This window comes from Oryx dammah, unplaced genomic scaffold, assembly GCF_014754425.2.
Source record: "Oryx dammah isolate SB20612 unplaced genomic scaffold, SCBI_Odam_1.1 HiC_scaffold_27, whole genome shotgun sequence".
Classification (NCBI taxonomy): Eukaryota; Metazoa; Chordata; class Mammalia; order Artiodactyla; family Bovidae; genus Oryx; species Oryx dammah.
This window is the reverse complement of record NW_024070211.1, coordinates 3,455,890-3,513,025: the sequence shown is the minus strand read 5'-3', so window position 1 is coordinate 3,513,025 and position 57,136 is coordinate 3,455,890. Positions and strand designations below refer to the sequence as shown.

The window sequence follows — 57,136 nt, the reverse complement described above, 5'->3', positions numbered from 1 at the left end:
ATGCTCAGTTTTCTTTATAGTCCAACTCTCACATCCATACATGACCACTGGAAAAACCATAGCCTTGACTAGACGGACCTTTGTTGGCAAAGTAATCTCTCTGGTTTTTAATATGCTATCTAGGTTGGTCATAAGTGCAGTGCAGCCAAAAAAAAAAAAAAAAAGTCATTATACCACTGATCAGCCTTATGAGCTTATATGAAAAAGCTGGGTTTCCTTGCGTGTGAAGTTAGATGGAAATAAGAAACAAGATGAGGCCACTGTGCTAAATAAGGTCAATGCATGTTAAGCTCTTAGCAAATGCCTGACACATAGTAATTTCTCTTTCAAAATTAACTGGTACTTGTTGTTGTTGAGTCACTAAGTCATGTCCGACTCTTTGTGACCCGGTGGCCTGCAGCCCACCAGGCTCCTCTGTCCATGGAGTTTCCCAGGCAAGCATACTGGAGTCGGTTGCCATTTCCTTTCTCCAGGGGAATGTCCCGACCCAGGGATGGAACCCAGGTCTCCTGCATTGGCAGGCAGATTCTTTACCGCTAAGCCACCTGGGTGGTGGTGTTGTTATACAGAGACCAAACCTGAAACCTGAAACCCCCTCTTTCCACCCACTTCTTCTCTCCTTCCTGCACGGAACCTGTGTATGTGAGATCGTGACACACGAGGTCTATTCAAGACACAGGGTCGAGAGCTGGTACCCTCACTGACTCATCGGAGCTCCCAAACTCTGTGGCCTTGAGACAGTACCAGTGTTGGCAGATAAGGATGTTATTATCCCCACTTTACAACGGAGCCCCCTGAGGCTCAGAATGGGAACAGGAACCTCCAGAGAGCCCTCAACCAACAGAACCAGAGTCAGGATGCCACTTCCAGTGCAACTCTTCCTGCTCTGCTCCCTGGCACCCCCTCCCATTCACGCCGGTCAGGAAGCTTTCCAGCCCAAAACTGTGACTCAGTGAGTTTCAACAAAGAGTGACAAGATACCTAGGAGGAACGTGGCTATTTAGTGGCTTGATGATGTCAGCAGCTCTGGTTTCTTTCCTGGCCATCTTCCCTGGGCTGTCTTTGCCTTCTGGGCAGCTTGCCTCCTATCTCTAAGATAGCAGCTGTTGTCCAGACCTCAACCCAGACCTCCAGCAGAGAAAACACTGTCTGTTCCTCTTCTCTTTAATATGCCCTACCACCACCACCATCCAGCAGACCTCCTGCTCAAGACTTAAACCATGGTGGGCCCAGACGATGGGATTACCCTGATTGGTTTAGATTCCTCAGTATTTATTTACCCCTGAAAAGGGACAGGGGTCAATGTCCCTGTGGGAGCTGCCAGAACCAAGGCTGTCGGGGTTGTTCGTAGGATGGTGTTGGGTGGGCAAGTTTAGGGCTGGGTTGGAAGGAGGACTCTGCCTGGAGCACCCTCTGTGACCAGATCACCTAGTCCTGGTGCCTGGTGATCACAGAGTAGGTGATCAAGAGATTGTTGAGTGAATGAACACATGGATGGATGAACGAATCCCAGGTTGGTAATGACATAGGAGTTTGGAACAAGTCTTGGGATGCGCAGGTGGGATCTCAGGGAAGCCAGGACTGGGTACCCAAAGTAAGAGGAGAACTTCCTGCCCAATGAGTTCTCATTCTTGGTCCGTTTCCAGCCGCTGGAGTTGGATAAGAGGCTCAAAGAAAGGAGAGATTCGGGGGCAGCTTCTGTCCTCCACCCCCAGGATGAAGGAGGCGGACGGAAGGACACTTCCAGTGCTTCCTCTTTCCTCCGGGCTCAGGCTTGGAAACGGCAGAGGTGGGGCAGGGTGGACAGTGAACAGCTGGGGTGCCCACCGCCCACTGCTCTTCCCTCCCCCAGAACACTGGAGTCGGCACCTGCGTTTTCCCGCTGCAGAAACTGAAACTTGACACTGAGCCACTTGCTGATAAGTGGCAGTGCTGGGATTCGATCCCCGGCTCCAGGGCCCTGTCTCATCCTACCTCCCACGATTTTTACTGGAACAGTTGTTGTTACTCAGCCCTGGGTACCCCGGGGCGGGGGTGGGGCGGTAGACAGCTACACCCAGAGACGAGGAGGCAAGGGTGGGGTACAGCAAGACAGGATCCTGGGGGAAGGTATAGTGAGTAATAACCACACTGACAGTAAGAGTTGTGTTCAGCTCGAGCCCCCACATTGGGAGCTCTTTATCCTACACAAATGTCCTTCCCACCATTGGCTGATCCAGCCCTCACCTGGATCAATCCGCACCTGGACGTAGCGTTCTACTTCCGCGGGGCGGGCGCCTAGCCCAGGGCAGTGACGGGCGGATGACTTCCCCATGTCTCTGCCTGTTTTTCCAGCTGGATCTTGCTCCTTCCTTTTCATTGGGATGTGCAGGTGGGGCTGGGGCCCCTGCCCCTGCCCCTCCACCTCGAGAGGGGAGTGTAGTGTTCACACTTGAGGTCCTTGAGGTCCTTGCTGAAATCAGCCTGAGAGCCGACCTGACCGCAGGCCAGCTGGACCATCCGGAGTCAGGAAGTCCTTGGGGCTTCTCCTGGTGGGCACTTCCCTGAGCTCTTTGCAAAAGTGGCCCCTTTTCTTGTCCGGAGCTCAGCTGACAGTCACTGCCCCTGCTCTTCCAACCTAAAGCCTCCACCTCCCCGCCCTCGCTTACTCCTGTCTCCTGCCTTATTTTCATTCACACTCTCTGACGGTTTCCCTCATTCCTTATTCATCTACTAGTCTGCATCACCCCAGAGCTTCACGAGCATGTAAACACTACAAACTCAGGGAGGGACCACAGCTTCCCCAGCAACCAGAACCATGCCAGGGGCGTGGGAAATATCTGTTGAATGAATGAGGAGTGAGAGGGAAGCTCACCTTCTTTTTCTAAACTGGGCTACTTCCCAGCTGTTTGACCTTGGACCAGGGGTTTTACTTCTCTGATCCTCAATTTGTAATCAGTCAGATCGAGGTGACACCTGCCTCTTGAGACTGTTCATGATTTCCATGAAAGGGAATTTTTTTTTTAAACCAAACTTTCATCTCTTTCCTGATGAATAGCATGTCTGGTTGGTGAGAAGGCTGAGACAGAATGAAAGGCGTGGGGTGTCCAGATTTCTAGGGTCCCCAGAAAATGGAGCAAGCCTCCCTGGTGGCTCAGATGGTAAAGAATCTGCCTGAAGTGCAGGAAACCAGAGTTCAATCCCTGCTTTGGGAAGATCCCCTGGAGAAGGGAACGGCTACCCACTCCAGTATTCTTGCCTGGAGAATGCCATGGACAGAGGAGCCTGGCGGGCTCCCGTGCGTGGGGCCACAGAGTCGGACGTGACTGAGTGATTAAAGCTTTCAGAGAGGAGGCGTGTTTATCACCTCCCTGCTCCCTCCCTCAGACCATCAGAAATCAGCTGCCCATCCTCTGCCAAGAACACTCGCTTATTCCCAAGAGGCCATGGATGTGCAGTCAAAGGTCATTGTCCAGGTGGGCGGTTTGCCGCCCTCCCAGAGGCTGGGCTGGGCTGGGCTGGGGCCAGCAGGAGCTGAGGCTGTCCCCACCCCTCGAAGGTCCAGCCCTGAGATGCAGCCACCTCTGCTCCTGGCTCTGCTGATGGCAGAGCGCCCCTCCCAGGCCCCAAACACCCCAGGTCTGGGAACCACAGAGCAGAAGAAAAAAATCAGTTGTAGTATCCTCTGGCTTCCCAAAAGGGAGATGAGAAAAAGCTGTTTTCTGGATCTCCTTGTGCTAAGAACTGTATATACATTTTCTCCTTTACACCTGATTACACATGGCCCTGCCAGGTGGTTATTTTGACCTGATTGTATAGATGAGGAAACAGACTTGGATAAGTTCAATAACTCGCTTGAGGCAAGTCACTGAGCAGGAAGTGGCAGAGACTGGGTGCAGGAAGTGAAGCCACTCTGACGCCACCTTCTCCAGCCCAGATGGCACATTCCTAAGGCAGTATGGCTCCAAGGCGTTATGGTGGAAAAGAACCCCCGGGGGGCAGAAGAGAGGTTGGCTTTAAACGCTGGTTCCTGGGCCCCACGCTCAGAGGGTCTGATTTTGTAGGTATGGGGCAGGCCCAGGAACCTGCATTTTTTTTTTAAACAAGTGCTGCTGGAGATTCTGATGCATGTGGCAAGAACCCCCTCTGCCTCTCCTCTATCAGTGGTCCCCCGTCCCTCCCACATTCCCTGTGCCTCGCACCCCGAGCAGGCAGCGTCCATCCCAAGGCCGATCCCAGGGCTGACCAGTTCACTGATACCAAGGGTGTTCCTCCTGTGCCCACACAGCTGGCTGGTCTGTAAACTGGGAGACTCGCATTCCAGCTCCAACTCCATCTAAGCCCTGTTGTATGGGCCCTCACTGCCCCATCCATCAGACAGGAGGGGGTGGGATTACACTTCCCAAACCTCAGCCTTTCACACATCCCCTTCCCACTGTTTGGTTTAATATTCCACTTTTATTCTTTTTTTTTTTTTTTCAGGTTTTTGGCCACACCATGTGGCTTGTGGGATCTTAGTTCCCTGACCAGGAATTGAAGCCAGGCCCTCAGCAGTGAAAGTGTGGAGGCCTAACCACTGGAGCAGCAGGGAACTCTGTACTGTAATCTAAATAAATTTATTCAAGAAGGAAACTGACATCACTTGGGCAAATGGAAAAGAGCATCCTATGTCATAAACAGAAGGTGACCATAAAAATAAATGCAGTAGGGCTTCCCTAGTTGTCTACTGCTACTGCTACTGCTGCTGCTGAGTCGCGTCAGTCGTGTCCGACTCTGTGCGACCCCATAGACGGCAGCCCACCAGGCTCCCCCGTCCCTGGGATTCTCCAGGCAAGAACATTGGAGTGGGTTGCCATTGCTTTCTCCAATGCATGAAAGTGAAAAGTGAAAGTGAAGTCGCTCAGTTGTGTCCAACCCTCAGCGACCCCATGGACTGCAGCCTTCCAGGCTCCTCCATCCATGGGATTTTCCAGGCAAGAGTACTGGAGTGGGGTGCCATTGCCTTCTCTGCCCTAGTTGTCTAGTAGTTAAGAATCTGCCTTGAGATGCAAAGGACACAGGCTCAATCTCTGGTCGGGGAAGATCTCATATGCCACAGAGTAGCAACAAAGCCCAAGTGCCTCAACTACTAAGCCTGTGCTCTGGAGCCCAAGGGCAGCAACTGCTGAGGCCCACATGCCAAGAGCCTGCACACTGCAACAAGAGAAGCCACCCCAGTGGGAAGCTCTACCACCACAACTGGAGAGCAGCCCCTGCTTGCCACAGCTAGAGAAAGCCTGTGTGCAGCAAAGAAGATCCGGTGCAGCCAAAAATAAATAAATGAATATATAGAGATTAAAAAAATAAATATGATGAAAACTCTTGTTAAAGAAGAGGCATAATCAAAAGCTGTTGAGCAAAAGAGCAAGACTTTAAGAGAGGCTGAAAACACCAGGCTGTAAGCTGACACCGCCTTGGCTTTGATGTTATTTGAAGGATTGGGAAGGAACCAAAAGGGAATGACTCAGGCACCCTGTGAGCCAGTGCTATTCACCCTCTTCTCCAGGAAGCCCCATGCCCGAGGAAATGCTGGGCCAAGTGATGCGTACAAGGTCCTGGAAACGAAGGGTGAGGAACATGGGTCTGCTCCTGAAAAGCCCAAGCACTGTAAGAAAAGAAGGCAGTGAAGAGGTACTGGGCTAGAGGCCAGGAGACTCCAACATGAAGGCTGCCTTCTGTCACTTCCCTGCTCCGTGGCCTTGAAAGGGATCGGAATACTCCATCCCAAAATATGCCACTTTGGCATAAGAGTTATTTTGAGCTAAAGGCAATTGAGAATTGACAGATGCAAGAAGAATTCTTTGCCCTCCCTTTATCTGCCTAAAACTAGGACATAAATTTCCCTTTGATGAATGTGTCCTTCACCCATCGTCCTTGTACTACGGAGAGAAAAGCAACTCTTATTATTAAAGATGGGGAGTCGGCACTGGAATGAATCTGCATAAGCAGACTTTACTAAAATAGCTCTTATCTTCCATTGGCTCCCTCATATATTTCCTAGTCATTTGGCCATAATTTACTGTCCCTCAAAATCTAAACCTTCTTTTCATTGCAAAAAAAAGATAGATGTGCCCTTGAGTCTAACCACTTCTTTTGAGTCTCACGTCTTTTCTGTGAACTTCTGTGCATGTAGATATTAACAAATAGCTTGTGCCTTTTCTCCTATTAATCTGTCTTTTCTTAGTTTTAATTTGTAGTCCTGCATAGCACACACACATATGCATTAAACTTAGGGCTTCCCAGGTGGTGCTAGTGGTGAAGAACATACCTGCCAAAGCAGGAGACATTGGGAAATAACTTTAGTGAGCCCTGACTCTTGCACTGTTAGGTAGTTAGAATAGGGTAAAGGACTCCAGGATGGCAGTGGATAAAAGACAAAGAAGGGGAAAGCCCTTGAAAATAGAACAAAGGAAGGTCCAAGAATCGGAGTGAAGACCTCAGGTGGAGCAAACAGCCCTCCTGGCTAGCCCAGTTTACATGGGGAAGGCTCGGGGGGGAGGAGAAAAAAACACATAAAAAAAGGAGCCAAAATTGAGCCTGGGGCTTCTCTTCGTGTTTTTTGGGTCGGTCTGCTCTCACACCGCGAGGATGTATTTTCCTTTGCTTGCCAAATAAAACTGAGCTGTAACACTGGTCCGTCCATCGCTTCAGATTTTTTGTTGCGACCAAGGAAATTACACAAGGCTATAACACTGGCCTGTCCGTCGCTTCAAATTTTGGCTGCAGTGAGACAGAACCAAGGAAATCACACACTCCCCTGACGTATATGGTGCCGTGACTCGGATTTAACCTGGCTGAAACAATCTTGGCTTGGCCCCCACAAGGCGGAAGCCAAGCACAGCAGAAGCCCAACTTGGCAAAAGCTCCCATGGGGGAAGCTGAATGTGGAAAAAAAACCAGCACAGGGGAAGTGACAAGAAGCTCAGCATGCTGGAAACTGGGAGAGCAAAAGCAAACTCAGCAGAAAGCTCACGTGGCTCAGTCTCAGAATCCAAAAGACCTCCAACTGGGGTAGGAGCTCCTTGCCCCTATGAAGTATAGCTAACAAAATCTTAATTCCTTTGCAATCTCTTGTTCCTTGTTTCTTTGAACACCCCGTGAACAGGCAAGGAACAGTGGGTGCCCCAGGGTGTCTTGAAGGCTCTACTATCTCCTGTGCCTTAGTAGCTGTTGCCCAAGTGGATGGGGTTCATCTCTCCTTAATATTCTTTGTGCCGAGGATCAGGCCAATGAAAACTGTGAGCATAGGTCAGGTACTTAGCAGATTTTCTGGTAAGTTATGAAGGGGATTACTTGATAGCTATATTTTTCCCATTGCTTTCTCCTCCCATGCTTCAGCTCCTCTCACCATCTATGCCACTGTTTGATTGATCAGGTCATCATCTTTCCATTTCTGAAAGTTGTGTTTGAAACCATTTACCTAAGATTGGGACTCAAACCCAGGTGGCAGGGACTCTGTGCTATGCTTAGTCACTCAGTCATGCCTGACTGGGACTTGAGCCCAGTCGAAACCCATGGTACCTGGTTTTAGGACCTAATGAAGCTCAGGCTCTTGCTGTCTTATTGCAAAAAATTCAATGAGTGACACAGCAATAGTAAGAGATAGATTTGTTTGGATTCAGAGAGACACAGACTCCATAGGGTGTAGGCCATTGCAGAAGGTGAGTGCAGGGGCCATGGAATGTGGTGTGGTTAGTTTTCCTGAGCTGGGTGATTTTATTTGCTAATGAGTGGGAGGATCATTAGGGCTTCCCTGGTGGGAGGATCATTCCAACAATTGGGGAACCACCCACTCCTCCATCTTTTGACAGTGCCTTGGAACTGTCCTGGCGCCTCTGGGTGTGTCATTTAGCTTGAAGATTGGGGATCAAGGTTTAGATGAATTTGACTTGTCATCTTGGACCCACTTGATTTTAATCAGTTTATGTTATGCCCATGGGCTATGTAATTTTTTCAAAAGTGTGCCTGCCCCCTTCCTTCCTGTTTCATGCTCTTTTCTTGAGCCCTGTCCAGGCCCACAATGTTGCCTCTACAATCTTCTGGAGGGACAACCACAAAATACCTGGCCTTTGGGATAGAAATTCTGTACAATATCCAATCCCTCTAGATATTTAGGCCTTCATCTTCCATGTTTCCCACAACACGTGCAACAACAGCATCTCTCAGTGAACCCACTAGGGTGGGTGACAGGCACACAATGCCTGCTAGAAGTCTATCTGTGGGTGGCATCCCTTCAAGGGCAACTGGGCTTCCAGGGATAATGTTTGCCACTTTGGGAGTTAGCCCTGCAGGCTGTTTGGGCCCAAACCCTTGCCACCCTTCTAAAGTTATAAACATACCCCTCGATCAAATTTCCACTCCACTTTTATGGAACATCTGCTCTGTTGCCTCTTATCAATTTGTTCTTAAGCTACTTATTAACTCCTGCAACCAGGAGCCTGACCCCATGTAGGCAACATCTCTCCATCCCACTTATTATTATAATATTAATATTATAATAATATTATTATTTTTATTAAAATACTCCTACATGCTAGTAAAGTAATGCTCAAAATTCTCCAACCCAGGCTTCAGCAATATGTGAACCATTAACTTCCTGATGTTCAAGCTGGTTTTAGAAAAGGCAGAGGAACCAGAGATCAAATTGCCAACATCTGCTGGATCAAGCATGGAAAAAGAGAGTGCCAGAAAAACATCTATTTCTGCTTTATTGACTATGCCAAAGCCTTTGACTGTGTGGATCACAATAAACTGTGGAAAATTCTGAGAGAGATGGGAATACCAGACCACTTGACCTGCCTCTTGAGAAATCAGGAATGCAGGTCAGGAAGCAACAGTTAGAACTGGACATGGAACAACAGACTGGTTCCAAATAGGAAAAGGAGTACATTAGGCTGTATATTGTCACCCTGCTTATTTAACTTATATGCAGAGTACATCATGAGAAATGCTGGACTGGAAGAAACACAAGCTGGAATCAAGATTGCCGGGAGAAATATCAATAACCTCAGATATGCAGATGACACCACCCTTATGGCAGAAAGTGAAGAGGAACTAAAAAGCCTCTTGATGAAAGTGAAAGAGAAGAGCAAAAAAGTTGGCTTAAAGCTCAACATTCAGAAAACGAAGATCATGGCATCCGGTCCCATCACTTCATGGCAAAAAAATGGGGAAACAGTGGAAACAGTGTCAGACTTTATTTTGGGGGGCTCCAAAATCACTGCAGATTGTGACTGCAGCCATGAAATTAAAAGACTCTTGCTCCTTGGAAGAAAAGTTATGACCAACCTAGATAGCATATTGAAAAGCAGAAACATTACTTTGCCGACTAAGGTCCATCTAGTCAAGGCTATGGTTTTTCCTGTGGTCATGTATGGATGTGAGAGTTGGACTGTGAAGAAGGCTGAGCACCGAAGAATTGATGCTTTTGAACTGTGGTGTTGGAGAAGACTCTTGAGAGTCCCTTGGACTGCAAGGAGATCCAACCAGTCCATTCTAAAGGAGATCAGCCCTGGGATTTCTTTGGAAGGAATGATGCTAAAGCTGAAACTCCAGTACTTTGGCCACCTCATGTGAAGAGTTGACTCATTGGAAAAGACTCTGATGCTGGGAGGGATTGAGGGCAGGAGGAGAAGGGGACAACAGAGGATGAGATGGCTGGATGGCATCACTGACTCGATGGACGTGAGTCTGAGTGAAGTCCGGGAGCTGGTGATGGACAGGGAGGCCTGGCGTGCTGCGATTCATGGGGTCGCAAAGAGTCGGACATGACTTAGCGACTGAACTGAACTGAACTGAACTGAATGCCCCTAACAGGACCAGATAACCCACTCCTTTGTCATTACATCTGTTATTACCTAAAGTGGGTCTATGACAATGAGATGTTTACCATTGGAAACACCCTAAACTGCTCTTATGGAGGACTAGGGGAGGGATTCAGTGACTTACATTCCCCCAGAGCAATAGGAGGATAAGGCTTATGGCTATTTCCCCAGGTTCCCAGCCTCAGGACACAGACTTGAATTGCTCTACATCAAGATATCTATTCCCATCCACAGTGGACAAACCAGCAATGAATTAAGATCACAACCCTTTAATCCTACCCGGCACTAGTCTTGCTGGAGACCTTGGGGATGACCAACTCTAGCCTGGGGATCCCAGGAGGTTGACCTGCCTCAACCCGCCTAGGGATCTGGTCCTTGCAAGGTTGTCACGCCTCAAACTGCTTGGGCATCTGCCAGTCCAGGGGTCCCAGGAGGTCGACATGCCTCAACCTGCCCAGGGACTCAATTCTCGGGAGGCAGACCTGCCTCAACCTGCCCAGGGGTTCGCTCTCCAAGAGGCTGTCATGCCTCAGCCTGCCTGGGGATCTGCACCCTGACCCGGGGATCCCTGGCTCTCAGGTTGCAACAGGACTGGATAGGATAACCTTCAGAAATACTCATGCTTAAACAAGTCCTCCCATGGAAATAGAAGGAAGTGTATTACTTGTGGGACTGTGCCTGGTCTCAGCAATAACTCAGGAGTCCAATGAGAACACCACTGCCTTTCTGGAAATGCTAAAAGAGGCCCTCCAAAAGTTTACCAGTCTGGACTTGGACTCTAACAAGGGATCGGTGATTTTAAAGGACAGATTCCTGCCCCAAGGTGCACCAGACATCAAGATAAAGTTACAATAGCTATAGCAGCAGAACCCTGCTGCCTCTTCAGATGAGATGGTCCAGACAGCCACCAATACCTTTTATAACAGAGAACAGAAGAGAGAGGCCAAGGCCCAGGAAAGGGAGAGAAGGAAAGAGACAAGTCATGCCCAGATGCTGGCCACTCTCCAGGGAAGCCCTATGGCAAACTACAAGTCCTTGAAGAACAAGGCATGAGGCAAATGCCTAATCTGTAGTCAGCGGGACATTGGGCCAAAGAGTGTCCAAACTGTGGCAAGTTTCCTAAAACCACTTGCTACAAATGCCATCAGATGGGACACTGGGTGGCACTCTGCCCTTGGGACCCAAAAGCCTCAAGGTACAAGCTCCAAGCCTTCCCTCACAATGGCTCAATAAGACTGAAGTGGCCCACTCCAGCCAGCCCACCTGTCACAGATAACCATCATGGGGCTGGAGCCAAGGGTACAACTGGATGTGGCAGGTAAGTCCAAGAATTTTTTGGTTGACACAGGGGCTACCTACTCTGTCCTGACCTACTACTCCAGAGCCTTCTTCTCCTAAACCTGTACCATTTTGGGTGCTACAGAATGCACCCGCCTTGAGGTTGCCAGATCCAGAAAAAGCACTCCAATTATATGTCCATGAAAAGGAAGTAATAGCCTTGGGAGTGTTAACTCAAAGGTTGGGACCTGAGCCCCAGCTTTTAGCTTACTTATCCAAGAGGCTTGCTCCATCTGCCCAAGGCTGGCCTCCCTGCCTTCAAAATTTTGCAGCTATTGCAGTCCTGACAGAAGATGCTTTAAAACTCTCTTTGGGGGGCAAACTATTTTTACCAAACACCAAGTGAAACAACTCCTGAATGGGAGAGGCCATTTATGGATGTCTGATCAAAGGATCCTCAGATATCAAGTAGGTGGAAAATCCAGGCCTGACTATATCCCCTTGTGAAGTTCTTAACCCTGCCTGCCCCCTGGGGACTCTCTCCCCTTTCACTCTTGCCTAGAAACTTTGGACCTTTGGACAAAACCTAGATAGGAATTATCAGAAGATCCTCTGACCAATCCTGTGGAAATCTGGTACACTGATGGAAGCAGCTTTGTCTTGAATGGAAAAAGAAGAGCTGGATTTGCAGTACTCTCCAATTTTGAGACCATAAAGGCTAAACCTTTGCCACCAGACACTTCAGCCCAATTAGCTGAGCACATAGCCTTGACTTGAGCTTTAGAGCTGGGAAAAGGAAGAAGAGTAGCCATTTAGACTGACTCCAAGAATGCCTTTCTGGTGCTACATGCACATGCTGCTATTTGGAAAGAAAGAGGCCACTTGACCACCCGGGGGTTTCCAACCAAATATAGTGATCAAATCCTTAGGCTCTTGGAGGCAGCTCATCTGCCTGCTGAGGCTTCAGTCTCCCATTGTAAAGGACACCAGAAAGGGTGCACGGAAGTGGCACGAGGGAACCAAGCAATCGATCAGGCAGCTAAGAGAGCAGCATTATAGAACAATGATCTCATAGGGATTGCTATCTTAGTTCCACAGACTAATTTGCCAGAAACTCCTTCATATACTGAAGGTGAGACTTAAAGTTAAGAGTGAGGTCTTTCAAGATCATATGGCGTGGTTCCGAAAGGAGGGACTCCTTTTTCTGCCTGGGAACCGCCAATGGAAGTTGATTAACTCCTTACATGCCACTACTCATTTAGGGGAGAAGGCCCTCCAAAGGTTACTAGAAACGTCCTTCAGAGGAACAGGCCTCCAAATGACTATAACGCAAGTGGTCTCAACTTGTCCCACTTGCCAATTAAACAACCCCCAAGGAGCTCGAAGACCCCAGCTGGCCCAGCCCATCCAACAACGTGGGACCTACCCAGGAGAGGACTGGCAGATGGACTTAACCCAGATGCCAGTTTCTCAAGGGTATAAATACCTATTAGTCATGATAGATACATTTACAGGATGGATTGAAGGCTTTCCCACCTGGACTGAGAAGGCTGAGGAGGTGGTTAAAAAAAAAAAAAAAAAAACTGTTTCATGAAATCATTCCAAGGTTTGGTCTGCCCAGGTCATTACAAAGTGACAAGGAGACATCATTTACTTTTAAGGTCACCCAAGAGGTCTCTACAGCATTGGGCATTACTTATTATCTCCATTGTGCCTGGGGGCCTCAGTCTTCAGGAAAAGTAGAAAGAGCCAACCAATTCTTAAAATCAGCAATAAAAAAGATAACCTAGGAGACCTCCCTAGGATGGAATGAGGCTTTATCAATAGCTCTCCTCCACACCCATATTGCCCTTAAGGAACAGGTTGGTCTTAGCCCTTATCAGATACTATATGGGAGAGCTTTTGTTTATGTCAATGACCTCTTCCTAGATCCAGAAGCACAAACCCTCTGGTCTTATACCATGCCATTGGGCAATTCCAACAAGATATACACTTGTGGGGTATGAACCAGGACCCAAAAGATTCTAAGGAGTTACCACTATATGGTCCAGGGACTCAAGTCCTAATTAAAGTCTGGAAAGATGGGTCCCCAAAGGCTCAACTCCAGCCCACATGGAAGGGCCCCTACCTGTAATACTTTCTGTCCCCACAGCAGTCAAGGTACCAGGACAGGACTCCTCAATACACCTGTGAGCCCTGGGAGATCTCAGATACCTATTGAGGACTACCAATAAGTGCCATTCTAATGAACACCCCCAAAATCAATACACCTGTGAGCCCCTGGGAGAGCTCAGATACCTATTCAGGACTACCAATGAGTGCCATTTTAATGAGCACCCCCAAAATCTGGTTTCTGGGGATAAGATTTCACAGGACAGCTCTAAAGAGCCAACACAGCTTGGCAGGGGTTGAACTCCAAAATAAGCAGTAGATAGATCTCCTGATCCCTGAACAAAGAGGGACTTGAGCCATCTTGAATGAGACATGTTGTTTCTGGGCAAATACCTCCAGCCAAGTTAAAAAAAACCTCTCACAGACCTCAAGAAAAACATTCAGATCCTACAGTACCTCAAAGAACAAGCTGGAGAGTTCTCTGGGTGGCCACATTCTCTCTTTGGGGGATCCATCTCCTGGCAAAGGGAAATTTGGAGTTGGCTAATGCCTCTACAAATCCTTGTTATCACCATATTGATGCTGCTCATGATTGCTCCATGTATTACCAATTGTCTAATCCATTTTGTCTCTGCACAGGTCAACAAGCTACAACATACAGTGCCAATTCAACAAGGATATATAAAACTACACCCGACCACAGAAAATATCACTCACCCTTAGATGGACACCACTATAAGGACTCTGAGGCTTGAGACTAGCAAGAGGGGGAGGCCCAATGTCCCTCACTGTCCCAGACCAGTAGGAAGTAGCCAGAAAGACCTTGACAGCCATATTCCCAAAGAATTAGGCCTCCCATCTCTTGAGGGGGGAAAGTTAGGTAATTAGAATAGGAAAAAGAAGTCCAGAATGGCAGTGGATAAAAGACAAAGAAGGGGAAAGCCCTTGAAAATAGAACAAAGGAAGATCTGAGGACCAGAGTGAGGACCTCAAGTAAAACAAACAGCCCTCCTGGCTAGCCCAATTTACATAGGGCAGGCTCAGAGAGAGGTGAAAAAAACATATAAAAAGAATAGCCAAAATTGAGCTGGGGGCTTCTTTCATGTCTTTTGGGTCAGCCCGCCCTCATGCCTCGAGGATGTATTTTCCTTTGCTTACCAAATAAAATTGAGCTGTAACACTGGTCCATCCGTCGCTGCTAATTTTTGCTGCGGCAAGACAGAACCAAGGAAATTATACCCTCCCCCAACACATCTTCCCATACATGCTGAATTTCTTAACTTGAGATCTTGTCTCGTGGATTTGAAGTTCAATATTTCTAAGTCTAAAGGTATAAAATAGACACTTTTCCAAAGAGGAACAAAAAGAAGACAAATCTCAACGTTTGAAACACTGGCAAAGATGGCAGACATTTCCAGAAAGATCCATCTGACTAAGCAGAAAGGTCGTTACTCCCTATTCCCACAAGACTGTGGACTGGACTTTGACAGTGGGTAATTGCTGCAGGGAGGAAGTCAATTCTGACTCCATGTTGGAAACTGTTTCTCTGACTTGCTTTTATTATTATAATCATACTCAATGGCTTGCCTGGAGGACCCTGCCCCTCTGCTTGACTATAAACTAAAATGCCTTTGTTCAGCTGTGGGAAAGATAGTTTGTCCCTTCCCACCTGTGAATAGAAGAGATAAACACATCCCTTCTGAAGGCTGGACATTCCCTTGGAGATGTTTTACAAGACTGAAGACACTTTCACTTTACTTCCCCATGGCATCTCCCTCTCTATTCTGCCTTTTGACTTTAGTTCCTCATTGCTTCTTTCTCTCTGATCTATAAAAGAATCTGGCATCCAGACCTCAATAAGATGGTTATCTTGAAGTCCTAGCCTGCCATCTTCTTGGTCTGCTGGCTCCCCGATTAAAGTCTCTTGCTTGGCTTGACACCTCATCTCTCGGATTCATTCGCCTATCAGGCAGCAAGCAGAGCAAGCTTGGACTCAGTAGCAGAGAAGATCCCATGGAGAACAGAATGGCAACCCACTCCAGTATTCTTGCCTAGAGAATCCCATGGACAGTGGAGACTGGTGGGCTATAGTCCATAGGGTTGCAAAGTCAGACATGACTGAAGTGACTTAGTACACACGTGCACGTGCGCACGCGCATGCACACACACACACACACACACACATACACATACACACACACTAAACCTGAGGGCAGAGGAAAAGCTTTTCTTCACTGACACTGGTCTGCAATTCTCCACTGACACCAAAGTGACAAAAGTGAAAAAGAAATGGAAAAATAAATTTTAAAAGGAGAACAACAGTATATCCATCTTGATTGTACAGAGAAAATGTGCCACGTGGAAGGTTGCAGGAGAAATGCTCTCACATATCAGTCAAGAGTGGGCTTAGGTCCCTGAAACTGAGCAGGCTGGGACAACAGTTTTCAAAGGCAGAAGGCTACTGTGTCCCCTTTTGCCTGGCAAAGCAATAAAGCTATTCTTTTCTCTGTCACCCAAAACTCTGCCTCTGAGATTCAAAATCAGGGCTGGTGCATAGAGGCCAAATCTTCAGCATCAGTTTCACACACAAGGGTTGACAGTCCTGGGGGTCTCCTGACTCCTCGACATGGAACTTTGTCATTAAACCCTTCTGAGATTCAGTTTCTTTACCTGTAAAGTGGGAGTTACAGTATGGTCTTTACAAGGGGTTGTGAAGGATGAACGCCAGACCTCCAGAAATCACTGAGCACTCTGCCTGGCATGTAGAGACTGGCTTGTGAAACAGAGAGCAGCCGTTGCTGTGGTGGTCATGGTTGTGCAGCAACAGCACCACTTTTTTTTTTTTTTTTTAACATTTCCTTGTTTCCTTCCTCCCCTGCAGGCCTTGTCCTCCCTGAAGCCAGCATCTTAGAGCCCTATGGTGAGATGAAGCAGGCCATGGGGAAGTGGCCTGTCCTCAGATGCCTCCCCTATGGCTGTGCGGACTAAAAATGATGCCTGCTATAGCAGTAAACAAAGGATGTCCAGCAATCAACAACGGCAGCCACCCCTGATGGTGAGCCCTGAAGGAACTCAGGAAAGAAACAAAAATACCTACCATCTCGCAGTCAGCAGGTGACACCCGCCCCCAAAGGTGCAGTTTCAGGAGAGCACAGGGCCCTGGCCCCAGATAGCTGAGGTGCTTATCCAAGGAATGATTTCAGTGAGCCCAGGCTCTTGCATCTTCCCATACACAGAGAAAGCCTAGGAAATTCCCTGGCAGTTCGGTGGTTAAGACTCTGCTTCCGCAGCAGGGAGGTCGGCTTTGATTTCTGGGGAACTAAGATCCCACATGTCATGCAGTGCAGCCTAAAGAAATAAAGAAAAGGGTTAGATTCCTTAACTTGAGATATCTAGTTTTATTAACAGTATCTGTTAATAAATAGTAGTAGTAATAATAATAAGTGATAGTATTAACTACTTGCTCTTTATATCCTGGCTCCCTCCTTGCCTCCTCGGACCTGTTTTCTCAAGGTTACTTGAGATGATGCCTTGGGGGCCTGAAGTTCTAAGAATGTCCACTGAATAAAACATAGCTCTCCACTTTTATGTTGTGCTTTTTTTCCAGTTGCCAGTTGTCACTGTGGCTTGGGGGACCAGGGCCTGCGTGTGCGTGACACCAATGGGTAACTCTCCCCTCCTGTGACAGCAGGTGGACACTGAATCCGCTAACTTGGGTGTGACCTTAAGCAAGACACTGTTCTCTCTGTCTCTCAGTTTCCCACCCTGTAAAATGGGATGTTTTGAGACTATATTGAATCATGGATCTGAAAACACTTCAAGAAGCATAAAATATTAAAAAGTCTGGGGTGCAGAGGAAGACAAATTCTATGTGATATCAGTTACATGTTGAATCTAAAATATAGCACAAATGAGCTTATTAACAAAACAGAAGCAGACTCACAGAAAACAAACTTATCATCATCAAAGGGGGGAGGGATAAATTAGGACTTTGGAATTAACAGATACATGCTACTATATATAAAAGAGAACAACAAGGATGTTCTGTATAGCACAAGGAGCTGCATTCAATCTCTTTTCTTACATTGGAAAAGAATCAAAAATATATGTATATATACACACACACACATATATAAAACTGAACCACTTTGTTGTACACAACATTGTGAATCAACTACACTTCAATTTTTAAAAAGGTTCTGGAATATTCTACATAGAAAGAGAGGCTGCACACTATTTACAAGAGCCAAGACGTGGAAGCAACCTAAATGCCCATAGACAGAATGAAAGAAGAAGTGGTACATAGATACAATGGAGCATTATTCAGCCATAAAAAAGAATGGAATAATGCCATTTGCAACAGCACGGATGAACCTAGAGATTATCATACTAAGTGAAGTAAGTCAGACAAAGACAAATATCACATATCAGTTATGTGTGGAATCTTTAACAAATGATACAAATGAAATTATTTACAAGACAGAAATAGACTCGTAAACACAGAATACAAAATTATGGTTACCAAAGGGGAAAGGTGGGGAAGAGAGATAAATTAGGAGTTTGGGATGAGTATATACACACTACTGTATATAAAACAGATGCTCAACAAGGAACTACTGTGCAGTACAGGAAACTCTACTCAATAATCTGCAATGACCCAAACGGGGAAAGGATCGGAAAAGGAATCGATATATGTGTATGTAAACTGAGTCACTTCACACACTTGAAACTTATACAACGTTGTATCAACTTTACTTCATTATAGAATAAAAATATTTTAAAGAAATTATAATTTAAAAAAAATAGGGAATCTGAAAGCTGAAACGTGTCAGAACGTTGGCTATTCAGTGTGATAGAGCCACTGTCTCTAGACAAAGACATACTTAGGGAAGATAATAACAGGCTCAAGGTTTATAACCAACATGTTTGTTTGAAACCTGAGTAACTGCAGCGTCTGCCAGCTGGTTCACTTTAATTTGTAGGAAACCAATTATGCAACATTCCAGATGTATTAAATTGGCTGTTTAGAATGATGACTTGAAGAGTTATAAACATGAGGACCAGACATTTTCTGATTCTCTAAACCAGGGGTTCTTAGAGTTGGTAAAGAGGCTGTTTGCCAATTCCCAGAATCTATCATTTTGGAGTTAATGAATTTGAGATGTGACTTTTCTTTCTACAATATTCATCTGACATTCTCCCAAACTCCTTGCTGAAAGAGGAATCAGTTCAGTTCAGTTGCTCAGTCGTGTCCGACTCTTTGCGACCCCATGGACTGCAGCACACCAGGCCTCCCTGTCCATCACCAACTCCCGGAGCCTACTCAAACTCATGTTCATCGACTCAGTGATGCCATCCAACCATCTCATCCTGTCCTCCCCTTCTCCTCCTGCTTTCAATCTTTCCCAGCATCAGGGTCTTTTCCAGTGAGTCAGTTCTTTGCATCAGGTGGCCAAAGTATTGGAGTTTCAGCTTTAGCATCAGTCCCTCCAATCAACATTCAGGACTGATTTCCTTTAGGATGGACTGGTTGGATCTCCTTGCAGTCCAAGGGACTCTCAAGAGTCTTCTCCAACACCACAGTTCAAAAGCATCAGTTTTTCAGCACTCAGCTTTCTTTATAGTCCAACTCTCACATCCATACAAGACTACTAGAAAAACCATAGCCTTGACTATATGGACCCTTGTTGGCAAATCAATGTCTCTGCTTTGTAATATGTTGTCTAGGTTGGTCATAACTATCCTTCCAAGGAGTAAGCATCTTTTTATTTCATGGCTGCAATCACCATCTGCAGTGATTTGGGGGCCCAAGAAAATAAAGTCTGCCACTGTTTCCACTGTTTCCCCATCTATTTGCCATGAAGTGATGGGACCAGATGCCATGATCTTAGTTTTCTGAATGTTGAGCTTTAAGCCAACTTTTTCACTCTCCTCTTTCACTTTCATCAAGAGGCAGGCTCTTTAGTTCTTCTTCGTTTTCTGCAATAAGGGTGGTGTCATCTGCATATCTGAGGTGATTGATATTTCTCCCAGAAATCTTGATTCCAGCTTGTGCTTCAACAGCCCAGCATTTCTCATGATGTACTCTGCATATAAGTTAAATAAACAGGGTGACAATATACAGCCTTGACATACTCCTTTCCCTATTTGGAACTAGCCTGTTGTTCCATGTCCAATTCTAACTGTTGCTTCCTGCATACAGATTTCTCAAGAGGCAGGTCAGGTGGTCTGGTATTCCCATTTTTTAAAGAGTTTTCCACAGTTTATTGTGATCCACACAGTCAAAAGCTTTGGCATAGTCAATAAAGCAAAAATAGATGTTTTTCTGGAACTCTCTTGCTTTTTCGATGATCCAGTGGATGTTGGCTGGAGAAGGAAATGGCAACCCACTCCAGTGTTCTTGCCTGGAGAATCCCAGGGACAGGGGAGCCTGGTGGGCTGCCGTCTATGGGGTCGCACAGAGTTGGACACAACTGAAGTGACTTAGCAGCAGTAGCAGTGGATGTTGCCAATTTGATCTCTGGTTTCTCTGCCTTTTCTAAAACCAGATTGAACATCTGGAAGCTGTTCACGTATTGCTGAAGCCTGGCTTGGAGAATTTTGAGCATTACTTTACTAGTGTGTGAGATGAGTGCAATTGTGTGGTAGTTTGAACATCCTTTGGCATTGCCTTTCATTGGGATTGGAATGAAAACTGACCTTTTCCAGTCCTGGGGCAACTGCTGAGTTTTCCAAATTTGCTGGCATATTGCATGCAGAACTTTCACAGCATTATCTTTCAGGATTTGAAACAGCTCAACTGAAATTCTATCACCTCCACTAGCTTTGTTGGTAGTGATGCTTCCTAAGGCCCACTTGACTTCACATTCCAGGATGTCTGGCTCTAGGTAAGTGATCACACCATCGTGATTATCTGGGTTGTGAAGATCTTTTTTTGTACAGTTCTTCTGTGTATTCTTGCCACCTCTTCTTAATATCTTCTGCTTCTGTTAGGTCCATACCATTTCTGTCCTTTATTGAGCCCATCTTTGCATGAAATGTTCCCTTGGTATGTCTAATTTTCTTGAAGAGATCTCTAATCTTTCCCACTCTATTGTTTTCCTCTTTGCACTGATCACTGAGGAAGTCTTTCTTATCTCTCCTTGGTATTCTTTGGAACTCTGCATTCAAATGGGTGTATCTTTCCTTTTCTCCTTTGCTTTTCGCTTCTCTTCTTTTCACAGCTATTTGTAAGGTCTCCTCAGACGTCCATTTTGCTTTTTCCATTTCTTTTCAATGGGGATGATCTTGCTCCCTGTCTCCTGTGCAATGTCACGAACTTCATTCCATAGTTCATCAGGCACTCTATCAGATCTAGTCACTTAAATCTATTTCTCACTTCTACTGTATAATCGTTAGGGATTTGATTTAGGTCATACCTGAATGGTCTAGTGGTTTTCTCTACTTTCTTCAATTTCAGTCTAAATTTGGCAATAAAGAGTTCATTATCTGAGCCATAGTCAGCTCCAGGTCTTGTTTTTGCTGACTATATAGAGCTTCTCCATCTTTGGCTGCAAAGAATATAATCAATCTGATTTCAATGTTGACCATCTGGTGATGTCCAAGTGTAGAGTCTTCTCTTGTGTTGTTGGAAGAAGGTGTTTGCTATGACCAGTGCATTCTCTTGGCAGAACTTTATTAGCCTTTGCCTTGCTTCATTCTGTACTCCAAATGCAAATTTGCCTGTTACTCCAGGTGTTTCTTGACTTCCTACTTTTGCATTCCAGTCCCCTATAATGAAAAGGACACCATCACAGAAAACTAACCAATGTAATCACATGGACCACAGCCTTGTCTAACTCAATGAAACTATGAGCCATGCTGTGTAGGGCCACCCAAGACGGACGGGTCATGGTGGAGAGGTCTGACAAAATGTGGTCCACTGGAGAAGGGAATGGCAAACCACTTCAGTAGTCATGCCTTGAGAACCCCATGAACAGTATGAAAAGGCAAGAAGATAGGATATTGAAAGATGAACTCCCCCGGTCGGTAGGTGCCCAATATGCTACTGGAGATCAATGGAGAAATAATTCCAGAAAGAATGAAGAGATGGCGCCAAAGCAAAAATAACACCCAGTTGTGGACGTGACTGGTGATGGAAGCAAGGTCTGATGCTGTAAAGAGCAATATTGCATAGGAACCTGGAATGTTAGGTCCATGCATCAAGGCAAATTGGAAGTGCTCAAACAGGAGATGGCAAGAATAAATGTCGACATTTTAGGAATCAGCTAACTAAAATGGACTGGAATGGGTGAATTTAACTCAGATGACCATTGTATCTACTACTGTGGGCAGGAATCTCTTAGAAAAAATGGAGTAGCCATCATAGTCAACAAAAGAGTCTGAAATGCAGTACTTGGATGCAGTCTCAAAAAAAAAAAAAAACCAGAATGATCTCTGTTCATTTCCAAGGCAAACCATTCAATATCGTGGTAATCGAAGTCTATGCCCCGAACAGTAATGCTGAAAGAGGAATAGGGCAGCTGAATATGGTGAGAAGCTCAGTGTGGAGGAATCCACATAATAACCAGGAATCTTCCAGAAAAGGATAAGGTCGAAGGATAACCAGAACTGGACAGTAGTTAAAGCAGAAAATGTAGGTTCTAACCAGAAACAATTGCAATAGTGTAAATCAAGCCACCTATAGAGCTGGAATCAGTTTAGAATGTAGCATGGACAAGTGGAGATTTATAGTCAGGGAGCAGGGTAGGTGTCTGTGTGGATGGATACCTACTAAAAACATCAGAATTAAAGTGGGGGGATTGCTAAATGGACTCAACAAGATTCCTGCTGAAGGCAGGCCAGGGTGACCAGATATTACCTGAAGAATGGTGGAGGATGAGGAATTTGATTAGATCCCAAGGGTGATCAGATATTGAGGGGAGGGGTCCTGGCTAAACCTACTTGAAAGGATTCTTGCTTTTGAGGATGAAGTCTAGTCAAAAAGAAGTTTTCAGGGGAGCTTGACTAAAGTTTGGTCATGGAAAATCTTTGTCAATTCTCTGCCTTGTTCAAGGAAAGATGAGATATTCTTTCCTCTGAAAAATACAAATCCATTTCTTTTTGGTTACCTTTGGCTCATTAAGGATCAGCTAAATCATGAGACTTGGTTGAGACTTGATTGTAGAGGATATTTGCTGGATAGTATGAGCAGTTGGGCATTTAGTGGGAGAATTTCTATGAAAATAAAAGAAAAGCAAAGATTACTAGTCACGAACCCAGGTTCTGAGTCCAGAGGGGAACCAGTCAAGAAGGCTTCTAGATGTCGGTATGGAAGCTTCTTTAGATGATAGACTAAGGACAGCAGCGAAAATATAACAGATTTCTTGGTTTTCAGATTGGGTCTTTGGTAAGGGCTTCAGAGTTCCAGTGGACTTCCTGAATAGCCCACCCAGCAACAGGCATGAAGGTTGCCCACACATAAACCATTGTGATTTCTCTGAAACTTATATCAAGTCTTCCAGCTTCAGATTGCAGGGCTTTGGGAAAAGAGCAGCTTTATTCTCAGTGATGCCATATTGGGAAGGTGGGAGAATAGTTGGAAACTTAAATTTGGAAAACTGTAGCCAGATATTGGCTCACAAGGGTGTACTGTAGTTTTCCATTGAAGCACAAAATTTCTCTCTACAACCATCCCCCTTTTCGTCAAAGATCACCAAAGTAAGGTTATTCCTGTTTACAAAGTAAGTCCTGTCTCATTATATTTGGCATGATTGCTTACATAAGAGCAGCAAGAATGGTAATTGATCACCCAGACCTTTGTGAGCTTGTTTTGCTGGAATCTTTCGTAAGACTTTTAGACATTTAAAACCCTCCCAAGGCTGGGAAGCCAAACCAAGAACTCAACCACCAGATTTTTCCTGCAATACTGATAGATTTGAGTAAACTTCTCTGCTCTCGATGTTCCCAAGATGCCCTAAGCTTCCTGGGCCTGCCAGGAGGTGACCTTCCCACCCATCTGTAAAGTTAGAAGTCCTGTAAGCCAAGTACCAGGACAGTTTTTCCAAGCAAATGCTGTAAGCATTGTTTCCATGAAGTCAACCTTAGGTCCTTAAAATTGTCCAGTCATACCTTGATTTTACACCTATCTTGCCAAATATGGCATTCCAGCCAAAGTCTTGATAATATAACCAATGTTTCCAATAATTTCCTATTGCAAGGAGGACAGATTTTTACTGAACTTATGCAAATAATATTGCCATGGAAATAAGAATGCTCAATAAAAGTTTCTGAATTTTTGAGGGTTCAAAAATTTAGATAAGAGGTAAACATCATGTGTACAAAAGAATCATCTACCAAAATATTACAAATACAGATAACTTAAGAGACAAGGGGAAATGTTCCTTATGTCTGGAAAGTAGACCATTAAAGAACTAGCAATGTTCCAAACAAAAAACATAATTGTCCTTCATCAGTTCATTCAGCCCCATGTAATTAATAATTTTTGACCTGTGGTGTTGGAGAAGACTCTTGAAAGTCCCTTGGACTGCAAGGAGATCCAACCAGTCCATCCTAAAGGAAATCAGTCCTGAGTGGTCATTGGAAGGACGGATGCTGAAGCTGAAACTCCAATACTTTGGCCACCTGATAAGAACCGACTCATTTGAAAAGACTGTGATGCTGGGAAAGATTGAGGGCAGGAGGAGAAGGGAACGACAGAGGCTGAGATGGTTGGATGGTATCATCGACCTGATGAACACAAGTCTGAGTAAGTTCCAGGAGTTGGTGGTGGACAGGGAAGCCTGGCGTGCTGCAGTCTGTGGGGTCACAGAGTCGGATATGGCTGAGCGACTGAACTGAACTGAACTGAATTATTCTTCTGCTTGACCTTGGGTTGGCAGTTTTATGCGACCTAGTCCAACTGCATGGACTCAGTTATTTAAATAATGCTGTCATGAAGCATTCAGGCCTGGGGCTGATTGCAAATATTTTCAAAGAATCAGAGTAAAACAAGAATAAAAAAGGGCTTCAAATGGCCATTGTTTAAAAGTTGATAAATTTATTTGACAAGGAAATTTTATTATTTCTGTGGCACCCAACATTTAAAATAACTGAAATTATGACTGATAACATTTAATCAGAACATATCATGCACAGTCAGGACATTGACAAATTTCTAGGAATTTCATATAACTTATGAAATAATGTTTTATCCATCCAAATATAAATTCAGGAAGGTTAAGTATTCCTTCTTGTTTGACAATGCCCTCCATGAAATTTAGCATGGTACATAAACTAAATTATGTTCAACTTCTCTCTTTTTACAAGGTGACTGAGCAAATCGTTTGAGAATTTTCAAGGGTCCTCTTGGAAATGTCAAGTGCAGATAGAGAACAGGAAGATTTCATTTAGTATTTAGTTTTGAGAAGGCTAGGATGTCAACAATGTACAAAGCCTCAGCTCTTTCTCAGCCTCGGCCCAATTCTCTTAAATAATCTAGGACATAATAATAAAGTTAACATAAACTATAGGAAATTATTCTGATGAGACAAAATATTGGTTCCTAGGCAGATTACCTTTTGCAATTTTTTATTACGAGCAGACCATTCTTCTCTTCCAAGAAATCACTGTCATTTTAACACAGAGAAAACCAAAGTCTACTTTTGTATCAGTGTACTTTTGGTATCAAAGTTTTAAAAAAAAAACTATAAATAAGTCAATTCAGTTTACTCACTTGACCATGTATAAAAATCTATGTTTTGCAAACCCATAATTTTCTACATCCATTTAGGTTTTGTTCTTTTTCTCTCTCTCTCTCTCTGTCTCTCTCTCTGTCTTTCTCATTCTGGAACAACCAGTCAACTTACTTTCGGACAAAACTATTCTTTCATTTTTTTCTTAAGAAAAACACATTCTTCATACCTTCTATATTTTTCCTTATCAAAATATATCCTAATTCCTTGCATACATTGTTCCCCTCATTATTTTTAGTACTTTTATTGTCATATTTTTATAATTTTGTTTATTTATTTACTTTTGGCTGTGCTAGGTCTTCATTGCTGAGTGAGCTTTTCTCTAGCAGTGGCAAGTGGGGGCTTCTCGCTGCCAGGCACGGGCATGCAGGTTTCCGCAGTTGTAGCATGTGGGGTCAGTAGTCGTGGCTCCTGGCTCTAGAGCATGGGCTCAATAGTTGCGGCGCACGGGGTTAGTTGCTCCTTGGAATGTGAAATCCTCCTGCATTAGGGATGGAATCTGTGTCTCCTGCACCAGCAGGCAGATTCTTCACCACTGAGCCACCAGGAAGCCCCTTATTGTCATATTTTTATTACAATTTTTAGCCACCTGTGTTTTACAGAGACAACTATATAAAGTGGAGAATTGTGAGCTGTCATGCACTAGCATGCTGCAGCAGGCTAGCCAGTTTTACAAATACACATCACAATTTCCAGAGACACGTTTCTTTACAGGCGGTTCCCAACATACAATTGTTCAACTCATCATCTTTTTATTTCACAGTACTGCTAATGCCACAAGCATTCAACAGAAACCATACTTTGATTTTTTTCCTGGACTAACGACATATAAGTAGTATGATGCTATCTTGTGATGCTGGGCAGTGGCAGTCACTTCAGCTCCCTGTAAACACTCAATAAATTGTAAACAATCAATAAACTTACAACCAAATTCATAGAGCATATAATCAGTAGGGGTTTGAAAGGGGAGCTTTCAGTCAACTGAGAAACTCCTATGCTGTTAATATCAATGCCTGTAGACTTAAGAACCAAGACACCTAGGTTCCAACACAGCTTCCTTGTGCCCAGAGCTCCAGTGAAGCTTCTGGAACTTACTCAGGACCTTAGGAAAATTTGTCCTTACTGGGCTTCAGTGGACATATTTCTGAAGCACTGACTCAGGAGTCAGACTCATGATTGGATCCCCAGTCAGTGAGTCAGGAGTGAAGACAAAGTCTTCAAAGATGCCCCCTGTGGTCTTAGGTGAAAGGTCTGGGGGGCTCCTCGATGAATCTGATTCTATTTGAGTCTCAAGGCCGTAACTGTTAAAGAAAACCAGAGCTGGCCAGCAGTCAAAGCAGGAAAAGCAGATTTTTACCCAATAATGATTTCAGTAGAGGAAAAAAGAGAACATATATAGAACAGAATTGGAGTCAAGTCCAAACACAGCATGGACACGTGGGGACTGATGGCCAAGGAGAGGATGGGGTCAACGGATGGAAAGTGACTAAGAAGCCACACCATGGGGAAGCGGGGGCGTGGGTTCTTGCTGAAGGCAGCCCAGGATGATCAGACTTCACCTGGGGGTGGTGGGGATGGGAAATCTGATCAGATACCCAGGGTGGGGGATTCTCACTCAACTGCTTATGATTCTTGTTCTGGAGGACAAGGTCCAAGGACAGCATCCCGTCAATAAAGGACCTAGAGGACCCTGATAAAGCTTGGTCAGAGAGACTCTCTGCCAGTAATGAAGTAACAAGTTTAAAAGGCAGAGAGGTGAGTAACACTTTTGAAGAGACTACCCTACCATAAAATGTGAAAAAAATTAATAAACTTTTAAATTAAAAGAGAGAGTTACAAGATATACACATGTTCGGGGCACAAAGGCAGTGATACATAATTCTGTTCTCATTAGAACACATCTTCATACCTGGGGGCCCTGTTCCAAATTTAGAAATATATAAAATCAGGACCACAGCTTGTCCCAGCCTCTGTGGCTGACATCAGCTATTCTCATAGATAACATGTGAGTGTATCAAGTAAGAATTTGCTCAACTTTTATGACCTGTACAACCTCCTAGTGTCTCCACACCTGACCACTATATGCTTCACCCTGGAGATTTATAAATACAGATTTCTGGTTCCCAGACCAGAAGTGCCGATTCAGCTTGGGGATTTGTGTTTTCAACCAGAGGTGATTCCGAGGCAGCCCTTCTACCTGTCAGTCCCTAGGGGAGCCTTAGAAGACGTGGGATTCATCTGTACACACTTTCTCCCACTGGGATGAAATACTGAAGCAGTTGTGTGAAACTGTGGTCTCTGAGCCGGAGTCACAAGGCCCCCTGTATTGGCAAGTGGGCTGAGTGACCTCATCGAGGTCTGGGTGCTTTATGTCCAGGGTCCATACTCTTTGCCTGCCCTGGTGGAGACAGAGTAGAATCCGTGGGGAGGGGGCTGGCCTGAAGCCTTAGCCCACCGCCTTCCTGCTTAGACGTGCCCTGGTTTGACTCCTTCATGGGGAGTGTTTCTCCATTGTATGTTTGTCTCTTTCCCTAGACCTAGCTTCTTGCGGAAGAGGTTTATATGCTTTTGTTGTTGTTGTTGTTGTATCTCTGTGTCCCCTGGGCCCAGCCACGCCCAGCACAAACAGGTGCTCCATGAATATGCATTGAAGGACTAATGACCCATGTTTGAGAAGACAAATGACTGGTCCTCTATGGGGACCCAGAAGAGGAACGATGCCCTCTGCTGGGGAAGCTGGGACAGCTGGTGGCTCAGAAGGTAAAGAATCCGCCTGCAATGCAGAAGACCAGGGTTCGATCCCTGGGTCGGGAAGATTCCCTAGAGAAGGAGAAGGCAACCCACTCCAGCATTTTTGCCTGGAGAATCCCATGAGCAGAGGAGCCTGGTGGGCTACAGTCCCTGGGGCTGCAGAGCCAGACATGACTGAGCAACTAACAGTTTCACTTTGGAGGGTGGGAGGTGTGTGGGGACAGGTGCTCCAGAGTCAGGGCACAGCCCAGTCAAAGGCTGGGCATGCAGGAATGCACAGCCCCTGGATGGGCTGCAGGGCCCGCTTGTTCGAGGCTCCACGTGGATGTTGCCTCTCCCACAGCTGCGGCTACTCCCTCTGGAGAGCTCACTGGTGCCGCCCCAGACGGGACCACCGCAGCCGCAGCATCGCCGATCGCGACATCCACTGTGGTAAGAGCTTCGCCGGGCAGCCTGGGAAGATGAGGCGAAGGCCACCTTCTGCCCTAGACACTGACCTCCGCCCCTAGGGCTTGTGTTTGGAGTCAAAACTTTTAGGCTTGGGTTTCATGGTCCTCTCCCATGCCACATGCCATTGATTGAGTGCCAGCCTCTGCAGTAGGTAATTTATGTGCATCACGTCCTCAAATATGATACCAAAACAACCTAGTGAGAAAGGTGTTATTAGCTATTTGACAGCTGAGAAAACCGAGGCTTAGAGAATGAAATCATCGCTCAGAAGGCACATGACGAGGAAACACACCAAGCTCCTCTATGAGTCCCTGTCTGACCCAAAGCCCTTACACGCTAGCTCCCCGTGAATGAAACTCAGGGGCTTGGATTTCTGTTTTCCAACCCCGTGCCACACCTGTGTTGTGTCCTGTTCCTTTGTTGAGTAGTTACTGAGCATTTAGAGACTGATGTCATCACAGGCTTGGAGATCCACAGACGAAAGGACCTACTGTATCGCACAGTGAACTCTGCTCAATGTTATGTGGCAGCCTAGACAGGAGGGAAGTTTGGGGAGAGTGGCTACATGTATATGTACAGCTGAGTCCCTTCACTATTCACCTGAAACTATCACAGCATTGTTAATTGGCTATACCTCAATACCAAATGAAAGTTTAATATTTAAAAAAAGCCCGGTCCTGATCTAATATTTGAAGAGACGATGAGGGAGTCAGGTATCAAGCCCCATGGGAGAAGCGTTTATGAGGTTTCATATAATTAAGGCTAAGACGTGGAAGCCACTTAGACGTCTGCAGCTTCAGAGCCAGGCAGGTGCTGAGCAGTCACGTGAACAAGGGTTTCTCAGATGGTTTTGACAGCAACCCTCACAGTCATAAAATTGACACCTAGACCCAGTCCGCCCACACGTACACGCCCAGGATAGAAACACAAAGTGCTGAAGCAGCACTCTGTGACTTGTGCTTCATTGACACAAGCATGCACACACACGTGTACACAACAAACATATGCAGCTTGCACACGCCAGATGCAACCCTCTAAACTCAGGTCACGACCCACTAATGGACTGGGGCTATGATTAAAATGGTCTCTCAGGCCTGCACTTGGAACGCTGAGCTCAGGAAGGTCAAGAGGCTTCCCAAGGGCACCCAGGATATATGCAAAGTCAGACTAGAATCCAATGTCTAGTTGCCAAAGCTATGACTAACCTAGACAGTGTATGAAAAAGCAGAGACATCACTTTGCCAACAAAGGTCAAACCCACAATTTAAAAAAAAAAAAAAACATATTTTTTTAATGTTTTGCTCTGGGAAATCCCAGAACCTCAGTATTCCCAGGTGCATCAAGTAGCTTTGGGGTTCCCAATTTACATCATAAGAAACATTACAATTTCTTAAAAAAAAAAAAAAGGCTGGAAATCAGAGAGGTTGAGTAATGAGCCTAAAACTGCACAGCTGGAGAAGCGAAGCTGGCATTCAAACGTGGTGCTCTCTGGCCTGGAAGCCACCATGGCACGATTATCTGTCATCTTCTCCCCACACCCCAGAGGAAGAAGGAGTTCCAGTGCCTGGATCGAGAGGATCCTCGGGGTTTACTATGAGCCCCAAAGAAGGATTGGCGCTCATCCCAGGAAGCCTTCTAGTTACTAATCTGCACCTTCATCCTCCGAGAGAGCATGGTTAATGCTGAGTCTAGTGCCCCCAACAGTCAAGAAAGAGATGCAGGCAATCCCCCACGGCGGGGGAAATATCTGCGGTTATTATTAGTCTTGAAAAGGAATTTTATTTAATATCTCTGTAGCAGAATTATGGGAGTCACTTTTGATTTTACTTGAGTAAAAATTCTCTGCAAGTTGGCAGTGACTGCGGAACTGAAAAGTTAACATATCTCAGGAAAGCCACCCTCCTGGGGAAATAAGACTGATCTTCAGGGATGAGGAGACACACGGCCGGCCTGGAGTCAGGGGTGAGCTTTCAGCACCAGAGCAGGCATTCTTGCAAGTGGAAGCCAGGGACCCTGGCCTTCTTGATCCAGTGACATGAGTCACTCTCCCGGGACTCTCTGGTGGGTGAAGCGTGGGTGTGGGGCTCCTCCAAGCCCAGCGGGACCATCGAGACTCCAGACCTGGAACCTCCCTGGGAAGCCCAGCAGAGTGGGTGAGCTCCATGCTGTAGTGAGGGGAGCAAGCTTCCTGGCCCAGGAGGAGCTCTCTGAGGCGACTAGATGCAGAGGAAGTTGGGAAAGTACTGATAAAGAGGGTTGTAGCTCCTCATATTTCTTTTCAGGCAGTAGACGAGTTTCTGATCGCAGGCGCAGAGCTGCTGCTGGCAGCGGGACCCGTGCTCTGCAAACAGGATGCCAAACGCAGGATGAGAAAGCAAAGAGATGCTCTGTGACATTGACTCCAGGCTGGCCCTGGAGCAAGACTCCTGCTAGCCTGAGTGGACACCCCAGTCCCGTTCCTACTCTCAGCCTGAGGAGGGAGCCCAGCTTCTACGCTGAGGGTGCATAATCGGATGGAAGGGGCACAGCCACTAGCAGCTCAGGGTGAGGTTTGAGCCCAGGGAGACCCAGCTCCTGCCCTCAGGGAGTCTCCAGTTTGATGGAGAACACAGATGCCCTCCAGAGTTCCCTGCGTGATGGTGGAGACAGCCCTGGCTTTGGGGAAACTCCAGTTCTGAGAGGAGACACCATCCCCAGATTTAACTTTGAACTCAGATGGCCCTGAGCTTGAATCCCAACTCTAGCTGTGTGCACTTGGTAATCCTTTTTGAATCTGTTTCCTCATCTGTAAAACGGGGGACACTAAACCTGCCCACAGCAAGCGAAAGGAAATATGCAGAGCGCTTGACTCCTAGAGCATGTTGAGCCTAAGACCCTTCAACCTGTCACTTGGGGGTCAGATACAGCTGCAATAATCCTGCCTCTCTTGCCCCCATCTCTGCCCACCCAGATATAGACTGGCTGAGCTCTTGGGACAGCTGACCTCAGAGACAGCAGAAACCCATGCTCTTTGGGTGACCCGAATGGAGGCCCCAGCCTTACCGCAGATGACGAAGCCCCATGCAACCCTGTATCTGTAGGCCTGTGTCAAGACGTCGCAGTCTTGTGTCTCCAGCTGGGCGTAGCAGCGGTCATGCTTCCAACAGCACCTGTCGATGCAAGAGCCTCAGATCCCAGGCAGAGGGCATCTGTGCCTTGAGTAGAAGCCACCATGGTGGTTAAGGTCTGATCAAGAAAGAATCTCATAGTGGCTAAGTCCTTCCATTAGGGTTGCCCCACACTTGTACCAGTTCACAGGCTGGCTCTTTCGTCCTGGGCCCATGGGGAGACTACATTTCCCAGCCTCCTTTGCAGGCATGTGTGGTCACATGACCAGACAGCCGGTCAGCCAGGGAAATGCATAGAACTTCTAGACCTACCCATAGAAACCTCCCACTCTGTCCTCCTCCACTCTCTCTCTCTCAGCAGGAAGGAAATGTCCCAACCAAGGGCTCTGAGGCCATAGGGAGGGCCACAAGACAGGAGAAGCCTGGGTCCTGGAATTGATACGTGATTCACATAGTTCAGTGAGCAAGAACCAAACGTCAAAGATGATAGGCATGGACAACTGTAATTTTTTATAGATTTACAGAAAAATTGAGGAGATTGTACCAAATGCCCCCTTTTACCCCACACCTAGTTGCCCCTCTTATCAGCATCTTTCGTGAATATAATACATTTGTTACAGCTATAGTGAGTAAAATACATTTGTTACAGCTAACAAATAAATTTGCTGGTTGTTGTTTAGTCGCTAAGTCATATCCAACTCTTTTGCGACCCCGTGGACTGTAGCACTAGGCTCCTCTGTCTGAGGGATTTCTCAGGCAAGAATACTGGAGTGGGTTGCCCTTTCCTTATCCAGGGCTTCTTCCCAACCTAGGAAACGAACCCGCATCCCCTGCATAGCAGGTGGACTCTTTTCTACTGAGCCACCGGGGAAACCCAACAAACCAATATTGATAAATGATTAAATAAGCATTAATTAAATAATAACATATCACTGTTGGTTCATTAATTGTTAAAGTCCATAGCTTTTTTTTCAGATTTCCTTAGTTTTTACCCAAATGTCCTTCTGCATTCCAGTATCAGGTAACGGACACTGTATCACACGCGGTTGTCCTGTTTCTTTAAGCTCCTCTTGGTTGTGGCATTTTGCCTCACTCCCCTTGTTTTTGATGACCTTGACAGTTTTGAGGAATGGTAGTCAAGTCTTTTGTAGGATGCTCTCCTACTGGGATTTTGCTGATGTTTTTCTCATAAGATGGGTTATGGGTTTATTTTGCAGCCTATGTTGTCCCAGTTTTGGCCATTGGGAGCTCCTTTGTTTGGTTCCTATGCTCTTTGACATACTCTCATCAATGTGGGGTTTGGTTTAGGTTTATTTTGTTCAAGCCTTTCCTTACTTTGGTTACTACAAAAAGCTCTGGTTCACCTTGCATATTTCCTGCCCAATTCCTAGGATCAGTCATCCATCCAAGAAGCCTTGGTTCCTCTTATTGGAGAAAAGTATTGGAAAGCAGGTCTGGGCACTAAGTGTTGCTTACTGCTTCTGGAGTATTGTTTCTTTTAAGGCCTTCCAGCTGACAGAGCAAAACATATGTGTGTCTGTACTGACCCATGGATATACACAAATATTTACATATTTCTACATGTAATCATCTGCATCTATATTCAATTTTATGTTTAGTTGCTAAGTCATGTCCAACTCTTTCGAGACTCCATGGACTGTAGCCTGCCAGGCTTCTCTGACCACGGGGTTTCCCAGGCAATAATGCTGGAGTAAGTTGCCATTTCCTCCTCCAGGGATCTTCCAAACCCAGGAGTTGAACCCACATCTCCTGCACTGCAGGCGAATTCTTTTACTGTTGAGCCACCGGGGAAGCTCCTGTACTAAGCTAGCCAGGAGTTTTTACTGAAGTCTCCAGCTCTAATCCATCGTCACACAGAACATTCTAGCTTCCTGTCACTGCTTGTCTGTTCTGTAAACTCCCACTCCGTCTGCCCTCCACTTGTTGAAACATCCCATCTCATTATACATGTTTCCGTGTATAAGAATTGTTAACCCTGCAGGTTGTGTTTTGCAAAAAGCAATCTCTCCCATTTGACATGGTCTTCTAGAACACTGCCACTCCCCAACCAAGAAGTGGAAACTAGGTCCCCTCCATCTTAAAGCCATTGTGACTGCCTAGACCAAGAGAACGGCAGAAGCGACGCAATAGCATTTCAGAGGCTGAATCGTAAAAATGCCATGCTCTCTAGTCATTGCAGCTCCAGACCACTCCCCCTGGGAACCCAAGAGTCACCGGGCTATGGGGAAGTCCATACAGCCTTAGAGAGGCTTAAGGGAGAGGAACTGAGGCTCCCGGCCCACAATCTCAACTAAGTTCCCAGCCAGCAGGCAGCAGCAACTTGCCAGCCTTAGGAGGAACCTTCTAGAAATCAGATCACCCCCACTCAGCGGGGCTGCCCAAGCTGAAGCCAGGTGGAGCAAAGACAAGTCATCCCACTAAGCCTTGCCCAAGTGGCAGAACCTTAGCCAAATAAATGGTTGTTGTTTTAAGTGACTACATTTTGGGTTTGTTTGTTTTTTTATGTAGTGGTAAGTCAACTGATACCTTAGCTACTGAGATTCTGGACATTTCTGGATGCATCTTGGGCAAGTCAGTTAACCTCTTCAAGACCCCATTTTCTTATCTATAAAATGGTGCTTAAATGCTCATATTTCAGTGTTGATATTAAATGAGATCATGTGGGAACGGGGCCTGGAGCCTAAAGGGAACTTATGACAATTGGCTCACCAATCAGTCCCATCCTTGGGGGTGCCATGGCCCCCCCAGCCACAGTAACAGCCGTAGAATCCATAGTTTTCCAGGGCAGGCTTTCCAGTCACCTTCTCAATCATCGACTTCAGGTCCAGCAAGCTCCCTGGGACAGCAGGCACACCTGGAAGACAGCCCGTGTCCCCGGATGAAGCCCAGACATGCCTGGTCCCACTTTCCCACATGCTCCCACCCTTTCTCTCACCTTGGGGCTTGGAGGGACCAAGATGACCCTTTTTTATCCTTCCCATTCGTGAGAGAGGAATGAGAAAATTGAAGGCAAACAGTGTAGAGAAGGGGTTGGAAGTCTGGATGTGGAGAATGAGCCACTGGGTTCAGGTCCCGGCTCTATCGCTAATGCAGAGTATCACTTCACTCTCGGAGCCTCAGTTTCCTCCTCTGCAAAATGGGGGGCCTACAATGAATGCCTATCTTTGGGAGACACCATGAGGGTTGAAACAAGGTAAGGTATGTGCTTTACAAGCACAGTGACAGACACATAGTGAGTGACCGAGGAATACTCGGGATAATGAATATGGTATCCATATGCAGTAGGCAGAAAGGCACTTCCTGTCTCTCCTGATAGAACACCCCTCCTTCCCTGAAACAAATACTATTTGAACCAGGAGGCACAGAATCCTAGAGCAGCGAGGGACCTGTAGGAATCTCTGAAGCCAGCTCCCTCATCCCACAGATGGGAAACTGCAGCTCAGAGGGGCAGGTGTCTTGCCCCAGGTTTTGCGGTGTGCCGGAGGCCCTCTACCGCTCCTCCTGCAGTCGCTAGGGATCTGGCAAAGCATCAGCAGGACAGCCTGTCAGAGGTTGTGTGCTGGGTGATGGGGCTGCCGGAGAGGCCTGAAGCTGAGCTCCCCTGAGTGGGGCTGTCGCCCCTAGGTGGGAGGTGGAGCAAGTCGGGTGTGCAGAAACCTGGCCAGGCCTGAACAGAGAATGTCCAGGACCGTGGAATGGAATATTTCTATGAGTCTTGTTTTCTGATAGCTTTATTTTTCTTTTTATTTGGCATCAAAGTGAAATATCTGCCTCCCACATCTACAAGCCCCATGTCCTCCACATAGCACAATCTATCCATATCTCCTCCTGGGATCCTGCCCCAGCCTGGCCTGTCAGCAATTATCCTGTGTCATGGATGAGGAAACAGGCTCAGAGAGGTGAAGGCTCTCCCTGAAACTGACATGTTCAGGGCAGAGCCAAGATTCAGAATCAAGTCTCAGGCCCTCCGTGCCTGGTCTCCTTCCCACTGTCTTACTGTCCACAAATTCAGGGCTCTCAGAGCAAGCACTTACTGCAAGCCAGGAACCAAGCAAGCATCAGGAGGCCCTTCATCTCCAGGCTTCTGGAAGAGAAAACACAGCCCATGACATGCCACTCAGCAGAGGTCCTCATGGCCTATTCAGACCCCACTCCTGGCTAGGGAGGGCTGCTCCATGGTCCACCAGGCCCCGCCCTCTCATGCTGGGCAGTGAACAGGCAACTGAAGCTTGAAAAGATGAGGCAAAAACCTTAAGGAGTTGACCTAGGAGATCTCTGGGAGGACAAGGGGCACCCGAGGGGTGTTGTCCCCATAGAGATGGGAGAAAATTTTCCCATCAGAAACACCCCAAACCCAACTGTTCTTCCCTGAAAATTGTTTTCCAATTATATTTTATGGCTGTGTTGGTATAAAAACAGATGCAATCCAGACTGGATTCATTCTTATACATTCATGATATTATATTTATTTTTTCCTCCTGACTTTAAAAGAATTTAAAATTGAAATATTTTTAGGACTTCCCTAGAAATCCAGCGGAGAAAGCAATGGCACCCCACTCCAGTACTCTTGCCTGGAAAATCCCATGGATGGAGGAGCCTGGTAGGCTGCAGTCCATGGGGTCGTAAGAGTCGGACACGACTGAGCGACTTCATTTTCACTTTTCACTTTCATGCACTGGAAAAGGAAATGGCAACCCACTCCAGTGTTCTTGCCTGGAGAATCCCAGGGATGGGGGAGCCTGATGGGCTACCGTCCATGGGGTCGCACAGAGTCGGACACGACTGAATTGACTTAGCAGCAGAAATCCAGTGTTGAAGACTCTGAGCTTCCAGTGAAAGGGGCATGAGTTTGATCCCTGGTCAGGGAACTAAAATCCCACGTCATACAGTGCAGCCAAGAAAGTTAAAAAAATAAAATAAAATGTTAAGAAGTTCTGCTTCTTTTTTTTTTTTAATTAAAATAGTTTCATAGGCCCCAGGCACTGTGTCTATCTAAAAAAATAAGTCAGCCCTGGCTGTGCACAACAGTTATGAAGGGTAAGTATCATTGTTCTAAGGGAGAAAAAGGTGTACCCTAAAATGTGTCTCTTTGGTGTAAGCATTAATTTAAGCTGGTTATTTCTAAGAAGCAGAAGTTTTCTTTTTACTTCCCCCTTGGCTGCCTCAAGAATTTAGATAAAGAGTCTTTTCCAGGCATAGAGCTATCACCAGAGATATCTGCAAGAAATCCGGGAATAGGTGTGGTGGGGCCTAGGGATCAGAGTCCACCTGTATTCTACCCTCTCCGCAGGCCCGGCAAACATTTGGAGGCCAAACATTTGCCTTTCCAACTTTATGTGAATTGCCTTCTTCCCCTTTGAAGTTCCAGACCACTACCCACAACATCCTCTTTGGTCTTTTTCGCTGAAGATGGTTATTTAAGGTAAGAGTTTGGGCCATTTTGGTGAGTCCTCTGTTTTCCTGGATCTCTCCCATGTATACATGTTACAAAATTTTTGTTTCATTTCCTCTGTTAGTCTGTCTGACGCTGATTTGATCCCTAGACCAACCAGAAGAACTTCTAAGTTGGGTAGAGGAAAATTTCTTCCTCCCCAACAGTTTCCATTTTGCCAGTAAAGGAATGGAGACTCAGGGACTTCCCTGGTGGTCCAAGGGTTAAGAATCCACCTTGCAATGCAAGCGACTTGAGTTCCATTCCTGGCTGGGGAACTAAGACCCACACGTTGTGGAGCAACCAAGCCTGAGCACCACAATCAGAGAGTCCATGTGACACAGCAAAAGACCTCACGTGACCCAGCGAAGACTGCACATCCCACAGCCAAGACTCGACTCAGCCAAATAAATGACAAACAAATGTCGAACAGAAGAAGAAAAAAGAAACAGAGACTCAGAGAGTTGAAACCACCTGCCAGGAGTCATACAGCTGGCAAAAACTGGAGGCGGGGTTCAAACCCAGGCCTGGAGCACCCCTCACTGCTCCACATGTCCCCCCCTGCCCAGAGGGGTGTGTTCTCCTTTGAGCTGAGAGGATCAGAGTCCTTCACAAGCTCTACCCCATGGGCCTGGAGACCCCAGCTGCCCTCCCCAGCATCTCCCTTTGGCAAATACATGAATCCCTAACCCAGAGTCCATAAACGTCACATCGGAAGGCAAGGGAAATTCCTCGTGTCTTGGGCCAGTGATGGATTCTAACTTGGCCTCTTAAGAGCTTCTTGCCGATGGCTGTCTGCTTCCCTTTCCTCCTTGGATCCCAAAGCCCTTGTTCACCCAGAGCTGCTCGGCTACCTGGGGTCTGCTGGGATTCCACTGTGATGCCCTGCCTTCTCTGATCCCTCAGTTCAGTGGTCACTCTGCTGGCCCTCTGCCCCGAGCCCCTGGCACCTCCCAAGGCCTGGCTCCAAACATACAACCTCCATCTCCTGAGGGCTCAGCTGCTGGGCTGGCCTCTGTGTGCCATCCTTAGTCCAGAAGCTCCTCTGAGTTCCAGGAACATTCCTGAGGGTTCTGTCCACCCACAGCTTCTGCTCTGAGAGCTCTAAACAGCCAACGAAGATGACCCTGGACCCTACCTTCCAGGCCAATCTTCCTCACTGCTTCCTGGGGCTGTGATAGAAAATGGACACCAGCTGCCATGTACTGGGCAACTAAGACATTCCAAACACTGTCCATGTCCCCTTAACCCTGCCAATGGTTCCAATGAGTGGGTACTGTCAAACCTGCTGGCATAGTCTACCCTCTAACAGTCATTTGTTGAATGAGAGAATAGCCTCTGTTGATTTTACAGATGAAGAAATGGAGCCTCAGGAAGGGGAAGTGAGTTGCCCAAGGATTCAGCCTGGGACCATGACTCTATCCTTTGACTGACCCTCCTCCACTGCTTCCAAGCAGCCTCTGTGTATTAATCATCTTGCTCATTTTCTGTACTTTATGACGCTTTGACATCTTGGGAACCTTGCTAGGCTCAGCCCCTCCAAGACTAGCTGATTCTTAGATAAAGCAAAAGGCTTTTCTGTGAACAAGGCTTTGAAATGCAAACCAACAGATCCTAAACTCCCTTGTCCAACCACCTCCTCTATCTCACTCTCACACTCGGAGCTAATATATCCCCTGGCCTGAGTCACCCCAGGGCCAGGACCAGACCACCAGGGATCACCCCGCTAGCTTGAAGTCTGCTGAAAGTATGCAAGCTGGCCAGTCCTGAACCGCTTACCCTGCCCTGTCTTGCCTTCTCCACACCATCCAGGCCAGGTTTCCCCTCATTTCTTCTGCCTCCTGAGAAAACCCCGGTGCTTCCCCCTGACGTCCTGCAAGGTGTAGCGTGTCCACTTCTCTTGGAAACGTAACAAACTGCCTCTCAAATGCAATCATCTCCTGATCCCGTTGGCTTCAACATACCTGAAGAAAGCCAAAATCCTAGGTGCGCATCAGAACATCTTGGGACATGGCTTGCTGGCATTAACGCAGCTGCCCCAGGCCCCACACAGAGGGGTCTGAACGCTGGCGAAAGATGCTTCACAGAGAAAGTGGCGAAGGCTGGAAAAGCGGACCGTCCGTGAAGCCCAGGCTCCAGGAGGAGGACGTGGGGTTGACTATTTTTATCGAGCAACCACGGAGGCGAATGAGCGAGGCCAAGAGATAATTGTGGAGTGGAGCAGAGGCTGCGGTAAGGAGAAACGGGAAGAGAGGAGACAGCCTGACGGAAGCATGGAAACGTGGGGGCCGGGGAGCGGCCAGGTCACCGAGGGAACGGGTTCTCCAAGTCCACGTGCAGCAGCCTCCCTGCTCCCAGGATCCCGCCCCCAGCCCGTTCCTGCCTCACCTGAAAAGGACCATTAGCGGCTGGGACCTCCGACGCCTGGGGGAGGCCCCGCCTCCTCTCACAGCCCCTCCCTCTGAGCGCCCTCCCCCACCCCCTCCGGCCAAGCAGCCCCCCAAGGAGGCTCCTCACCAGCGACACCTTCTCTCTGGCCGCGGGCTGGAGCAGAGGCAGAAACTGGCCCCAGCCGGGTTTAAGGGCCTCCCTGCCCACTTCCCACACTGCTGGGGTCAACTCCAGGCTTCCTAGTAACACACAGGAAACCTTACTCAACCCCTCAAGACCCCTGGGGATTTTTCTTCCTCTGTGTAGAGAAGCAGCTATTTCCTGACTCAAGTCGGGGGCCTTGGGTGGCTTTCGGGACAGACATGGAGGCCACTCACGGTAAAGGCTCTTCTCCATCAATAGCCCATTTTCCCCTGACATCTCCCTGCCCACACAAGACACACACACACACTTTTCTGAGAAGATGTGAGCTCCTTCCTCCCTCCGCCCTGACTTTTTCCTCTCTCTCTCCCACCATGATGGCAGCATCAGAAAGAAAGCCCCTCCGTGGACCCTCATGAACCCTGCTCTTCCCAGGACGTAGACAAAACCAGCACCATGCCCTGGAACCCCGCAAACTCATTTCAATACGGAAGGCATTTATTGAGTGTCTACTCCTTGCCAGGTTATTTCTGGAGACCCACTGTGAATAAGACAGACACCCAGCCCCCAGGAGCCTCCCTTCTGGTTAGGAAATATAAGTAAATACACAGTGTGTCCAGGGGCATTACCTTCTGTGGGAAAAAGTCCTCTGTTCTTTCTCATTTCTTTTTCTCAATCTATTCCTCCCTCTGCCTACAGGTATACACAAGCCTCTTCATTCTAAACCAAACGAAAGGAAGCCCCCCCAACCCCGAAAAAGAAAATATCCCTTGCTTCTGCCGACCTCTTTCCAGCTTTCTTTTTCTTCTAAAGACCAAAATTCAGGACAGAGACACCTTTTCTTGCTCATCACCCCATCTCTTCTGAACCCCTTGCACCTGCATTCTGTTGCATCCCTAAGACAGCAGCCAAGGGTCCCCCCACACCTGGTCTAGCCCAAGCTCCGGCTTCTCCCAAACACTCCATCCCACTGACCACCTCCTACTTGAAACTCATTCCCTCTGGTCTTTGAGAGGCCACAGTGTGCCCTCTGCCCTCCTGCGGCTCACCCCGTCTCTGTTAATCCTCAAATGCAGATGTTTTCAAAGGACCTGCTACCCCTTCTCTACTTCTCTCTCAGGGTGGGTTATCCCTGTACAGGGATTAAGGTCATATTTGTATGCAGATGTATAAAGAAAACTGAGCACCAAAGAATTGATGCTTTTGAACTGTGGTGTTTGAGAAGACTCTTGAGAGTCTCTTGGACTGCAAGGAGATCCAACCAGTCCATCCTAAAGGAAGTCAGTCCTGAATATTCATTGGAAGGACTGATGCTGAAGCTGAAACTCCAATACTTTGGTCACCTGATGCAAAGAACTAACTCATTAGAAAAGACCCTGATGCTGGGAAAGATTGAAGGCAGAAGGAGAAGAGGACAACAGAGGATGAGATGGTTGGATGGAATCACCAACTGTATGGACATGAGTTTGAGTAAACTCCGGGATTTGGTGATGGACAGGAAGGCCTGGCGTGCTGCAGTCCATAGGGTCGCAAAGAGTCAGACATGACTGAGCGACTGAACTGAACTGAACTGTCCCAAGAAATCCCTTGCCGTGAAGCATCCGGCACTAACTCTCACACAACAGTAACCCTGAGTGGAAAGCAAATGACTGAATTCACAGAGGAGAAAGGACAATGTCAGGTCAAAGAGCCTGAGCTGCCCGTCAGACAGAGAGGGCTTGAAAACTGAATGTCACCTCTGACTATTCATGTCACCTGACCTCTTGAGGTCTCAGTTTTACCATCTGTAAAACAAGACAATAACAGGAGCAACTTCATTTCATAATTGTGGTGATTCGATGAGATGAGGCAGGCAGAGGGATTCAGCACAGTGCCTGGCATCTAAGAGGTATATACGGATCATAAGTGCTATAAATATCATTGCTGTTATGTCTTTCCACTAAACTGAGAGCCCCATGGAGGTACGTTCTGGGTCCGCTTCCTTTCTGCACCCCCAGAATCTGGCACATAGTAGTTGTTCAGGTGGTTTTGTTGAGTAAATGCAGGACTCCTCTGGCTCTAGTTTCATTCCCCTTGCACTCCCCCAGCCCACACTTTAAAATATAATTATTAAATATATTTTTATCATTACATAAATAATAGTATCTTGGTTTATATTTATATATAAAACAATTTAATTATAATTTATATATAAAACAAATTATAATTAAGTATATAAACATATTTATAACTAATGACTATATTTTAATTTATATAATTTAATATATATTGAAATAAACACAATTAAAATGCCAATACTTGCCCAATATTTTAGCTCAATGTCCTGCAGGAACCTCAAAACTAAACTCACTATGTGCCCCATGACTCAGCCCCTCCCACCTCCCCTGTCCCTGGTAATGGAACCAATCATTCACGTGTCAGAATTAAAACACTCTAAACACTTCAAGTGGAGACTCTTGAATGCAGGATTCTTCTCTGGTTAGTTTCTGACCCCAGCACTCAGAACAAGACCTAATCCATGGTAGGGTCCACAAGAAATGTCTGTGGAATGAATTGAAACCCCGTAAGCATGCTGGGCACTTGGTGTGTCTGTCTCATGAAGTCTTGCCCAGGGTCAAAGACATGGACAGCCATTGACACCCAGATAACTGTCTTGCCCTGAGACCCTGGGTGGCTGAAACACCCCTAGCCTCATCAAACTATTTGATGCCCCCCAAGAGGCTGGCACATAGAATAGGATTGCCCAGGACTCATTGCCAGAAATTCTACATTGAGTCTTCCTCCTCCAGGAAGGTTTCCCTGATTGCTCCTTCTACAGGACATTTGCCTGTCTCTGCAAGGTAATAGAACTCATCACATACCCTGTCCACTTTGGTAATTCCTGTTGGAAGGAATGACAAGGCCAACAGCTCAGGAAGGAAGAAGAGAAGAACTCATATCAGTGAGCTTCCATAGTGCCACAAGCAAAAGACAAGTTCGGTGTTCATGACCTTGAAAGTGAAAGTGACAGTCACTCAGTCATGTCCAACTCTTTGCAACCCCATGGACTATACAGTCCATGGGATTCTCCAGGCCAGAATACTGAAGTGGGTAGCCTTTCCCTTCTCCAGGGGATCTTCCCAACCCAGGGATCGAATCCAGGTCGCCTGCATTGCAGGTGGATTCTTTACCATCTGAGCCACAAGGGAAGCCCAAGAAAACTGGAGTGGGTAGCCTATCCCTTCTCAAGGGGATCTTCCCGACCCAGGAATTGAACCGGGGTCTCCTGCATTGCAGGTGGATTCTTTACCAACTGAACTATCAGGGAACCTATTCATGCGTTAACCCTCACAAAATCTTGTGGGGGTGTTGTGATCCCATTCTGTCAGTAAGGAAACTGAGGGGCAGATGTTAGTTTGCCCAAGGTCACACCTAGTAAAAAGTAGAACCAGACTCTTAAGCCTGTCCTGTCACTCAAGTCCAAGAACTTTCCATTACACAAAGAGGTTGAAACCCAATAAAGACATAATGATTGGGATTTTCCCAGGACATCCACCAAAGTGTTACATGATTTCCTTATAGACCAGACGGAGAAGTGAAAGCTGATTTAGAGTTACAACCTCATAATTACCAGTAACGGATGAAGATCATGGCATCTGGTCCCATCACTTCATGGGAAATAGATGGGGAAACAGTGGAAACAGTGTCAGAATTTATTTTGGAGGGCTCCAAAATCACTGCAGATGTGACTGCAGCCATGAAATTAAAAGACGCTTACTCCTTGGAAGAAAAGTTATGACCTAGATAGCATATTGAAAAGCAGAGACATTACTTTGCCGACTAAGGTCCGTCTAGTCAAGGCTATGGTTTTTCCTGTGGTCATGTATGGATGTGAGAGTTGGATTGTGAAGAAGGCTGAGCGCTGAAGAATTGATGCTTTTGAACTGTGGTGTTGGAGAAGACTCTTGAGAGTCCCTTGGACTGCAAGGAGATCCAACCAGTCCATTCTAAAGGAGATCAACCCTGGGATTTCTTTGGAAGGAATGATGCTAAAGCTGAAGCTCCAGTACTTTGGCCACCTCATGTGAAGAGTTGACTCATTGGAAAAGACTCTGATGCTGGGAAGGATTGGGGGCAGGAGGAGAAGGGGACGACCCAGGATGAGATGGCTGGATGGCGTCACTGACTCGATGGTCGTGAGTCTGAGTGAACTCCAGGAGATGGTGATGGACAGGGAGGCCTGGCATGCTGCGATTCATGGGGTCACAAAGAGTCGGACACGACTGAGCGACTGCACTGAACTGAACTGAACTGATAGTCGAATTGGATCTTTGGCTATATACTTTCAGCCCAGGGCAGTATGTAACCCTTGGAAATGCTTTGCTTGTCTTATAGAGTTCCTTTTAAAAAATGGAGTTAATAGCTGATGTATAAATGTTAGATCTCAGCCTGAAATCCAAATTTCCAGCTTATGCTTAAAAGATCTGGCAGTCCTGGCTCTGGGATTGAGAAGTGGCCACACCACAGACTGAGCACGTGTTTGGCTTTGCCGTGGTAGTCTTCCCCATTCCTTCTGCCCACCCTGACTCTCGGCTGCTCTCTGCCTGGTGGGTTCTCTAGGGGGCTGCCGTAGAACTGTCTTGAGTTCCATCCTCTCCACATGTTCATCAGCAATCGGACAGGGGGTGCCTTGAGAGCAGAAACCATCTCTTCCACAAACGTGTTTCAAGTGCTGAGTTCAGAGCCTAGTACTTAATAATTGCTCAGTAAACACTGCATAAGCCCCTTAAAGGAACCCATCCCAGGATGAAGAGGTTACTGAAGGCTTTCTGAAAGAGGAAATGCCTTGGCTGAATCTTTAAGAGTAGCCTGGAGAGCTTGGAACTTTGTGCACTGCTGGTAGGAATGCAAAATGGTACAGTTGCTGTGGGCAACTGTACGGCAGCTCCTTAAAAATTAAGTCAAGTTACTAAATGACCCAGAAATTTCCTTCCGGGTGTATGTCCCAAAGAATTGAAAGCAGAGTCTCAAAGAGATATTTGTACAGCCAGGATGATAGCAGCATTCCTTACAATCGCCAAAACGTGGAAACAACCCAAGTGCCCACGGATGAGTCAATGAACAAATAAAATATGGTGTCTGCATGCCATGCAATCATATTCAGCCTTAAACAGGAAGAAAATTCTGAAAAAGTCAGTCACAAAAAGACAAAGACGGTATGATTCCACTTATATGAGATACTTAAGAGTAATCAACATCTTGGAGACAGGAAGTAGGATGGTGGCCAGAGTCTGGGGGAGGGAGAATGAGGAATTAATGCTTAAAGGGTGCAGAGTTTCAGTTTCACAAGATGAAAACGGTTATGGAGATGGATGGTGGTGGTTGCACCACGTTATACATGTACTTAATGCCACTGAACTATGTACTTCAAATGGTTAAGATGGTAAATTTTAGGTTCTGTGTATTTTATCACAATTTTTGTTAATGAAAAAAAATAAAAGAGAGAGAGAGAGACAGTAAACTGGAGTTCACCAGGACAAGAATGTGAGGCAGGTCATTCTGGTAGAAGGAACCGCATGTACAGAAGTCATAGGTATGAATTATAATAGCTCATTCAGGGAACTGCAAATCGATGGGGTAGACAGGGAGTTCAGTTCAGTTCAGTTCAGTTGCTCAGTCATATCTGGCTCTTTGCGACCCCTTGGACTGCAGCACACCAGGCCTCCTGTCCATCACCAACTCTTGGAGTTTACTCAAACTCATGTCCATTGAGTTGGTGATGCTGAGGGAGTTAGATAGTAATATTCTAGTAAATATTTAATAACTGGCTCTCCAGAGGGTAAAAAGTCCGGATTTTTAATGTTTGCCAATTTCTATGGTGTAAATACCCCCACCCTGGTCAATTTCGCGCTACTAACATTATGTCACTGAGTGCAGAGCTGGGAACACACCGCTGACTGAGGCAAGGATTGCTGTCGTTCAGTCGCTCAGTCGTGTCTGACTCTTTGTGACCCCATGGACTGCAGCACACCAGTCCTCCACACCAAGCATTGAAGACAAGGCTTCCCTGTCCTTCACTGTCTCCCAGAACCTCCTCAAACTCATGTCCATTGAGTCAGTGATGCCATCCAACCATCTCATCCTCTGTCACCCCCTTCTCCTCCCACCTTCAATCTTGCCCAGCCTCAGGGTCATTTCCAATGAGTCGGCTCTTCTTATCAGGTGGCTAAAGTATTGGAGTTTCAGCTTTAGCATCTGTCTTTCCAATGAATATTCAGGGTTGATTTCCTTTACGATTGACTGGTTTGCTCTCCTTGCTGTCCAAGGAAATCTCAAGAATCTTCTCCAGAACCACAGTTCAAAAGCATCAATTCTTCAGCACTCAGCCTTGTTTATGGTCCAACTCTCACATCCATACATGACTATTGGAAAAACTATAGCTTTGAGAACACAGAACTTTGTCGCCAAAGTGATGTGTCTGCTTTTTAATACACTGTCTAGGTTCATCATCAGAGAAGGCAATGGCACCCCACTCCAGTACTCTTGCCTGGAAAATCCCATGGACGGAGGAGCCTGATAGGCTGCAGTCCATGGGGTCGCTACGAGTCAGGCACGACTGAGTGACTTCACTTTCACTTTTCACTTTCATGCATTGGAGAAGGAAGTAGCAACCCACTCCAGTGTTCTTGTCTGGAGAATCCCAGGGACGGGGGAGCCTGGTGGGCTGCCATCTATGGGGTCACACAGAGTCGGACACGACTGAAGTGACTTAGCAGCAGCAGCAGGTTCATCATAGCTATTTTTCCCAGGAAAGAAGAATATGGCCCCTCTTAATTTCCCAGAAAAGGGAAGTTTCTATATGTATATAATAGGAATTTAGGAAAGGGGGGAAAGGCTAGCTGAAAAGATGCAACTGAGTGGGTCACAAAGAACCTTGGGCGTCGGTCGGGCTAAGGAGTTTTACTCTGTTCCTGAGTGTCCCAGTATGACCTCGATCTGTAGCAGGATGGTGTGAGTTCACTAAGAAGGGACTGAATAGATCTTATCCCAAGATCCCTGAACCTGAAACATACAGGGACAGGGTGGGGTCACAGTTCAGCCGTCATCTGAGTGATCTGCAAGCCCAGGAACAGTCAGGTCACAGAGGCAGCAGCGTCTCCATGGTGATGGAGAGGTGGGTGCCCAGAACGAGTCCTAGCTGACCTCACCGAGAGGCATGTGCCTGGTCCTGACTCCCAGTTCCAGGAGGGCTTCTGGAAAACTGAGGATCTCTGCATCATAGGATGCCTGTCAGATGGAAGGAATGGGGGCCAACTGGTATTTGGGGGCAAAAGAAACCCTAGGACCACCTATGGTTCTAAAGACCCAAAACCTAAGACCCAACGTTCTAGGCTCATAATCCTGAGGTGCTCTGGATTCCAGGCCATTCCACTTGTTTTCAGCCCCAACCCAACCCAGCCACCACTTCCTGAGCCATTCCTGTGAGCAGAGCTCACATGGAATGTGGCGGTAAGGAAGCAGACGCCAAGCTCAATCGAGAGGTCGTGATGCGACCCCTAACTGTTAGGATCGGGTAGATGAGGACAGGTCTTTAGAATGCCTGTGGCTCCTAGAGGAACATCTGAACTTCTCCCCTGGCTTACGAGGAGGGGCTGCCTCTTCCAGATGCCTTCCCTGATACCTGCCTGGCAGAGCTCGCAGCTTCCCCTTCTGTTCCTGGGTCAATCGTCCTAACCTCTGTGCTTCCAAAGTCAGAAGAGCTGTCTTCCCGTCAGGCACGCGACCCCTCATAATCTGCTCACCCCTCTCCAGGCTTGCCTTGGGTCCACCCAACACCCAGTGCGTTGCCGGGAAGAAGACTGACCCCCGCCCCTCCAGGTCCGCAGTGCGATGGCCCTCTCTCCCTCCCGCTTGCCCCCTCCCTCTCTCTTCCCCTTTCCCGCCTCCCCTTCCTCCTTGCCACCCCATCCGCTTTCTTCTCTTCCTCCACTCCTACGCCTCTTTCTAGACTTCCCACGCTTATCATTCAGTCACTCTTTTGTGAGCACCTATTATGTGCTAAGCTCTGGTTCTGGGGAAGAGCAATGAACTAAAACAGATGAGAACTATACCGTTGTAGCTCCCATGGGCTTTGCATTCTGGAAGGAGCAGACAGAAATAGACAAGTCAACAAGAAAAACGCAGAATTTGTTAGGTATTGATAAACGCTATGGAGAAAAAAATCAGGAAAGGAAGAATGGGAGTGGTGTGTGCTGTGTGTGTGTGTATGTGTTGGTGGGAGGGGCTCGTGGTGGTAGTGACCAGTCTAATAGGGTGGCCAGGAAAGGATTTACTACAGAGAAGACGTGAAGGAGGGGAGCGAGCAGGCTATAAGGACACCTGGAGAAGAAGTTTGCAGGTAAAGGAAGTGCAAAGGTCCTGGAACAGAAGCACGCCTGTAAACTGGAAGAATAATAAGGAAATCAGGTCTACCTTTGCTAAAATAAAACCTTCTTCTGAACCCGTTGCCCTGCCCCAAGCTGGGTAAGTCCCTGTTCTGTGCTCTCCCAGCAGCCTGCGAGCTCCCTCGTCATAGCGTCAGCCACACTCCATTACAATGTCTCCCCACCAGACTCTGAGCAACTTGAGTACTTTTCCTTTGGACGTTCCAGCACCCAGCATAGGGCTTGTGCTGTGCTTAGTCGCTCAGTCCTCATGTCCGACTCTGCAACCCCATGGACTGTAGCCCACCAGGCTCCTCTGTCCCTGGGATTCTCAACTAAGAGTGCTGGAGTGGGATGCCATTTCCTCCTCCAGGGGATCTTCCCAACACAGGAATCAAACCCACGCCTCCTGTATCTCCTACTCTGCAGTTGGATTCTTTACTCACTGACCCATCAGGGAAGCCCTTAATACATGTTTATTGACTGCCTAACTGAATCAATCAATGAACGAACAAATTAAGCTCTATGACTCCTTGAGAGGGTCTTATTCATCTCTACCCCTGGCAGCATCTAAGACCTAGAAAAAAATGTTTGCTGGATGACTAATAGAAAGAGCTAATGCTTATTAAGCACAGACACCATGCTGAGTTCTTTATGTGGCTTAGCTCATTTATCCTTAAAGCGATCCTTTGAGGCAGGCACAACTGTGAGATGCAGTTTGCCAGTTAAGACCATGAGGTTCAAAGGTCAAGATATAGCTCACCCAAATCAGACAGCTGGTAGGTGGCAAAGCCCTGCATTGAGCCTCGTGAATGTGACACCCTAAGCCATGTCTACTTAACCCAGAGCTAAACTGCCTCCCAGAGATGGGGACTTGGGATTCAAGAGAGAAAGGGCTGGGGGAGAAAGAGGAAAGGAGAGGAAAAACCTCCCTACAAGGGCGAAGAGTGGCGTCTTCCCCATCTCCACTTTTCTCTCCGTAAGCACCAAAGTTTCTGGCACACAGAGAATGTTCAGTAAAAGTTAAGGAATGTTAAACAGTTGTTGATGATTCCTTTTCCCAAATAGGAGAGTTTTGTGTGGTTTGAGTTAAAAGAAATTCTGTCAGATTAACATGAACGCAAGTCCCAGCTTGAACCCTATGGTGATAACCCTGCCCAGCTTTGCCCCTAATCTTAGGAATGAGCTTCTGGGTAACCTCCATCTGCTTTTAGGTGCGGCCTTGTCTCCTTAAGAATGACACAGCTTGGGACTTCCTGGCGGTCCAGTGGCTAAGGATCCACCTGTCAGTCAGGACACATGGGTCTGATCCCTGGTCTGGGAAGATCCCACGTGCTGAGGGACAACTAAGCCCATGCCCCACAGCTACTGAAGCCTGTGTGTCCAGAGCTCATGCTCTGTGACGAGAGAGGCCACCACAGTGAGAAGCCCCCGCACCGCAACTGGAGGAAGCCCGTGCACAGCAACGAAGACCCAGCCCAGCCAAAAGTAAATAAATAAAACTTAAAACATGATAACCCTGTATGCGAGACAGCAAAAGAGACAGATGTATAGAACAGACTTTTGGACTCTGTGGGAGAGGGAGAGGGTGGGATGATTTGGGAGAATGGCATTGAAACATGTATACCATCATGTAAGAAATGAATCGCCAGTCTAGGTTCGATACAGGATACAGGATGCTTGGGGCTGGTGCACTGGGATGACCCAGAGAGATGACATGGGGAGAGACGTGGGAGGCGGGTTCAGGATTGGGAACTCATGTACACCCGTGGTGGATTCATGTCAACGTATGGCAAAATCAATACAGTATTGTAAAGTAAAATTAAAAATAAAAATAATAATAAGTTTTAAAAATAAATAAATAAATAAAATAAAACATGAATGACACGGCTCACAACGTTTGATGCATTCTGGGTAAAGGACCCCACAGCCCAAGGGGTCTCCCCTCAGGTTCTGTGCCCTGCCCGCCCCTCCCAGGGACCCCTCTCTGGCTCCTCAGACGCCACCTTCTCAGTTTCTCCCACTCCCGCTGCTTGGCCTGTGGTCCCCTGGCCCACCACTGACCTCTCCGGCCTGGCCTCAGCTCCTGTTCTCCTGAGCAGCCTCATTGGGCCGCTTCTGGAGCTCCAGGCCCTGCTGGCTCCCCACTTCCATCCACAGCATTGGGGTCCATGGGCTGCAGATCCCAACGGGTTCCAGGCCTCCAGAATCCTAAAGCTGCGAATGAGAGGGCGCGGCAAAGGCAGTCCCAGAGATGGGGAGGAGGAATTTCTGCCCAGACCCAGCCGGGCACCCCTCTGCTCAGCCCCCAGCTCTCCTGGCAGATGCAGGAAGTCCAGCAAAAGCCTGGAGGCTGGGACTGGCTCTCCTGCCAAAGGGGCCTGGGCAGTCACCCAGAGAATTCCAGCAAGGGTAGATGTGAGTCCTGAAGTATTCAGGTCACGGCCTTATCTGACTGCACAGGCCTTGCTAATCCCCTGAGCCTGGAGGAATCGCAGCCACCTTGGCCCTGAGCTCGGAACTTTCTGTGGGATCTGACAGTCTAATAAGTAACCTGACTGTTTGCAACCCTGGGCTCCTCAGTCTTGATGGAGGCGGGAGCCTGGACCCAGATCCTGGGGATGGGAGCCTAAGAAAACATGTGGGCAGGAAAGCGATCAGAAGGGAAAGTATTGAAGCAGTCGGGGAAGCAAATGTACTTCTTATTTTATTTTATTTTTATTAACACCAACAGCATTTTGCATGGGCTGTAGCCGATGTGCCAGCCTGATGGGAGGGGCTTTGAGGGAGAGCGGATACATGCGTGTGTATGGCGGAGTCCCTCCCCTGTTCGCCTGAAACTCTCACAACACTATCTATCGCGAACGTACTTCTGGAAGTGAGTTCTGAGAAGGGGCATCGGTGGCCAGAAATTAAGCTGGTGTCATTCATTCCTGAATTCCTACCATCATTGTGTTCCGAATGCCTACCCTGTGCCAGCCACTGCGCTGAGAGGCAGGTACAGAGATGAATAATGGAGGGGGTGGTAGTGGTGTGGGGAAGTCTTTGCTCTCAGGGAGCTTGAAGTTTAAGGATGGAGAGAGCTCAGGAATAAGCCCTCCACCAAAAATACTGCAGAAGTGCCAGGAAAGAAACGCAGTAGCGGGGAGACGGAGGCCCCGCCCAGTGAATGGTTATTAGCTAATAACTAGGGGCATGAGAAACGCTGGGCCGGAGGAAGCACAAGCGGGAATCAAGATTGCCGGAGAAATATCAGTAACCTCAGATATGCAGATGACACCACCCTTATGGCAGAAAGTGAAGAGGAACTGAAAAGCCTCTTGATGAAAGTGAAAGAGGAGAGTGGAAAAGCTGGCTAAAAGCTCAACTTTCAGAAACCGAAGATCATGGCATCTGGTCCCATCACTTCACGGAAAATAGATGGGGAAACAGTGGAAACAGTGTCAGACTTTATTTTGGGGGGCTCCAAAATCACTGCAGATGGTGATGGTAGCCATGAAATTAAAAGACGCTTACTCCTTGGAAGGAAAGTTATGACCAACCTAGACAGCATATTCAAAAGCAGAGATATTACTTTGCCAACAAAGGTCCATCTAGTCAAAGCTATGGTTTTCCAGTGGTCATGTATGGATGTGAGAGTTGGACTGTGAAGAAAGCTGAGCGCCGAAGAATTGATGCTTTTGAACTGTGGTGTTGGAGAAGACTCTTGAGAGTCCCTTGGACTGCAAGGAGATCCAACCAGTTCATCCTAAAGGAGCTCAGTCCTGGGTGTTCATTGGAAGGAATTATGCTAAGGCTGAAACTCCAATACTTTGGCCACCTCATGTGAAGAGTTGACTCATTGGAAAAGACTCTGATGCTGGGAAAGATTGAGGACAGGAGGAGAAGGGGACGACAGAGGATGAGATGGCTGGAGGGCATCACCGACTCAAGAGACGTGAGTTTGGGTGAACTCCAGGAGTTGGTGATGGACAGGGAGGCCTGGCGTGCTGTGATTCATGGGGTCACAAAGAGTCGGACACGACTGAGCAACTGAACTGAACTGAGGGGCTAATAACAACTCAGCTGCCACAGTAATAATGGTGGAATTAACATTTGTGGGGTGCTTACTGTGCACCAGGCCCTGTGCTGAACAGAACACGTGATTTATTCCATCTAATACAGACGTTAAATCCATGAGCAAAAGTGCTATTCAGACAGGGGTCCAGGAACTTGGCCAAGGTCGCACAGCTACCTGGAGCCTCCCAGGAGCTTAGAAGGACTCTTCATTCAGATTGGCAGCCCCTGGTTTGACTTGTATAGTGCTTGACACAATACAGATATTGTCTTCTTTTTTCCCCTCATGATCAGGGAGGAAGATAAAAGTCATAAAAAGCAGTCTGGAAATATATAAAGTTAAAAGTGAACTATACTCCACCCAAGTTAATCATTTTTCAGAATGATTTCTATCCTTAAGGATAATATTTAAAATAACCACAGTTAAGAATAATTTTTATCTTTCTTTTAGATTTTGTCCATATTTGTTTCAGACTTTTGTTTTAAAAGATTTAAAGCCTTAGGGAGTTTCCTGGCCGTCCAGTGGTTAGGACTGTGCTCTTTTACAGAACTCCATGGCCAGGGTTCAAACCCTGGTTGGGGAACTGAGATCCCACAAGTCATGTTGCAAGGCCAACAACACAACAACAAAATATTAAAAATGTCTAGATTAAATTGGAATTCTTCCAGTTCCCCTCTCCTGCCCTATTTCCAGCCTTCCTTCTCTGCCCAAAGGTAATCGAATCCATGAAATTGATGTGTATCTACAAATAGTATTTAACATTATTTCCTGATTTTATTTCTATAGAAAGGGAATAATAGTGAACTTAACATCTTGCAACTTGCTTTTTTCACTCTATCCATGGGCAGTCCTAGCAGTAAAGAACCCACCTGCTAATGCAGGAGACATAAGAGATGTGGATTCGATCCCTGGGTCGGGAAGATCCCCTGGAGGAGGGCATGGCAACCCGCTCCAGTATTCTTGCCTGGAGAATCCCCTGGACAGAGGAGCCTGGCAGGCTACAGTCCATAGGGTCACAGCTCTTTCCCATTTCCTCCACATTCAGAGATGTCATATTGGTAGCTCTATTTTCCCATTTCACTACTAAGTGAATGGGGAAAATGTGAAATATAAGAGCAGTTAAATCAAAAGAAAAATATAATACCAATACTGTACATATGTATACAAAATTAAAAAAAAAAAAACTTCCCTGGTACATAAAAATAAAAGTAATAGACCAACTGGGATGATTCAATAGGAGGTTAGCAGGAGGCAGGGGGTGTACTGACTAATGTTTTACAACCAGTTCTGATGGGAAAAAAAAAAAAAACAAACCTTGATTTGCAGAGTTTGCAAATTTCTAACATGTAAGTGTTTGCACTCTGACTCATTTCTAGCCACCAATATGACATCACTGAATGTGGAGGAAATGGGATAGAACTGCTAAGTTGGAGTATATTAACATAAAAAAATAATGATAAACTTCTGCTCTGTGAAAGACACAAGTCAGAGACTGGGACTTGTATCCAAAATGTACAAAGAACACCTGAAACTCAACAATAAGAAAACAACTCATTACAAAGTGGGCAAAAGTTCTGAGCAGACAGCTCACCAAATGAGAAGACATACAAATCGCCAAGAAGCATGTGAAAAGGTGTTCCACTGATCTGTCTCTGGGGAATCACATATTAAAACAACCAGAACACACCGTTAGCAAGGCTCAAATCCAAAATGCTCACAACACCAAGTGTTGCTGATGTGGTGCAACAGGAACACACTGCTAGTGGGAAGGCCAAATGGTGCAGCCCTTCTGGAGGACAGTTTGGCTGTTTCTTACAAAACTAAATATAGTCTTCCCATGCCATCCAGAAATTGCATTCCAGATATTTATTCAATCGAGCTGAAAGCTTATGCCCACATAAAGAACTTGTGCACAACTGTTTATGGCATTTTTATTCATCATCACCACAAAATGGAAGCCACCAGGATGTCCTTGAGTAAGTAGATGGTAAGCAAACTGTGGTTACAGCCACACCACGGGATATCATTCAGTAACAAAAGACATGAGCTGTCAAATCACAAAATGACACGGAAGAACATTAAAGGTATCTCACGAAGGGAAAGAAACCAATCTGAAAACCCTACATGCTCTGAGTCCAACTATATGACCTTCTGGAATAGGCGAAACTATTGAGACAGGAAAGAGATCAGTGTTTGCCAAGAGTTTTGATGAAGAGAGCACATTAGTAGATGAAACCCAAGGGGATACTTAGGGCAATGAAACCATTCTGTAAAATGCAGTGCTGATCGATACTTGGCATTACACATTTGTCAAAACCCAGAGAATAAACAACACAAAGACTCGACCTTAATGCAAACTGTAGACATTAGTTAATAATATTGCATCTATCTTGGTTCATTCATTTAAACAGATGGACCACACTAACGCAAGATATTAATAGCAGAGGAAACTATATCTGTGGCCCGGCTGGGAGGAGGTGCATGGGAATTCTGTACAATTCTTCTGTAAATATAAAACTGTTCCAAAATACAGAATCAACGTTTATTAACTTAAAAGAACTATTTTTGCAATATGTGCTTTTACTTGATTACATACTTTCCTTTTTAAAAAGCTGAAATATAGTTGATGTACAATTATGTTAATTTCAGATGTATTATATAAAGATTTGACATTTGCATACATTATGAAATGACCACCATAATAGGTATAATAACTATCTGCTACCTGCTGCTGCTAAGTCACTTCAGTCATGTCCGACTCTGTGCAACCCTATAGACGGCAGCCCACCAGGCCCCCCGTCCCTGGGATTCTCCAGGCAAGAACACTGGAGTGGGTTGCCATTTCCTTCTCCAATGCATGAAAGTGAAAAGTGAAAGTGAACTCGCTTAGTCGTGTCCAACCCTCAGCGACTCCATGGATTGCAGCCTTCCAGGCTCCTCCATCCATGGGATTTTCCAGGCAAGAATACTGGAGTGGGGTGCCATTGCCTTCTCCAATAACTATCTGCCTCCATACAAAGTTATTATGATATTATTGATCATATTTCTTCTGTTGTATGTCACATCCCTGAGGCTTATTTATTTTATAACTGAAGTCTTATACTTCTTAATCCCTTTTATCTATTTTATCCAACTCCCAACCCCTCCCCTCTGGCAACCATTTATTCATTCTCTGTATCTATGAGTTTGTTTCCATTTTGTTTTTTTCATTTTGTTTCTTTACTTTCCCCATATAAGTAAGATCATAGAGTATTTGTATTTTTCTGCCTGATTTATTTCACTTAGCATAATACACTCTAGTTCCATCAGTGTTTTCACAAGTGGCAAAATTTATTTTTTGTGGCTTAGTAATATTTCATTGTATATATGTATGGGTGTATATATATATATATGTATATTTCTATACCCCACTTCTGCCGAAGGACTCCTAGGTTCTTTCCGCATCTTGACTATTGTTAACAGTGCTGCTATGAACATTGGGGTGCGTATATCATGCTTTTGGTTTCTTCTGCTAAGTACCCAGAAGTGAAATTGCTGTATCATACAGTAGTTTTATTTTTAATTTTCTAAGGGACTTCCACACTGCTTGACCATACCAGTTCCCATTCCTACCCACAATGCAGGAGAGTTCCCTTTTCTCTACATCCTTGACAACACTGGTTATTTGCTATCTTTTTGATGACAGCTATTCTGAAAATGTGAGGTGATGTCTCATTATGGTTTTGATCTGCATTCCCTTGATGATTCATGAAGACTACACATTCTTGATTACAATGCAAATACAGTCAAGATTTTATTTTCTTTCTCTTTTCGGAGCCTTTTTGTGTTTGACTGGCTTTCACGCTCTTGGGCAGTGCTTCTTAAGTTTTATTGTAGCCATGAAACACCTGGGAATCTTTTTAAGATACAGATTCTGATCTCTGGGTCTTGGGTGAGGCTGGAGACTTTTACTCACAAGCTCCCTGGTGGTCCCAATACTGCGGGCATACTTCCTTATCTGTAAAATGAGACGATAGTACTCCATTCTAGTTAAGGGTCCTTCCAACTCTGCATTTATCATTTTCATTCTAAGTACATTCATTCCAAATAAGGACCTGGCTTTTCCTTCTCCAGGGCAAAGGTTTGAAGTTCCCACTTGCATCGGCTCCCCCTGCCCCACCCCTTGCTCATCCTACCTTTGGTCCATTGAGCAAGAGTCAGATAAGGCTCTCGCCTTTCAGATGCCTGACTGCATATCTCAGAACCAAGGGAAATCCAGTTCTAGGACAGATGGCCTCTCCCGGACAGACCCCAGGATGCTGACGACAGAACATCTCTAACCAGTTTCCCACCGACATCAGACAGCCTCGGAGACATCTGGCTGAAGAAGTTCCTGGCTCCATCCTAGCGCCAAAGAAGATCTTGCTACAATTGAATAGATTCAGAGAGTCAACTAAGGAAATGATAAGCTAGGCAGCCAGCACGAACCAGATCACTTATCTGCTGTGGGAAAATTAGACTCTTGATTTAAACCAAACAGGAACTCTTCGAGAAGCCACGAGTGGGTGTTTCCCTGACCCTTCCTTGGATCATCTCAGTTGCAGGTCCTGGGCCTCTAGAAATTTCAGACCATAGTTCCATCCAATTGGCTCCAGTTGTGAGCCAATTGTGACCAGATGAGCAGCCTCCCTCGGGGGAACCTAGAGTCTTGGAACCTTTCTACTTGGTGGCTGTGCACCCCCATGCACTGGTGCACTGTTTCAGGCAGGAAGGAGAAGCTCACAATCATAACTGTACTCAGAGATTTGTAAGCACAGCAGGCAAGTCACAGTGAAGCAAATATGAAAGGGCCATTCTAAGTGTCAACATTTTAAAGTGGAAAACAGAATGAAGTATGTTCTCTGGAAAAGATGAAGAGGTGGTTTTATCTGTGTCCCTGGATCTAATTTCAGAGAGCGGTTTGAGCAATGGAAAGTTTCAGCCAACCCAGAAGGGAGGTAAGGCATCGCCAACTGCATGGTCCATGAAGGGTCATTAAGTCCATTCCATGCTACATGAAAGATTTGCTTTATCCAGCTCCTGGCCTCCTTCTAAAGGTCAGTCCAACACTAATCTCTGGTTGCTTCTGGGTCTTAAAACCATTTTCAAAATGAGAGTCCTTTCACATGTAGTTTAAACCTGCCATTATATTGTATCTCTCTCTCTTTCAAAAATACTGAATTGATTGAAGATAAAAGCAGATCAAGAATTCCATCTTTTAAAAACAATTCCAGCTTTGACAACATGGCTTCAAAGTGCCATAGGTCGAGCCAATTTAAGACCAGAAAGCCTGCAGTAACCTGGCCCTTTCTGACCTCTCCACTTTGATTTTACCCTATGTACTTTGTCCCAATGGTCTTTCCTCACTTCTTCCAACAGCACCCTTCCTCTTGTATACAGTCA

General features: G+C 46.4%; 1 protein-coding gene across 2 annotated transcripts; it reads right to left on the bottom strand.

The window, feature by feature from the left end:
• Positions 1–29,933: 29,933 nt before the first annotated feature.
• Positions 29,934–35,373, bottom strand: PLA2G5 (phospholipase A2 group V). Of its 2 annotated transcripts, XM_040229453.1 has the most exons (4): positions 35,328–35,373; positions 34,003–34,147; positions 31,208–31,314; positions 29,934–30,506 (listed from the first exon to the last, which is right to left on the bottom strand). In XM_040229453.1, exons 1-4 carry the CDS (start codon positions 35,365–35,367, stop codon positions 30,382–30,384), a joined length of 417 nt encoding a protein of 138 aa, XP_040085387.1. In that variant the 5' UTR covers positions 35,368–35,373; the 3' UTR covers positions 29,934–30,381. The 2 variants fall into 2 exon arrangements, with proteins under 2 accessions (XP_040085387.1, XP_040085386.1); XM_040229452.1 differs by lacking the exon at positions 35,328–35,373 and having other exon boundaries at positions 34,003–34,413.
• Positions 35,374–57,136: the final 21,763 nt, after the last annotated feature.

Coding starts and splice junctions, on each gene's coding strand:
- PLA2G5 (XM_040229452.1), bottom strand. CDS start 34,274: ATGGGAAGGATAAAAAAGGGTCATCTTGGTCCCTCCAAGCCCCAAGGT. Junction 31,315..34,002: donor CCCAAGGATGGGACTGATTG/GTGAGCCAATTG, acceptor TTGCATCGACAG/GTGCTGTTGGAAGCATGACC. Junction 30,507..31,207: donor ATGGGGCTTCGTCATCTGCG/GTAAGGCTGGGG, acceptor TCCTGTTTGCAG/AGCACGGGTCCCGCTGCCAG.